Source organism: Coregonus clupeaformis, chromosome 30 (genome assembly GCF_020615455.1).
Source record: "Coregonus clupeaformis isolate EN_2021a chromosome 30, ASM2061545v1, whole genome shotgun sequence".
NCBI lineage: Eukaryota > Metazoa > Chordata > Actinopteri > Salmoniformes > Salmonidae > Coregonus > Coregonus clupeaformis.
The window spans coordinates 11,058,671-11,116,809 of NC_059221.1; the positions used below are offsets into that span (position 1 = coordinate 11,058,671).

Sequence of the window (58,139 nt, forward strand, 5' to 3'; positions counted from 1 at the left end):
CCAGGCAATTCATGAACTTCACCTCACCTGGAAAAAAAAACATTATTCCCCATGCTTCTAGCCTATATATTGGTTTGCAACAGTTGGTGTTTGTCCAAACCTTGCTGCCTGCTTCTCCAACAATGTTGCATAATTTTTTTTTGCGATCTCCACTGTGCCATAGAGAATGAACGAACGTGTTCGGGCGAGACTGACAGCTTCTCTGAGCCAGGCGAATTCATTTATCAGGATCATTATAATGGATCTATCCAAAGAAATGGCAATAGAAACAAATGTAAAACTATCGAAAATGCACATAGTTTGCTGTCATTTCAGCTGCTTGGATGTAATTGTGTGCTAGATTTAGTTGGTTAGCTAGCAAATGAGAAGGAGCTAGCCAGCATAGCAACATTCTTTGCTTTGAATGGACGACCAGTCCGCTTGGCTGGCAACCATGCCAATAGCATGGACGACCAGCCCGTTTGGCTAGCAACTTCAGAATCTCAGAACTACGGACTGGCTTTTGCCCGGACTCCACTTTACGTCGGGCCTAAGAACAGCCCTTATGGCCGTGATCCACTAACCTTGATAATTCGGATAGCCACACTAGCTTTGCCCTCGTGGGTGCTTGCAAGCATGCTAGGTATCAACAGCTATAGTGAGCTTTGATTGGTAAATCGCGCTGAGAGATAGCAGAGTGTTTGCTTTCGGCAACTTAGGTCCCGCCCTGTTCACACTCCCTCGCCCATGCTTGCATCGCTCAATGCCCCAGCCCACTTCGCTTCCCTCTATTGAAAATGTAATGGGGATTCTGTTGTTTCATCGCCCGCATCGTCGATAGTGGATCTTGGCTGTTAGTCGGGGTGTTATTCACACGATAATCCCCGGGTTCTCATGCCTTATACCCCTTACTAAAAACATGTTGAGTGCTTTGAAACATTTGTTGCCGATAATGTCTAATTGATGTCGCATTGATTTTGCAAAAGCGTTTCGTAACGCTCGGACAGGAACATGGCGAGCTGACCGCAATTTGGCAACATGTTGATGTCCCAGACATATCTCCTGTAGCTCACGTTGTTGTTGATATTTTCCCGGCCTTTGACCACATATATTGTATTTCTATGGTTATGACATTGTGTATTTTCATGTAAAAGTATTGTTTATTTGGTCTTAAGCACATGGATCACTCTCTGCAACGTCATCAATAAGTGTTGCACCTATTAATCATCTCTCCTGTGCCTATATAATATCTAGGTTACGCCCACTGTAATCTTTTTTAAGCTTCTCTCGCCCTGATTTAGGTCTACAGCAGAAGGACACAAATGTCCCAATAAGTAAGGTCATAAGTCACCTAGGACCGTTTAAACAGAGTCACGCCCGTCGTGTAGGTTAGTGAAGGCAATCTGGAACTGGGGCCTCTTTCTCTCCAATCCATCAACTTTCTCTCATCTTATCGCTTTGAGCCTTGCGGTTTCTGAAGTGTCTTCGGGTGGCGTTGGTAGCAGAGTGTTAACAGTATAAATCACAAAGAGCAGAGCCTTAGACCTCACCCTGCTCTCCTCTGTATCGTGACCGTGGATATTTTTACCCTCTCTCCAATTCCACGGATGGTGTGGAAACATACTGATGGAAGTGTAAGAAGTGTTGCTTCCCACTGACTGGACTTCCCACCGTAGGTCATCCAGCAACTGGCACACAAGTGAACTCAATGACACAAGTTCCCTTGTCTCATTTGATATAGCCCATATAATCTTAGGATTTTTGAGACATCTACTTTTACCGTGCCTAATTAGATCAAATCAGATATAGCTATATTGTATCATTAGATAAAGCTCTTGATGACTGCACAATAGAAGGACAAATCTAATGCAGTGTACAGCCAAACTTGTCAGTGTCCTGTGCAATACTCTTGTGCTAGGTGCTTTTATTTCCTCATGCCTAGATTACTGTAACTCTTTGTATACATGTCTCAGTCAGGAATCATTCCATCGTCTACAGTTAGTTCAAAATTCTGCAGCTCAGTTTTTAACAGGCACCAGAAAATGTAACCATATGAAATCAAATCAAATCGTATTAGTCACGTGCGCCAAATACAATGGATCATTGACTGTAGACTTAACTGTGAAATGCTTGCTTACGAGCCCTTCCCAACGATGCAGAGTTAAAAAATAATAATAATAAAACAATTGTAACAGAGGAATAAAAAAAACAAGAATGGAGCTATATACCGGGAGTACCAGTACCAGGTAAATGTGCAGGAGTATGAGGTATTTGAGGTAGATATTTACATGAAGGCAGGGTAAAGTGACTAGGCATCAGGAGATAATAAGAGTGAAATGAAGGACAGAGTTGCAGCAGCATATGATGTGCGTGTGTGTGTGCGTACTTGTGTATTTAAACACACCTATTTTAGCTTCTCTACACTGGCTACCAGTCACTTTTAAAATAGATTTAAATATTTTATTAATCACGTTAAGGCTTGGTTTAGCCCCATCCTATATCTCAGATATTTTATCTCCATACGAGCCTGGACGCAGCCTGAGATAGGCAGGGCACTGTTGACCATTCCAAAGTCTAGGTTGAAAATGAAAGGAGACTGGGCATTTGCCATTAGGGCCCCTAGACTTTGCAATGGTTTGCCAGAGGAGATCAGGCTTGTGCCTCTTTTTAAATCCCTGCTGAAGACACACATATATAAAGATGCTTTTAATGTATAATTAAAATTTATGATTTTCAATTTATGATTTCAATTTATGTTTTTCATTCTCCTTCCTCCTGTCTTTGTTTCTTTGTTAGTACTTTTATCTAATTTTATTATTTTATGAGGTGAAGCATTTTGTTACTTGTATTGAAAAGCGATGTACAAATAAAGTTGTTATTATTATTACTTGTTTTGATATATCATACTGTACAGGTATTTGCACATGGTGAAAAAGGGGTGCCCTGGCATTCCTGTGAGATCATGAACTGTTGGACTGGGGTCGTTAAACTCCCCAGTAACCCCACACAGCTGTCATTTCCTCTTCCTTCTACCCTCTCACAGCTGTGGAGAGATATACCACAGAGTGGGGGGTGAAGGGAATAAAGAGTGAAAGAGAAGGACAGAGAGAGAGTTGGGGGGTTGGGGATTTCCATGTTTAGACCTGGCCGGCTCTTCATACATAAACACTGCTGACTGGTCACAGCCAGTCAGAGTCCCACTATCTACAGGCTCTGTCCTATTCAGTCATGGAGAGGAATACGTGCTCAGCTCAGACTTCTGTACAGGTGGCTCAAAAAATGTAAGTATCATCTGTTCTCACTTTAAGTATGCCAGATCTAGAACAGTACACTGACATGATTATTACTTGTTGAAAGGTGCACCTCTCAACCTGTAACCTGGCTGCCCACTGACTTGTCAGTGAGACTCACCTGTTGCTCATAGCGAGTCACAAAGTCAATGAGTGGAAGCTTTGTACCTGTTGCATTCAACAATTTTTTTATAAGGAATTTTTTAGAGGAACAGGTCTTAATCAGAGGATATTAACCCTGTGTGTGGTTGTTAGCTAGCCTGGTGCCAGTCTCTTTAGCTAACATTCCACTCCTTGCCACTTCTTGTCATTGACAAAGAGACCGGCCTTTCTGCCATCTTCAAAAATGAACATTCTATCATTAATGAGCTTGAGGAGAACAGAGGAGCTGATCCTGATTCGATAACCCTCACAGCTATCCTCCAATCACAAGGATTATCCAAATATTATACAATGGGTGGGTCTTATCCTGAATGCTGATTGGTTAAAACCGCATTCCAGCCAGTGTCTATTCCACAAGTTACCACAGGCTAAATCTATGACGTTAAAATACGTATTTACTCTGTTCCATCTGACTGTGCGATCCACTGTCTCATCAGCCCAGCCAAGCAATTTATCAACTTGATGTCCACTATAAAAAGCATCTAGACATTATCTCACATTTCTTTTAGACTAACATTTAGTTTTCAACAGCAGAGATTTGTATAAACCTTGCTGTCTGTCTCTCCGACATTTGCAACATTGTTTCAATATTCAAATTCCATCTCCAGCTGTCCCATAGTAATGAACGTGTAGGGGTCGGGAATTGGGACAAGACAGACAGACAGGCAGGCAGGCAGCGTTTCTCAGCCAGTCAAAATCATGAATCAGCTGGCATAATTTTTATGGATATATACAAAGAAATGTCAATTGAAAAAAGGTCAAATTAAATAAAGTGCAGCTAGTTTGCCGTCTTTCCAGCTTCAGTTTGAAGTGATTGTGTTAGCTGTGTTGTTGGCAAGCTCCTCTGAACAACAGTGTCCTGATGAGTGAGCACATTTTCTATGCCATTGTTATGGATGTATCCAAATAAATGTCTCTAGAAAACAGCTTAAACAAATGCAAATTTAGCTACTTTTCTGTTATTCTGGCTGCACTTTTTGAAGTGACTGTAAGTTAGCCGTAGTTGGCTAGCTAGCAAGCAAGGGATAAGAACGTTGCCAGCCAGTATGGCAATGGAACATTTAGAACAAACGACTGGGTCGTGTCCATAGATACAGAACAAAAAGACTGAACGACTGGGTTGCGTCTCTAGCAACCGAACAGATAGAACGAACGACCAGCCAGCTTGGGTAGCAACCCTAGATTTATGTCGGGACTATATCTTGTGGAAGGCTGAAATAGTATGAATAAATTCATCAAAATAACGTTTCCACTCCTTGCCTCTCCATGTCATTGACAAAAAGACTGGCCTTTAGGCAATGTCAATATTCAAAATGCAGCTGGATTTATGGCGGAGTTGGTCATTGGTTGTTGGAAATAACATTATTTTTCCATAAAAATAGAATTAGAATTAAAACAAAGTCAAAAACAAACATTTAGCTGTTAACTAGGCAAGTTCTTGAATTTTTAGGCTTAAAATCAAACAAAACAGGTTTTGTGGTTGGAATTGAAAATTGTCAATCATTATTTGAATATTTTAGTAACCAGTTGTATAAAAGTGATAATGCCCTCAAAACCCGTATTTGGAGGATAAATTGGCACGGTTTGCCGGCCTGAGACGAAAAATACCCGTGCCAATATATCCTCCAAACACCTGCTTCTCGGCCATTATCATTTAATTGGAACTGGATCACATTTTTTCCTCCACAGAACACGTTTGTATCTGGTTGCTAAGCAACCGTTTTTTGTTAGTCCAGACAATACCAGTCTGTCAAAAGTTGCTAGCTCAAACTAAATACATACTTTAATTCCAACCAAAAAACCTGTTTGGTTTGATTTTAAGCCTCAAAATACAAGAACTTGCCTAGTAAACAGCTAAATGTTTATTTTTGACTTTGTTATAATTCTAATTCTATTTTTATGGAAAAATAATGTTATTTCCAACAACCAATGACCAACTCCGCCATAAATCCAGCTGCATTTTGAACGTTGACATTGCCAGTCTTTTTGGCAATTACATGGAGAGGCAAGGAGTAGAATGTTAGCTAAAAAGTCTGGTACCCATACTAGTTGTTGGCCTCGGTAAAGGGAAACCAATTTATAGCTTGACCCTAACCTTTTTTTCCATGGCCAAAGAGGCAGGGTCTCCATGTATAGCTTGTCTGGCACACAATGAGAATGTGTGCATTATTTTAGTGCCTGTGGAGGTGAATGACAGTTTAGAGTTTCACACTGGGCCAATATCCACGCTCTAAACTGGAGCCACAACATTCTGAGAGACTTTCCTGGAGAGGATATTTGACAGTAAATACATGATTCAGAAAAGGAGCAATAATGGACAGATCTACACAAGACAATATTTATAGTACACTAACCTGATACAGCATATCCTATTGAATTTGACCGTAGGATATTTTATAGGGTCACAGTGAAGTACATGTAGTCCATTTGGCTGTAGACTATAGTGGCATGTCTGTTACATGTATGAGACCCATTCTGAGTCCTGCTGGCTGGGTATCCATGTGAACAGCCAGGGAAATGTCTAAAAGTAGTCTCTCCCTGTCTGCTCCCAGCAACCCGACACTGACTTAGACACAGAGGGGTCACATCTCTGCCCTGTGTGGGATCAGATATGCTGACAGTGTGTACAGTATGTTTACAGTATTTCTCTGTGTGTAAGTGTATTGGCATGTGTGTGTGTGTTTTGCAGCTGTAAACCTGGGACCTCCAATGGACTTGATAAGCTGAGTCGTTTGGAACAGCTGGGGCCAGAGGAGTCACTGGACAGAGAGGACCCCCGAGAATACTGCCATGGTTTGATATGGGTCTACTCACTCTGTCTTTCTCCTTACATGTCTTGCTGTCCTATAAACTCCCTTCCAGCATACACATAGTCTGTTTCAATACAGTAAATACAGTAGTTGCTGGTGTAATTACTATTTTCTATCATCCTGTGTGTTTCAATAGGGGGGTACCACCCTGTTCACATTGGAGACACCTTCAACAGGAGATACCAGGTTCTGTCTAAGTTGGGCTGGGGATACTTCTCCACTGTATGGCTCTGCTTGGACCTCAGGTTCATTCACTATGTTGCTGTGTGAGCATTTACTCAAATATCTTCTTCTTGGCATGTAGGAAAAGCTCCAGTGTGAGTAAAAGAGTTTCTGTATGTGCAGGTTGGGCAGGCGAGTGGCCGTGAAGGTTTTGAAGAGTGGAGAAGGATTCACACAGGCTGGGCAAGATGAATTGACTCTGCTACGCTGTGTGAGTCTCCCTTCTTGTCTCTCTTCTCTCTCTCTCTCTTCCTTCTCTCTCTCTCTCTCTCTCTCTGTTCTCTCTGTCTCTCTCTCTCTCTCTCTCTCTCTCTCTCTGTCTCTCTCTCTCTCTCTCTCTCTCTCTCTCTCTCTCTCTCTCTCTCTCTCTCTCTCTCTCTCTCTCTGATTTCTCACCTTAGTTTATTTACTGCTTCCTCTATCACTTTCTCATCCTCACCCCCTAACACCTCTCTAAGGGTAATAGGGCATACATGAATAACTAATTTTACTCTAAGTCCACATGTTATTTATGTCACTGCCACTTGTTCACATCCACCCCATGATTTCATGGTTCATTATTTTTCTCTCTTGTCTCATACAGACCCATCTCTCTCTATTTAAACAAGTACTCGACCAGTAGAGTCCGGACCCTGACTCTGACCTCTCTCACCCTCCTCTGCCCCTCTCCCCCTCAGGCCAGTGGTCCCACTGCTCGACACCTCCAAAGTCGGAGGATAGTCCAACTGCTGGATGATTTCAAGATAGCTGGGGTCAATGGGGTCCGTATCCTTCCTCAGACTGTATAGCCATGACACACACACAAACCTGCAGCAAAATATGACACCATAGGGAGTGTGTTTGGTTCCTTGACCTCCTGTGTGTAGACGTATGCCTAGTGCTGGAGCTGCTGGGACCAGACCTTCGCTGTTGGCAGATCTGTTTTGGAAATCCAGGGCTATCGCTGTCTTGGGTCAAACAGGTCATTGCTCAGGTAAAAGAGTGACAGAGTTCATAGTATGAGATGAGTAGAAACAGCTGGGCTGTCATTATCGAAATCACTACACTAATGGATGCATCTTTAGTTTGATGCAGGAGTTGTTTGGAGTTCACAGTGATCACTCTTTCCCTGTAGGTTCTTCAGGCGTTGGACTACCTGCACACTCAATGTAAAATCATCCACACAGACATCAAGCCTGAGAATATACTGCTATGTTTGGAGGAGCAGAACCCAAAACAGACAGCAGGGGGCAGTGTCTGTCCATACCTTCGGAAAGATTCCAAGTCAAGGCGCACAGCAGGTAGTGTTCACTGTTCAGCTACTGATGTTATAGAACTCTGGAAGGTCATATGACTGAGCGGACCAGATGATGAATCGGTTTACTGCACATGACACTTTACTCAAGGCTAGTATTCGGTCTCTATGTCACCTTCAGATTTAGATGTACTGTGTATTCTACTGTATGCCACTTCAGGTTGTCTGTGTCCAGTATGTTGTTGAAGTGTTTCAATCAGATCATAACCCTGTATGTTGTTTATCTCTTACTGTCTATTCAGAGAAGGACCTGGTGACTCCCATCAGTCTGAAGGAGATCACAGTAAAGATTGCTGACCTGGGAAGCTCCTGTTGGGTGGTGGGTATTGATCAGTCAGTCAGCAATAGTGGAGGTGCATAAAAATGGCTGCCCCCATGCACTTATTACTACAAATGCCTTGTTTACTAATTTCGTGTTGTACATTGCTCTATGTTACACTTTTTTTTGTATAGTCATTAGCACAGTAAACATGATCCCAATTTTAGCTCCAAGAAGCAGCCAATTTCAAAAACCTCAAAAGTAGATTGTGCTGATTTAGTGGTGCATGGAACCATGTTGCACGCCATAGTTTCAAAACTCAGTGGAGAGTGCTAAAACATTGACGTCATATCTGAATTCCGACATCTATATGAACCGTTGCCATAATTGAAGCTCCATTCATACTCAGTAGTTGGTTACAAAATAAGAGGAACTAATGTGGGATACTGCCCTGTGGTCCGGACCGTATTTCACACTGTGCATTTGCTCTGTGTGACATTCCAGTACAAACATTTCTGTGAGGAGATCCAGACCCGTCAGTACCGCTCACTGGAGGTTCTATTGGGCTCTGACTACGGCCCACCAGCAGACATCTGGAGTGTAGCCTGCATGGTAAGACAGACAACCACCATACAACCACCATACAAGCAACACATCAGCAACAACACTTCTGTTTACAGCTTCACTGAAGTAAAACCATGTTATCTCCTGTCTCCTCTGATTCACTTGCATCACTTAACTCTTGTGCTGTTTAGTTACCCTTCCAGTCCACCAGCACTTTTTACATCAAGACAAATTCACCCACTCCTCTAGCACTAAGCTTTGTAGATAGATGCCACTCTAGAATAGTTCCAGGCAATTCAATTGTTCTTCTTTTTATTCTAGGCTTTCGAGTTGGTCACTGGGGATTCATTATTTGAGCCCATAGCTGGGAAGACATTTTCTTTAGAGGAAGGTAGGTCGATATTAGGCGTGACAAATATTGACATAGGATTCAGTGGAGATAACATTGTGTCCACTTTGTGACTTTTGCATAATTGTTTATCCAGTGGGGTTTTGGTTCTGTTCCCTCCAGACCACATTGCTCACATAATAGAGCTCCTTGGCAAAGTCCCAGCAGCAGTAGCCTTGTCTGGCAAATATTCCATGGAGTACTTCAATCGCAGAGGTGAGTGAAGGATTTGCTTTGAAAATCGTCAATAGTTCCAACGTAGAGAAAGGACTCTGATGTAAATGTTGCAGATGCTCATTTTGACAAATCATACCGTACTTCTTTAGTGAAGACAAACATACAAAGACTACAATTTATTTCCAAGTCACAAAGCTCTCTTGTATTTACCTCCTCTGTCTTACCTGTCTCTATCATGTATTCTCCCAGGGGACATGCGTCGTATCGGTGTGCTGCGGCCCTGGGGTCTATATGAGGTGTTGGTGGAGAAATACCACTTCATGCTGAAGGAGGCCTCTCTGTTCTCTGACTTCATGTTGCACATGTTGGACTTCCAGCCAGAGAGGAGGGCCAGTGCTGCCCAATGTCTCCTGCACCCATGGCTTAGCTCCTGAACCCTGGCCCTGGAGACTTGATAGCCCCGCTCATGGGGACCCCTGGAGCCAACTTGATACCAAGTTAGTAGATAAATGTGTTATATAAATGTGTTATGCAGAGACAAACACAGTGGTGCTGAGTCACTAAGACTACGGGAAGGATATACAGTATACATTTTTGACAATTTGCTCGAGGCCAATGTCTGTGAAATGTACTATTTTATGTTCATTTATTAAGTAAGACTAGATTTGTCTCTTCTGATAAATGTATGGGGCATTTGATTATCTGTAAAGTGTAATGAATGTATGAAGTATAAACTTATATAAGTGTGGTATGATTTACTGAAATATAGAGCTTGTGACTAGACTTTCCACAGCTGTGCTGCACACAGTGCACTGCGCCAATGATGCTACTGTATATTTGCAGTTCTTTTTTACAGCATGCAATAAATCACGTATTGCTAGAAATTGATTGTTTCCATTGTCTCTTTTGGGCTTACACCTGCATGCCTTTTATTTTTCGTCTACTAGTAGTTTCCCCAAGACGGTGAGGTCACATGGTTATGTTAGTTGATTATTCTGATCAGGGCTAGAGTAAATGTTATGTGTTTGCTTGCCAGATGCCGGATTTGTTTCACTAGATCTGTTCAACGCCAACAGAATAATAATCAAGCTTCACTGGCTCAGACTGAATTATATTTACGTTACATTGTAGTCATTTAGCAGACACTCTTATCCAGAGTGACTTACAGTTAGTGCATTCATCTTAAGATAGCTAGGTGAGACAACCACATTTCACAGTCGTAGTACATTTTCCTCAATAAGGAACGTATCAGCAAAGTCAGTGCTAGTAGTGCACATTAAATACATTTTGATCCAAACTAAATGTACCTTTAAACTAAATGTACCTTTAAATTGATATAATGATTCATAAGGTATAGTTTTCCATCTGTTAAGACAATAGGTTTGTTTTTGTCTGATTTTCAATAGAAGAAGGTCATGTCATTCTAGAGGTTATGTTGGAAGACAATATTGTGTATGGAAGAAGAACATCAGGGCTATGTAAGAGGGAGCTCTTTAATGGAAAAAGAATAATAACATTTAATTTACAAGCATATACATATGAAATATATACATTTCCTTAAGACAAAAAGATGCTGATGTTTTTACAACAACCAACCATTCATGAGCAATCTCCTTCTTGAGCGAGAATTAACAATAGAACAGAGCCTTTGGGTGTGAACATCAGAACAGATAATATCACTATCTGAATGAACTTATATTGAACCCAATACACTGGAACTGTATGCAAGTACAGCAATTAGGTCCTGGAAGAAAGACTATATTACACTTATTTCATTAGGAAATTATTTTGCATCAATGTGAAGCTGTACTGTAGATTTAACCGTCTCTGAAGGTGATATTGACAGTTCTTGCTGTCTATATATTGTGCAGACAGAGGCATAGAATGCTGGATAATCAACCGATCCAGCTATAGGCCCGACACTCCAGCTCTGGGCTGTGCTTGTAGACGACCCTGTAGCCACACTCTGTCATCAGCCGCTGACACTTATTAGGCCACGACGTGGGCTTATTTGGCCTACAGAACATAAACGAGACATGGGGTCTTTATGCAACATTAAACATGTGCCGGATGTGATAAACAATTGTTCATGATGATTGATTTCTTCAAATGGACAATTATGACAACAATTTCATGATTTGGCACAGTTTTACTCACGAAAAGCAGAAGAAGCCAAACTCGTGACAAAAGCACTTGTCACAGCCTCTCTGGAAGGACGCTCCCGCCTTGAAGAGCTTGTCTTTGTACGTGCATTTACCTGTTGACATGAAATGGAGATAAAAAGTTGGTTGGCATTTATTGTCATGAATCTTGCCCTGGAAGCAGCTCTGCAGAGTGGTCACTAACTGGCACATCCACAAAGTCATAAACCCTAACATTAACCACAGTGCTAACCCTAATGCTTAACCCTAACCTTAAATTAAGACCAAAAACCTATTTTTCATTTTCACTTTTACGATATAGACAATTTTGACTTTGCAGCTGGCCCAGCAAGCGGAAATCGCTCAGTTCTGCCTCCAGGGAAAGATGAATGACAACCTGCAGATAAAAAGGGTAAGTGACTGTTCTCATATGCCAGAGAGGACAGATGTGGTCGAAACATTTAGGCTTGATCCTGTATTTGCCCTCCAGTGTTGAGATCACACTTCATGGCTGAGTTCCTCTTGTCCCTACAGACAATAGGCTGGGACCAAAAAGACTCATGGAACAAACGTTTCACCTTGTGAGAAGCAGATCTAACATGAAGAGCCCTTCAGGCCAGATAAAGGTCAGATAAACACAATAGAGAAGAGGGGCAAGTCGTCCCATCATCGCCTGCAGCACCAGTCACTGTGAAACTGTTTAGCCATACATTAGCCCTGGGCAGGCAGGGGTCCTCTGCCATCCCACTGGAACAACATATGGAGCTAAGGTAGGCTATGTTAAATTTTTTTCTAGTCTGATTCCATGATTTTGCATGGGTGCCAGTGGTACAAATACTGTGAGCAGAACAACATTAAGCTACAAAAGAAAACACACAAAAAAAAATCCACTTTCAAAATGCCATGTTTTTATCAGATCCCATTCCATTAAACATTCGGTATCACTGTTGTTATCAGAATTAGCAGCAGCTGTCAGAAGAGTGTGAGAGCAGTTCATACCTCTGGAGTGATACATGGAGGCCTGGGACAGACCACAGCTCCATAGGAGGATGAGAGACAGCAACGCAGTCCACAGCAATGACCATGATGAGGTGACCGCACTCCCCGGACGCAACATAACCATCCACTGACAAAAACTCCCTCCAAAAGAAGAGAAACCTGGATTTTCAATTATTAAAATGTTTCGCTTGGAAAAGTCTTCAACTAACTCTTCACACCAAGACAGCTGGGAAGGTGCCTGTTAAGATAACTAGGGAGCACATCCACCTGCAGCTACTGTAATGCCTTAGTGACAACCCAACATCTCTACAGTCTGTATTTATAGACTACTTCCCACCCGTGAACTCTACAAAAAAATGGGCTGAGGCATGAAGTTAAAAAAATGAATAGATTCCATCTGACCATTAGTTTTTCCTTTTTTCATTCCAGCCACTGATCTGCTTTCCCTTCTTCCACTCTCCCTCCACCTTCTGTTTCAGGGTATTTGGGTTTGGCTGGCTAACCAAGCATCCCTGTAAATATTAAGATTGGCCCATGTGGTGTCTACAAGTCTCCTCTCCTCTGCTCTGTGTGGGTGAAGGAGCACATATATAAGTAAAATGCCCGTCATTACATTTTACATTTACATTTTAGTAATTTAGCAGACGCTCTTATCCAGAGCGACTTACAGTAGTGAGTGCATACATTTTCATACTTTTTTCATACTGGTTTCCTGTGGCCATCTAGGGTTTCCTGTGGCTATCTAGGGTTTCCTGTGGCTATCCTTCATGCCGTCATGGCATACTGTGGTTCATCACAGAGCCTTTCTAGGATTCTTTCTTTCTCTCTGTCTTTTGCTCTCTCTTTCCCTCTTTCTTGCATGCACATGCACACACACACGCAACACACGCATGCACGTATGCACGTGCAGACAACACACACACACACACACATTACACCCACACAAGGAGCAATGTCTACTATATGACTGTAGGTGCGTCATTATGACTTGGTGACAGAGGCAGACTGCGTAGGTCTTTCTGGATGAGATTGTCTCAAGTCAACACATTTAATTACACGGAGAAGCTGTCTGGGAGTGAAGTCATGACGTCGCTAAGCAGAGACTGGGTTATGTTGTTGAGGAAAACTAAACTAGCATAACATTTCAATGGTCATGGATACTGAGGGTGTTCAGAGGCATTTAAGAAATGGGAGAGTGGGTTTGAATGGAGTGAGAATTACATTAGTTACCTCACCTGTCTGAAACAGTTTAACTGTCAGGAAGTAGTTTATAGAGCTGTGTTGCATTTATTGCACTTATTACTGTAATTGTGAGGGCTTGCATAAATTAGTGGATCAATTCTGTATGTAGGCTACTGTAAGCACAGTATGATTTCTAAGGGAACATTTTGTACTTTTCTGTGTATATTTGCTACAGTACATATGGCTTGAGACTGCAATAAAAATATAATGCAGCGTGGGAGCTCTATAGTGAGGGAGGAGAATTGTGGTAGAGCCTTCATCGCCATAGGCTTAAACATTTATGCCAGGCGAGAAACCAATTCAGGAAATAATGAAACAATTCATGTACTGTATGTTGTTGTGAGGCATTTCCAGAAAAAAAACGTGTCAGAATGTAGGCCTACTAAATAATGTCTTATTTTTTCCACTCTTGTACAATGAACTGTATTGTTGTAAAGCCTTTAGCCACATTATTACGCATATACAATTATGTGCACCCATATTCACAGACACAAGGTGGGAGGGTTTAAGAGGTGTAGGTCTACACAGTGAGTTTTACAGACATCTGTTGTCTTATTAGGTTCCCTGTCTGTCTGTCTGCATGTCTGTCTGTCTTCCCACAGGCTGCCTGGCCAGTCAGCAAAGCTCGCTCTGAGAGAAAGGAAAATAAACGGTCCCAGAGTCTAAGGGACTGGATGGTGTGGTGGCCCTCTGACAGGCCCGTTCACCACTAGTCACCCCTCAACCCAGACCAACCAACATCACAACCGCTAAGACAACTGCTGCGATCACATCAATGTCAGGCTGGTGTTTTTTGTCGTCAGTCATGCTGGAATGTGAGGCAAACATCGTCTTGTTTTTCCCATTGTAAATGGGACTACGATTGCTCTACTTCCATCTATTGTGTAATTGCCAATATTGATGGGAGCAGGGCTGTGTTGACTTAACCTGTTTCTCTCTGACAGTAGGCCTACTGCGGTAGGTAGCTCAGAGGACCTCACAGTGAAGACCAGACTGATGACGGACTGTTATGACAGAGTGAGAATTTGTGAGGCTATCTTCTCAATGCCACCATAGGAGACTCCATTCTCTATGGCCTTGACTTCCTCCTTGGTGACTCACTTCCTGTTAGAGGGGCACAGGATGCTCTATACACTGCCCCTGTCCAACACGTGTCATCAGGATAAGGATCAGCAGCTCCTGAACAAATCAAGACTAGCCTCCTCTGTAAGTAAAACATATTTATTTGACCTTCTCCAAATACTTTATAACTTTGTTCACACATTTTACTTGAAAATGTCAGATACAGTGCCTTCCGTAATTACTGGGACAGTGACAATTTATTTTGTTGTTTTGGCTCTGCACTCCAGCACTTTGGATTTGAATTATACAATGCCTCTGAGGTTACATTGCAGACTGTCAGTTTTAATATGAGGGTATTTTCATACACATCAGGTGAAACGTTTAGAAATTACAGCACATTTTAGGCCAAAAGTATTTGGACAAATTCACTTATGTGTATTGAAGCAGTCAAAAGTTTAGTATTTGGTCCCAAATTCCTAGCACGCAATGATTACACTAAGCTTGGGACTCTACAGACTTGTTGGATGCATTTGCTGTTTGTTTTAGTTGTGTTTCAGATTATTTTGTGCCCAATTGAAGTGAATGGTAAATAATGTATTGTGTCATTTTGGAGTCACTTTTATTGTAAATAAGAATAGAATATGTTTCTAAACACTTCTACATTAATGTGGATGCTACCATGATTACAGATAGTCCTGAATGAATCGTGAATAATGATGAGTCAGAAAGTTACAGACACAGAAATATCATACCCCCAAGACATGATAACCTCTCACCATTACAATAACAGGGGAGGTTAGCATTTTTGGGGGGGTATGATATTTGTGCGTCTGTAAAGTTCTCACTCATCATTATTCAGGATTCAAATACTCAAATATTCAAATATTCAAATTAAAGCTGACAGTCTGCACTTTAACCTGTATCATTAACTGTATCATTTCAAATCCAAAGTACTGGAGTACAGAGCCAAAATAAGTGCATCCTGTTTCCATTGATCATCCTTGAGATGTTACTACAACTTGATTGGAGTCCACCTGTGGTAAATTCAATTGATTGGACATGATTTGGAAAGGCACACACCTGTCTATATAAGGTCCCACAGTAACAGTGCATGTCAGAAAAAAAAAACAAGCCGTGAGGATGAAGGAATTGTCCGTAGAGCTCCGAGACAGGATTGTGTCGAGGCACAGATCTGGGGAAGGGTATCAAAAGATGTCTGCAGCATTGAAGGTCCCCAAGAACACAGTGGCCTCCATCATTCTTAAATGGAAGAAGTTTGGAACCACCAAGACTCTTCCTAGAGCTGGCCGCAGCCCTGACCAAGAACCCGATGGTCACTCTGACAGAGCTCTAGAGTTCCTCTGTGGAGATGGGAGAACCTTCCAGAAGGACAACCATTTCTGCAGCACTCCACCAATCAGGCCTTTATGGTAGAGTGGCCAGACAGAAGCCACTCCTCAGTAAAAGGCACATGACAGCCCGCTTGGAGTTTGCCAAAAGGCACCTAAAGGACTCTCAGACCATGAGAAACAAGATTCTCTGGTCTGATGAAACAAAGATTGAACTCTTTGGCCTGAATGCCAAGCGTCATGTCTGGAGGAAACCTGGCACCATCCCTACGGTGAAGCATAGTGGTGGCAGCATCATGCTGTGGGGATGTTTTTCAACAGCAGGGACTGGGAAACTAGTCAGAATCGAGGGAAAGATGAACAGAGCAAAGTACAGAGAGATGCTTGATGAAAACCTGCTCCAGAGCGTTCAGGACCTCAGACTGGGGCGGAGGTTCACCTTCCAACAGGACAACGACCCTAAGCACACAGCCAAGACAACGCAGGAGTTGATTCGGGACAAGTCTCTGAATGTCCTTGAGTGGCCCAGCCAGAGCCCAGACTTGAACCCGATCGAACATCTCTGGAGGGACCTGAAAATAGCTGTGCGGCGATGCTCCCCATCCAACCTGACAGAGCTTGAAAGGATCTGCAGAGCAGAATGGGAGAAACTCCCCAAATACAGGTGTGCCAAGCTTGTAGTGTCATACCCAAGAAGACTCAAGGCAGTAATCACTGTTAAAGGTGCTTCAACAAAGCACTGAGTAAAGGGTCTGAATACTTATGTAAATGTCATATTTCCATTTTTATTTTTAATACATTTGCAAAAATGTCTAAAAACCTGTTTTTGCTTTGTCATTATGGGGTATTGTATGTAGATTGATGAGGCGAAAAACAATTAAATCCATTTTAGAATAAGGATGTAACGTTAAAAAAAAAGTGGAAAAAGTAAAGGGGTCTGAATGCACTGTATATTCAGAAAAGGATACAGAATTTTGACACATTTATATCATTGGACACTCATTAGAAAATGGGAAACTCTTATTTGATGTTGTTGTTGATGTTGTTGTTGTTGTTGTTGTTGGACCAGCACTCTATCAATAAGTGTTGCCTTCTTGGGATTAAGACATTTTACAAAGTGAGTGACTGAATGATCATCATCACATTTTCAGTGGTAATCTCACATTACATTACTGCTTCATTCAATAACACATACAACTAAAATGTGAGCAGAAATACTCAACAATCACATATACAGTATTATACTTCAATATACAAAACAATTCCACCGGTTATCATTGATACATTTTTCAAATGATGGCAACATATTTTGTCAACATTTCTGTGGGTAAGATACTTTGAAAAGTACAAACTGATTGAGACCAATATCTACAATCTTGATATCTAAAAATATTTTTAGATGCTATATATCTGTAATACTGTATCTATCCCCAGTGTCTCTTTTTGTGAGTGTCTGTAGAAGCTTCTAGAACTCTTCTCCCTGACTCTGTTAGCTGCCTGTAATTCACTGAGTTGAGTGATGGGACAAAGACATGACTCAGAGCTCAGCCTTACTTTGGAGCCAGAATAAAACAATTAGAGTCACTGGTTATGTATCCCATCTGTATTATAGAATCCAATATGCACCTAAAGGTACAGTAGTGTGCTCATTAGGTTAAGGTATGTGTGCTCATTGGGTCACAAAAGCTATGCTTGAAATCTTGAAGTGTCCCATCAGACCCAAGGCTCTATTCTGGAGGAACAGTAGTGTTTGATTCAGTGTACAGTAATTACTGTCTTACAGTACAGTACAGCTTCCTGAGAATCATCTGCCACCTAAAAACATATATTTAGCTTCTTAATTTACAATAACTGTGTACAGTGTAGCAAAGATGATGGACAATAAGTACAAATGTGTAGTTCTTCACTAGATGCCATTTGAAAATGTTCCTTTTAAAAGTTAGTAGAAATGCTGATTTTACATAGATTTTTACCAGGATACTTTTCCCATTGTGGGGTTTTAAGGTTAATTACACACAGGCCCACTGAAAGCCCATCTGGGCTGGCAGCCTGGCACAGTGTGTGTTGGTCACTGCAATGTGCCTGTTTGGACGGTGTGGTGGAGACCTGGGGCCCGAGTGTCTCAGTGCTGAGGAGCCCGAGGAGAATGCAGCATACAGGGCTTCCTTCTGAGAGATTAATGCCAAATATCACGTTTTCCTGTCATCTATCTACTGGATAATTTCTTTAATCTATCCTGTTTCAGTTTAATCATTTCAAAAATGATTTTCAAATTGTCATTGTTTACAGTAAATACCTTCAAAAAGAAACACCAAAAGCTTAGTTTTATAGGGTATATAAAATATTTACAAAATATTTGTTTTGTTCTACTTTATTCCACCTTTTGTACTCAAATCGTTATGCAAAGGGTAGAAATACACTGAACAACATTTTCATTGTTGGGTGATCTTGTTTCTTTGCCCAATGTACCAGTACCGATATACTTTATACATTACATTGTATGTACAGTACATTGATTCCCAGAGATGTCGATTTCTGTAAAGCTGCAAAATATAGTTCCTTTTGGGCACACAATATTTACAAATATTGTCATTTTTTTTAAAAGTAGTGTTAATGCACTTTACAACATCATAGCGCCTTTGTAAAATATGTTTTTTCCCAGTTTTATAATACAGAATGCTGTACAGATGTAGGCTCTTAATTTGATCACCTTGTTGCAGGAGAACTTTCTTGTAATATAGGAAATGTTAAACTTGTAGTGTATCTGAGGTTTAAAAAGACTTCTGAAGTTTGTTATTTCCACTGAAATTTCAGACTTGATTTTCCCTTACGAAAAATGGATCAACCCCTACAAAAATGTCCATTATTTATTATCTACATAATAATTCACATTTCCTGTTGCTGCAGGATTATTTCCCTGCTGTAGCAAACTGGCTAAAATTAAGATCCTACATCTATACATGTGGTCTGCACATATAGCCTGATGACTGGATGACAGGGAGTAGAGGAGAGGGGGTCATCCATGGCAAAGATCCCATCAGTACAACCGCTGGACTCCAACATACCTTGGGTCGCTTCTTCTGTCCCGGACCTCAATCTAAGGGCAAGAAAAAAAGTATCACAACAGCACATCATGTAAGGATATTGAAATAATAACAATTATATAGCAATGTTTTACAATACACAACAATACAGTGCTTTGAACTTATTCAGCCAAACACATATTATACAAGACAGGACTAATGCGACAAACACACTGATCAATTTAGACAATAACTGCACCGTGCACAAAGCCATGACACTGTGTACAGTTCACTTACGAAGTCACTTACCCCGGACACAGCAAAATCTGCGAGAACAAAGTAAAATATTGTTGTAAACTGAATGTAAAAAATGTATACTGTAAATATTTTGTTGCAGCTCTGTACAGCACATACAATATTACACACAGTATAATCTATATCAGTGAGTTAGTGCAGGGTTAATCAGATGAGTGGTGAGAGAGACACTGCAGATGATATATAGATACTGCCATATCCCACTGAAATCTGGTGAGTAACCATGGAAACCACTATAGAGAGTATAGTAGTATAAAGAAATCATGATACTTTGGCATTTCCCTACCAAACAGTGTAATCCTCTGATCAGACAGTTAACATCTTCATGAGTTGGCGGCAGGTAGCTTAGTGGTTAAGAGTGTTGTGACAGTAACCGAAAGGTTGCTGGTTCTAATCCCCGAGCCAACTAGGTGAAAAATCTGTCGATGTGCCCTTGAGCAAGGCATTTAACCCAAATTGCTCCTGTAAGTCGCTCTGGATAAGAGCGTCTGCTAAATGACTAAAAAAAAAAATTTTTAATGAGGGCTCTATTACTTTTCTGTCATAAGACGACACTTCAAATTAGGTTCTGACATCAAGCTCTTCATAGGTCCCCTGAACGAACGTCTCTCCGTTCTGATAACTCAATATGAACAGACAGGTCTGATGCAATCCTGTGCAAACAGTGAGAACAGACTTTGGTGGACATTCCTACCCTCATTCATGCAGTTCCATGGTGAGTGCAATAAGTTACACTGATAGACTGAATAACAATATCAGATGTATTATTTTATAATTCTGAAATCATGTCAACCCTCAGAGCATGTTATGCAATCTATCTAATTTGTATACAGGAAAATCTATCTGACTTTGGAAACCAACGTACATGTTGATTAATTATAGATATGATGGGTTTTGGTTATTGCTTGTGTGTGTCTGAAATGGCACCCTATTCCCGACATAACTACTTTTAACCAGAACCCAATGGGTCCTGGTTAAAATAAGTGCACTGTAAGGAGAAAATGGTGTCATTTCAGACGCAGACTTGTCTTGGTCTAATCCATCCCTCACCTTTATTGTTGTCAGCCTTATGTTCCTCCAGGAACATGTTGTTCTGTCTGTTTCCCAGGACGAAGGCCAGGAAGGAGAGGATCAGGGCGTCCAGGATGCCGATAATAGCAAGGATGTAAGACCAGCGGACAGAGCAGTTACCCAGGGTATACTTCCCCGTCTCCTCCCCACACAGGTCCCGCACCACCTCTGCATCCCAGCCGTCTGGAAAGATTATACAGCCCAACACCAGGCATACAGCTGGGGGAGAGAGAGAAGAGAGAGAGGATGTTTAGGAGCTATAGTCTATGAAAAACATGGATGCATGATTCAAAAGGTAAACGTTTATTACATTGTCATCAAAAGACCAGTATAAATCATAGAGATGTATAGAGATCATTACATGTAAATAAGTGTTTTTTGCATGGACATTACCATTGAGGGTTTCCACCATTTTAAAGTAGTCAACTGAGTGGCGATTCCTATGGGTTGGGCGTGATCAGCCAATGATCAGAGCATTGTCTTCTTCAAATTGGTTTGCCTAGTTTGTAAATGGCTTTAAGCTATATGACCGCCATCTATTGGCCACAATAAATGAATGACACAAGATTTGGTTCCAGACTCCAGCACTGCAGATATTAGCTTTACACTTTTTTGAACTACTTTAAAATGGAGATAGCCTCAATGGCACTGTCCATGCTTTCACAGATGCCATACTTGGCACAGATACAACGTTGTGATCTCTATGGTCCAAATACAGTGTAGGCTATGTGTGTTGGATAACAAAATGCAACCATAATTGCTGTAATTGCAATAATGTTTTAGAGACATAAAGGAGACATTAGCATTGGCATGGAAAATCACATAGAAGTCATGAGTCACTTTTCTTTGAGTGAGAGAGTAAGTAAGATCCCTGTGCCTGGCTCTCAGGGGGTTGGTGAGATGGAAGAGGGTATTTTCTGCTGATGTTCCTGCTGCTGTTTATCTTTCAGCTCTGGGACTCTGGGTCTCTCTGAGTCCCCAACTCTCTCTCATTCTTCTGTCCCGGAGTGCCTGAGTCCACCACATCTGCCTCGCTGCTGCTGAGCTCACTGCAACCCCTCTGCTGATCCCATATTAATGAGCTTGTAAGACGGCCTCCCAGATGATATACCCAATACTGCTGAGCAGCGCCAAACACACGGCTTCCCATTATTCCCAAACACCAAACAGCTCATCCATCAACGACGCTGAGCTCAGACAGTCCAGTTGATAACGATGGCATTATGCAACCGCTAACATAGACACATGCACTAGGATGAAAAGACATGAGCCTGAAACGCTCTAATAATAACTTTTCATCTTCCAGCTAAATGTAGAAATGCTAATTTACCCTTTACCCCCCCACACAATTCTATTGGAAGGGTCTTTCTCCTCCTCAGTCAGCCCTGTAAAGCTTCCCCTGAGGTTTGGTGAGTAACACTCAGCAGTGTGTGCTATATCCCTCCCCCTCCTGGCTGGCCTGCTGGCCTTCAGGCCCACTCACCCCCCTTTTATTTATCTGCCCCCCAGGTTGAAAATCATTGCACCACAAATATCTTGTTCTGAGAAACAAAATCCAAGCGCTTTGAAGTTGTCTTTTCTCTTCTTTTCCCCTCTGTTTCTCCCCCCTCATAAGATATTTCTGAACTTGTACAGAGAACTTCAAAGGCAGCAGCCAGGGAGAGGAGCGAGGAGGAGACAGAGCTACAGAGTATAGCGGTAGAGCTGGCCCACTTTTAGTTCCCTCTCTCTCTCTCTCTCTCTCTCTCTCTCTCTCTCTCTCTCTCTCTCTCTCTCTCTCTCTCTCTCTCTCTCTCTCTCTCTCTCTCTCTCTCACATTCCTGTTCTCCCTCTCTTTCCTCTCTCTCTCTTTTTTCACCTCCTTGCATCTCATCGCTTACTTTCACGACTAAATAATAAACTCCAAAAGACCCCAATTCAAAGGAAAAATTCGGAGCCTTTAGTGTCTGTATGCTACCATGTGTAGTGGACCTGGGCAGTTCGGTTGAGATGTGAGCATTTGAAGCAGCTCACGCTGTGTAACGAAGAATGTCACTACGAGCTCTGGGAGCTGTGGGCCTAGCAACACCATGGGGTTTATTCTCACACCCATCAGCTTGATGCCCTTTGACATTTGAGGGCAGTAATGTTGGCAAGCCAGATCTGGATCATTCAAAATATCCTGGAGTACAAAGGGCCACGAGGCTGAAAAGGCCTAAGTGAGAATTGCAAAACCCAAAAAAAATTCTGGAAGTAAAGAATGTGTAGATTATGGCTAGCCTTATGTTGTGGGCATGTGTTTAAACTGTTAGCAAATAAAATATGTGCTGCACTTTATACATCTAGTCATATTATCATGATGAGAGCTCTAGGCCCCATTTGATCATAATTACTCTGGAGTGGTTTCTTCTCTTAACCATTCAAACGCAATGTTGTGTGGCCCCAGAGCTACAATAAGTCAAATGAAAGTGTCAAACAGTCTGTCAAGTGCTGTAATTGAATAATCTCAAATGTATACCATATGCTTTGAAATGAGCTTTTAAAACATGCTACAATGTCACTCAGAACACAAATTATCTCTCTCTACGTCTCTTCCTGAGGCAGGGGAAATGCAGAAAAGGAGAAGAAGGGCCGGAGGTCAATTGAAAGGCCGGAGGTCATATGAAAGGCAGGAGGTCATATGAAAGGCAGGAGGTCATATGAAAGGCAGGAGGTCATATGAAAATACAGTCTGCCCTGTCGGTGTCAATGACCTTAGTACAGTTTTAATTAAGGAGACAATAGAGAAACACCTCTAAGGGGGAAAAGGACAGCTGTTTCTATTCCTCTCCAAGAGGGTAATTCAATTACTATCAAATGTATTTTTGTGATTTGGCAATCAGGCTAGAAGCCCAGTTCTGATACCCTTTTGTCAGACTTTGGCATTGTTGTTTTCTCTTCGCTTTCTGTGTTATTTTCTCTGAATGGACAAACACACTGTCAAAATACATATTTAATTTTTTTGTCATTTTAGCAGACACTTTTATCCAGAGCGACTTACAGTTAGTGAGTGAATAAATTTTCATACTGGCCCCCCGTGGGAATCGAACCCACAATCCTGGCGTTGCAAGCGCCATGCTCTACCAACTGAGCTACACGGGACCAGACAGACTCACATGGGGTGGTTGAGTTACAGTTGAGTTACAACTTCTAAATCACTCTGGATTACAGCATTATTACACTGTTAAAACCCATTTGGAACTTTATGATTGTGGGTGCTTTTTCAGTTCATACTCACAAGTTACTTTTAAGAAACTGTAATGAAAACGTAACTAACTCCTGAGAGTGTGAGGTTTTCAGCAGTGGAGACACAGTGGTTTGGGTCTGTATCATCTATGTGATCTCGCAGACCAACGTAATGCAATAAATCATCTATCCTCTGCCACTGGCCAGCCCCAAACCTTGGCAGCCCTTAAATCAACGCTGAGAGGGCAATCTGTTTCATTATTGGTCCGTCTGTTGCTCCACTTGACTGGCGTTCCCTTTTTTCAAAGTGGCTCCTAAGTCTGGACCTGAGGTGTCAACTCATTCAAACCCCTCTGTGCCCAGCTCTCCACCGTTCCAAGTCAAAGTCGCAACACATATGCTGTCAAGTGCCCAGCTCCAGTCCCCTGGGTACCCAGCAGGGTGGGAAAAGTCAGGGTGGGCAATATAAGGTTACCCTAACTATTCACTGACACACCCGAAACCACAACTCCCTCTGTTTTAGCTACTCACAATCACCCCTTAAGAAACTATCAGGAACTGAGTTATTTTCCCTCCCTGCTTTTTGAGAATGGTTTTCAGTGAAGCTAAGGAAAAGCCTCCAGAATGATTATAAAGCCTGAGCAAGTGAATCCTCTAATTTTTATTCCAATCTCTCTCTCCGTCTCTCTCTCCGTCTCTCTCTCTCTCTCTCTCTCTCTCTCTCTCTCTCTCTCTCTCTCTCTCTCTCTCTCTCTCTCTCTCTCTCTCTCTCTCTCTCTCTCTCTCTCTCTCTCTCTCTCTCAGGAGGGACAATGCAAATATGGGTCAAAAAGAATATATTATTCACTCGGCAGATTATTTTTAGTAGGGCCCCGTTGACTTTGGAATTATTTATTTGCATCTGATAATTAAAACATGTGCATTTCAGGGAAGCCTGGGCAGAAATCTCAGGGCAAAGAGAAAGCATGGGATCTCCCGGGATAGACTCTCTCCTTTATTTATACTTCTGTTTATCGACGTGTTACACCTCCTTTTGCAAGCTTATGGAAAACACTTGCACGTACATGCACTTATCCGCATACTCGCGCATACACAAACACATACACAAACACATACACAAACACATACACTAACACATACACTAACACATACACAAACACATACACTAACACAGACACAAACACAGAAACGCAACGCAATTTATTTTTTCACAAACAGCAAAAAAGGGGCCAACTTGTAAACGAAATGGAATCCTCCTCATCAATTCGGCAACCATGCACACACACACACACACGCATGCACACACGCTCGCACACACACACACACACACACACACACACACACACACACACACATACACACACACACACACACACACACACACACACACACACATACATACATACATACACACATACACACACGTAGAACACTTTTACAGTAACACAGGTAGAACACAAAAACATGTTAACACAGGGAAAAACAAAACACCCCTGCTGGTACTGAATGAATGGGGGTATTAAAGTGAGGAAGCCATCTCCCTGAAGGGGACCAGAGGAATAAGATCATCATAATGAGCTGCCTCTCCTGTTATATAACATCTCACACATGAGGCTGACATACATCAAACACCACAGAGACACACAGAGAGAGAGAGAGAGAGAGAGAGAGCGAGAGAGAGAGAGAGAGAGAGAGAGAGAGAGAGAGAGAGAGAGAGAGAGAGAGAGAGAGAGAGAGAGAGAGAGAGAGAGAGAGAGAGAGAGAGATGGAGAGATGGAGAGAGAGAGAGAGAGAGAGAGAGAGAGAGAGAGAGAGAGAGAGAGAGAGAGAGAGAGAGAGAGAGAGAGAGAGAGAGAGAGAGAGAGAGATGGAGAGAAAGAGAGGTACACGTGGGCTATCAAACGCAGTGGCTCAGTGCCATGTTCAAATCCCCCTGGTAGCCTAGTGCTCAAAAGCATGGCCACGGGTGAAGGGAATCCCATTGTACAACAAGTTATGTTGGTTCAGAGCTTCTCATCTCATCCAGGGTATGTAATAATAATATAATATGCTATTTAGCAGACGCTTTTATCCAAAGCGACTTACAGTCATGCATGCATACATTTTTTGTGTATGGGTGGTCCCGGGGATCGAACCCACTACCTTGGCGTTACAAGCGCCGTGCTCTACCAGTTGAGCTACAGAAGACCACATGTGGAAGCAGATCCGCATTTGGTTTCATTCTGTTCCACTCTCCATTGTGTCAACGCTTGAACTTGTTTTCTATCTGATTCAAGGTCAACTTAAACATGAAACCATGAATGCTTGTTGGTACCATTCAGTAATATACAGCACTAAAGCTTGTTCCTGCTATTATAGTCACAGCTCTGCTACCTTTGCCTTAAAGTTGGATAATCACCTGTATATTGTCTGGCCTCATGTGATCAATAAAATACTACAATGTACACTTCCTGTAGAATCTGCTGCTTCATTTTGTCAGCCTCTCAGCCTCAGGACCTTGCTCAGGGACAGAAACAGTAGAAGAGCTTAAAGAGACATTTCACTCAAAAACTATATTTTGGTATTTTCTGCATCATATGATGCATTTTGCATCATCATGATGATGTGGCCAATGACACTTTGCTTCTCTTAAAAGTCCAATATCTTGATAACTTGACTGCTGACATGCAAAACATTTTGGGACCGTATCAACAGTGGAATAATTAAGAAAATACCAAAAGATAGTTTTTGTGTGAAATGTCTCTTTAAAAGAAATATGGTATTCTGCTGCAGGAGTAGCTAGTTGTACACTGAGTAGAGTGGAGCAGAACGCCAGGCAGTGTCATACTTAGTTCTGTTTAATATTTCAGGGAGACAGGGTCAGGACATGAGTGGAGAGATGAGATGATGGAGGACCTATGGGAGATGGGGTGTAGAGTTAGAAACCACTGGCCAGTAGAAATCAGGCTATCCTCTTGTAAGTTATGTGCTATTATTTTTGGGGGACACATACATTTAGCATATCTTTTATTTCTGGGAGACCAGCTATCGTATACATTTGCATGGCCTTTTGTTTTTTTCAATTTCGGTCAGTATGCTATCCATCCCTCTCTCGATGTGTTTGGCATGGAGTGTGTGATTGATTTCTCCTCCTTCTGTCTAACATAGTTGCAGGGCACCAGCGAAATGACTTCAAGAGGGGCTGAACTTACCGATTCCACCTGGGCTTTTCCGGTACTCATTAAGACAAACAAGACATGTTTCTTGGGGGTGTTGCTCTATGTGGGTGTGTTATGTTTGCTATATCATATACTGGCAGTAATGATGTTTGTCCCTCTTCAGCCACCATCCAGAACAGGCCACCGCAAAGATGGTGAATAAATGAAGATGTCCCACTCAGGCCGTTTACCATTGGGGAAAACATTTACAGGGTTGCTCTCTCATAGGCACCAATGCATTAGCAGCTGGGTCTGGTCTGCTTAGGTCATTGACTGTATATGAACCAGAAAAAATTGAGGGAGAGGGATGTCTCGCTTCTTCTTCCGTTTCTGGACACTGTACGAAATGGCTTAGCAACCGCATGACGCGGCATGACAAAACTGAACGTGGTTAGTCAGGGAATCCTGCTTTGAGCGTACTGCATTTACTGCTTTCTAGATGTAGCTATCTTTGATGAAGGTTGTGTTTGTGCTAACTTTAGCACATGAATGTGAGGATATTTCAGTTGGAGAAAAAACCTGAGCCGTATATGAAAAACGAATCTTGTTCTTTCAACATAACATTTGCGACGATGTCTTGCATATATGTCTAAAAAATGTCTGAGGCGCTGCGTGCTAATGGTTAGTTCGGCTGGCTGTAAATAAATTAGCAGGTTACTGGTTGATTCTGGTGAGCGATTGGATAGTGTGCACTGCAGCACACCGGGCAGCTGTGATCCGGATGATTTGATTACTGACAGCCGTAATTAGAATGTGCCAGGCAGTGGTCCTGTGTGGGCAGGATTGAAATCAAAACCCAACCCTCATGTAAGATGTGACATCCTCAGTTACACAAATCTCACAAAACTCAGTTTTGGAATATTTTGACCTTATGAAATTATCCTACTTACACATTTTAGTAAATTTTGGCACTGGAAAAAACTATTCTGATGAATATTGATGCAAAATAGGCAGTTTTTAACCAGAGAAGCTATTTTTTGCGTTCAGTTGCACTTTAAAGGAACGTTCGCCGGAGAGAGGATGGAGCAGGACAAGCAGTTCAGAGATCCTGTCATACAGTGCCTTACAAAAGTATTCATCCCCCTTGGCCTTTTTCCTATTTTGTTGCATTACAACCTGTAATTTAAATTGATTTTTATTTGGATTTCATGTAATGGACACACACAAAATAGTCCAAATTTGTGAAGTGAAATTACAAAAATAACTTGTTTCAAAACATTATACAAAATAAATATAGGAAAAGGGGTGCGTACTATGAAGCCCCTAAATAAGATCTGGTGCAACCAATTACCTTCAGAAGTCACATAATTAGTTAAATAAAGTCCACCTGTGTGCAATCTAAGTGTCATATGATCTGTCACAATATCTCAGTATACAGTTGAAGTCGGAAGTTTACATACACTTAGGTTGGAGTTATTAAAATTAGTTTTTCAACCTCTCCACAAACTATAGTTTTGGCAAGTCGGTTACGACATCTACTTTGTGCATGACACAAGTAATTTTTCCAACAATTGTTTACAGAGAGATTATTTCACTTATAATTCACTGTATCACAATTCCAGTCGGTCAAGTTTATATACACTAAGTTGACTGTGCCTTTAAACAGCTTGGAAAATTCCAGAAAATGATGTTATGGCTTTAGAAGCTTCTGATAGGCTAATTGACATCATTTGAGTCAATTGCAGTTGTACCTGTGGATGTATTTCAAGGCCTACCTTCAAACTCAGTGCCTCTTTGCTTGACATCATGGGAAAATCTAAAGAAATCAGCCAAGACCTCCACAAGTCTGGTTCATCCTTGGGATAATTTTTCAAACGCCTGAAGGTACCACGTTCATCTGTACAAACAATAGTACACAAGTATAAACACCATGGGACCACGCAGCCATCATACCGCTCAGGAAGGAGACGTGTTCTGTCTCCTAGAGATTAACGTACTTTGGTGCGAAAAGTGCAAATCAATCCCAGAACAACAGCAAAGGACCTTGTCAAGATGCTGGAGGAAACAGGTACAAAAGTATCTATATCCACAGTAAAACAAGTCCTATATTGACATAACCTGAAAGGCCGCTCAGCAAGGAAGAAGCCACTTCTCCAAAAGCCAGACTATGGTTTGCAACTGCACATGGGGACAAAGATCATACTTTTTGGAGAAATGTCCTCTGGTCTGATGAAACAAAAATAGAACTATTTGGCAATAATTACCATCGTTATGTTTGGAGGAAAAAGGGGGTCCTTGCAAGCCGAAGAACACCATCCCAACCGTGAGGCACAGGGGTGACAGCATCATGCTGTGGGGGTGCTTTGCTGCAGGAGGGACTGGTGCACTTCACAAAATAGATAGCATCATGAGGAAGGAAAATTATGTGGATATATTGAAGCAACATCTCAAGACATCAGTCAGGAAGTTAAAGCTTGGTCGCAAATGGGTCTTCCAAATGGACAATGACCCCAAGCATACTTCCAAAGTCGTGGCAAAATGGCTTAAGGACAACAAAGTCAAGGTATTGAAGTGGCTGTCACAAAACCTCAATCCTATAGAAAATGTGTCGGCAGAACTGAAAAAGCGTGTGCGAGCAAGGAGGCCTACAAACCTGACTCAGTTACACCAGCTCTGTCAGGAGGAATGGGCCAAAATTCACCCAACTTCTTGTGGGAAGCTTGTGGAAGGCAACCCAAAATGTTTGACCCAAGTTAAACAATTTAAAGGCAATGCTACCAAATACTAATTGAGTGTATGTAAACTTCTGACCCACTGGGAATATCATGAAAGAAATAAAAGCTGAAATAAATCATTTTCTCTACTATTATTCTGACATTTCACATTCTTAAAATAAAGTGGTGATCCTAACTGACCCAAGACAGGGAATTTTACTATGATTCTTTGTCAGAAATTGTGAAAAACTGAGTTTAAATGTATTTGGCTAAGGTGTATGTAAACTTCCGACTTCAACTGTATATACTCCTGTTCTGAAATGCCCCTGAGTCTGCAACACCACTAGGCAAGGGGCACCACCAAGCAAGCGGCACCATGAAGACCAAGGAGCTATCCAAACAAGTCAAGGACAAAGTTGTGGAGAAGTACAGATCAGGGTTGGGTTATAAAAAAATATCCGAAACTTTGACCATCCCACGGAGCACCATTAAATACATTATTAAAAATGGAAAGAATATGGCACCACAACAAACCTGCCAAGAGAGGGCCGCCCATCAAAACTCACAGACCAGGCAAGGAAGGCATTAATCAGAGAGGCAATAAAAATAACAAAGATAACCCTGAAGGAGCTGTAAAGCTCCACAGCGGAGATTGGAGTATCTGTCAATAGGACCACTTTAAGCCATACACTCCACAAAGCTGGGCTTTACGGAAGAGTGGCCAGAAAAAAGGCATTGCTTAAAGAAAAAAATAAGCAAACACGTTTGGTGTTCGCCAAAAGGCATGTGGGAGACTCCCCAAACATATGGAAGAAGGTACTCTGGTCAGATGAGACTAAAATTTAGCTTTTTGGCCATCAAGAAAAACGCTACGTCTGGCGCAAACTCAACACCTCTCATCACCCCGAGAACACCATCCCCACAGTGAAGCATAGTGGTGGCAGCATCATGCTGTGGGGATGTTTTTCATCGGCAGGGACTGGGAAACTAGTCAGAATTGAAGGAATGATGGATGGTGCTAAATACAGGGAAATTCTTGAGGGAAACCTGTTTCAGTCTTCCAGAGATTTGAGACTGGGACAGAGGTTCACCTTCCAGAAGGACAATGACCCTAAGCATACTGCTAAAGCAGCACTTGAGTGGTTTAAGGGGAAACATTTAAATGTCTTGGAATGGCCTAGTCAAAGCCCAGACCTCATTCCAATTGAGAATCTGTGGTATGACTTAAAGATTGCTGTACACCAGTGGAACCCATCCAACTTGAAGGAGCTGGAGCAGTTTTGCCTTGAAGAATGGGCAAAAATCCCAGTGGCTAGATGTGCCAAGCTTATAGAGACATACCCCAAGAGACATGCAGCTGTATTTGCTGCAAAAGGTGGCTCTACAAAGTATTGAATAGTTAAGCACGCTCAAGTCTTGTCTTTTTTCTTGTTTGTTTCACAATAAAAATATTACAAAGTGGTAGGCATGTTGTGTAAATCAAATGGTACAAACCCCCCCAAAAATCAGGTTGTAAGGCAACAAAATAGGAAAAATGCCAAGGGGGGGAAATACTTTCGCAAGCCTCTATAAACTCAATGAGAAAGACAGAGAAAAGATGTGTATTCCTTTTTCAGTTTATGGTTTTGTATATACAGTACAACATATAACACTGAGCTCTCCTGACTGAAGAGGAGAACCATGATGGTACTCCCCATGAGGAAGGTCATGGGCACTGAGAGGAGCAGCTGGTCCATTTTGTCCTCTTCCCAGGCCCGGCCCGCTGTTGGCACCACGCTCTGCCACGGCACTATGCCACAGCCCAGGATACAGCAGCTGATTAAACTATCATCTCCTCAGTGGTGAGAGCATTAGACCCATAGCCAACACTATCAGGCCTCTCACCTGTACACAGGGCAGCAGAGGCAGCCTCATCACAAGGCTATACCCTGTACCGAGTTGGAGCTGATCCATTAGCCACTGGGAATGGGAAAGGGCCTCAATTGCAAACACATACAGTGCCTTCAGAAAGTATTCACACCCCTTGACCTTTTCCACATTTTGTCGTGTTACAGCCTGAATTTAAAATGGATTAAATTGAGATTTTTGGTCACTGGCCTACACACAATATCCCATAATGTCAAAGTGGAATTAGGTTTTTCAAATTTTTTACAAATTAATAAAAAATTGAAAAGCTGAAATGTATTGAATCAATAGGTATTCAACCCCTTTGTTATAGCAAGCCTAAATACAGTGGGGGAAAAAAGTATTTAGTCAGCCACCAATTGTGCAAGTTCTCCCACTAAAAAAGATGAGAGAGGCCTGTAATTTTCATCATAGGTACACATCAACTATGACAGACAAATTGAGATTTTTTTTTCCAGAAAATCACATTGTAGGATTTGTAATGAATTTATTTGCAAATTATGGTGGAAAATAAGTATTTGGTCACCTACAAACAAGCAAGATTTCTGGCTCTCACAGACCTGTAACTTCTTCTTTAAGAGGCTCCTCTGTCCTCCACTCGTTACCTGTATTAATGGCACCTGTTTGAACTTGTTATCAGTTTAAAAGACACCTGTCCACAACCTCAAACAGTCACACTCCAAACTCCACTATGGCCAAGACCAAAGAGCTGTCAAAGGACACCAGAAACAAAATTGTAGACCTGCAGCAGGCTGGGAAGACTGAATCTGCAATAGGTAAGCAGCTTGGTTTGAAGAAATCAACTGTGGGAGCAATTATTAGGAAATGGAAGACATACAAGACCACTGATAATCTCCCTCGATCTGGGGCTCCACGCAAGATCTCACCCCGTGGGGTCAAAATTATCACAAGAACGGTGAGCAGAAATCCCAGAACCACACGGGGGGACCTAGTGAATGACCTGCAGAGAGCTGGGACCAAAGTAACAAAGCCTACCATCAGTAACACACTACGCCACCAGGGACTAAAATCCTGCAGTGCCAGACGTGTCCCCCTGCTTAAGCCAGTACATGTCCAGGCCCGTCTGAAGTTTGCTAGAGTGCATTTGGATGATCCAGAAGAGGATTGGGAGAATGTAATTTGGTCAGATGAAACCAAAATAGAACTTTTTGGTAAAAACTCAACTCGTCGTGTTTGGAGGACAAAGAATGCTGAGTTGCATCCAAAGAACACCATACCTACTGTGAAGCATGGGGGTGTAAACATCATGCTTTGGGGCTGTTTTTCTGCAAAGGGACCAGTACGACTGATCCGTGTAAAGGAAAGAATGAATGGGGCCATGTATCGTGAGATTTTGAGTGAAAACCTCCTTCCATCAGCAAGGGCATTGAAGATGAAACGTGGCTGGGTCTTTCAGCATGACAATGATCCCAAACACACCGCCCGGGCAACGAAGGAGTGGCTTCGTAAGAAGCATTTCAAGGTCCTGGAGTGGCCTAGCCAGTCTCCAGATCTCAACCCCATAGAAAATCTTTGGAGGGAGTTGAAAGTCCGTGTTGCCCAGCGACAGCCCCAAAACATCACTGCTCTAGAGGAGATCTGCATGGAGGAATGGGCCAAAATACCAGCAACAGTGTGTGAAAACTTTGTGAAGACTTACAGCAAACGTTTGACCTGTGTCATTGCCAACGAAGGGTATATAACAAAGTATTGAGAAACGTTTGTTATTGACCAAATACTTATTTTTCACCATAATTTGCAAATAAATTCATTAAAAATCCTACAATGTGATTTTCTGGATTTTCTTTCCTCATTTTGTCTGTCAGTGCCAGACGTGTCCCCCTGCTTAAGCAAACGTTTGACCTGTGTCATTGCCAACAAAGGGTATATAACAAAGTATTGAGAAATTTTTGTTATTGACCAAATACTTATTTTTCACCATAATTTGCAAATAAATTCATTAAAAATCCTACAATGTGATTTTCTGGATTTATTTTTCTCATTTTGTCTGTCATAGTTGACGTGTACCTATGATGAAAATTACAGGCCTCTCTCATCTTTTTAAGTGGGAGAACTTGCACAATTGGTGGCTGACTAAATACTTTTTTCCCCACTGTAGCTGCATGCATGTTTTTGTCTCTTTTCATAAGAATGCATAGTGAGTGTCCTGGCATCCTAAGAGTATGGCAATATTATTTCATGGATTTTCTGTTCCTCCATCTTGCTGATTGTTGAACATTCTTCCAACCAACCAACCAAACAAACTGACTCTGCAGATCAGAAAGGAGAGTGGACAGATGAAGAAAACAATACAAACAGAAAAAAATTAAACTGCTGATATTTTTCTGCTCTCAGTCTGCTGACTGTTGAGGTAATCTTACTCCCACACGTTTGTGCGTATCGCAAGATTCGTTCCACCTCAAAAAGCACAAGAAAGAGGTTTTCGACACCCACCATCTCAGATTGTTCTGAAATTGTTTCTGTAGTTAGACACAGATAAGATTTGCATCCCTGAAACATTATTATGTTGAAAGTTTACTTGAACTTTGAGAAATGAAGCTTATTGATTGCACCCAAATTGACCATTTCAATTTATAGGATTCATATAATATTCAATAAATATAGTACCTGACATCAGATTTGGACCAAACATTTTCTTAACAATGATTAATATTATGTCATGTATTCTCAGTGAATTGTGTGATGTTTTTTTTCAGAGAAATTAGCCATTGAAGTCGCTTGCATTTCCCCCCATAAATTAGTGTGAAAGTACCAGGATTTGCACACTATATAATATTTTTATTTAACCAGGTAAGCCAGTTGAGAACAAGTTCTCATTTACAACTGCGACCTGGCCAAGATAAAGCAAAGCAGTGCGATAAAAACAACAACACAGCGTTACATATGGAATAAACAAAAATGTACAGTCAATAACACAATAGAAAATAGAAAATCTATATACAGTGTGTGCAAATGTAGTAAGTCATGGAGGTAAGGCAATAAATAGGCCATAGTGCAAAAATAATTACAATTTAGTATTAACACTGGAGTGATAGATGTGCAGAAGATGATGTGCAAATAGAGATACTGGGGTGAAAATGTGCAAAATAAATAACAATGTAAATAACAATATGGGGATGAGGTAGTTGGGTGGGCTAATTACAGATGGGCTGTGTACAGGTGCAGTGATCCGTAAGCTGCTCTGACAATTGATGCTTAAAGTTAATGAGGGAGATAAGTGTCTCCAGCTTCAGAGATTTTTGTAGTTCGTTCCAGTCATTTGCAGCAGAGAACTGGAAGGAATGGCGGCCAAAGGAGGTGTTGGCTTTGGGGATGACCAGTGAGATATACCTGCTGGAGCGCATACTACGGGTGGGTGTTGCTATGGTGACCAATGAGCTAAAATAAGGCGGGGATTTGCCTAGAAGTGATTTATAGATGACCTGGAGCCAGTGGGTTTGGCGACGAATATGTAGTGAGGGCCAGCCAACGAGAGCGTACAGGTCACAATGGTGGGTAGTATATGGGGCTTTGGTGACAAAACGGATGGCACTGTGATACACTACATCCAATTTGCTGAGTTGAGTGTTGGAAGCTATTTTGTAAATGACATCGGCGAAGTCAAGGATCGGTAGGATAGTCCGTTTTACGAGGGCATGTTTAGCAGCATGAGTGAAGGAGGCTTTGTTACGAAACAAGAAGCCAATTCTAAATTTAGCTTTGGATTGGAGATTAATGTGAGTCTGGAAGGAGAGTTTACGGTCTAACCAGACACCTAGGTATTTGTAGTTGTCCACATATTCTAAGTCTGACCCGCCGAGAGTAGTGATTCTAGTCGGGCGGGCGGGTGCAAGCAGCGTTCGATTGAAGAGCATTCATTTAGATCTACTAGCGCTTAAGAGCAGTTGGAGGCCACAGAAGGAGTGTTGAATGCTCGTTTGAAGCTCGTTTGGAGGTTTATTAACACAGTGTCCAATGAAGGGCCAGATGTATACAAAATGGTGTCGTCTGCATAGAGGTGGATCTGAGAGTCACCAGCAGCAAGAGCGACATCATTGATATACACAGAGAGTAGAGTCGGCCCGAGAATTAAACCCTGTGGCACCCCCATAGAGACTGCCAGAGGTCCAGACAACAAGCCCTCCGATTTGACACATTGAACTCTATCTGAAAAGTAGTTGGTGAACCAGGCGAGGCAGTCAGTTGAGAAACCAAGGCTATTTAGTCTGCCAATAAGAATGCAGTGATTGACAGAGTCAAAAGCCTTGGACAGGTTGATGAAGACGGCTGCACAGTACTGTCTTTTATCAATCACAGTTATTATATCGTTTAGGACCTTGAGCGTGGCTGAGGTGCACCCATGACCAGCTCGGAAACCAGATTGTATAGCGGAGAAGGTACGGTGGGATTCGAAGTGGTCGGTGATCTGTTTACGTTGCCTTCAAATACTTTCGAAAGGCAGGGTAGGATGGATATAGGTCTGTAACAGTTTGGATCTAGAGTGTCACCCCCTTTGAAGAGGGGGATGACCGCGGCAGCTTTCCAATCTCTGGGGATCTCAGACGATACGAAAGAGAGGTTGAACAGGCTAGTAATAGGGGTTGCGACAATTTCGGCTGCTAATTTTAGAAAGAATTTTAGAAAGAATAGGTCCAGATTGTCTAGCCCAGCTGATTTGTAGGGGTCCAGATTTTGCAGCTCTTTCAGGACATCAGCTGTCTGAATTTGGGTCAAGGAGAAGCGGGGGGGCATGGGTAAGTTGCAGCGGAGGGTGCAGAGCTGGTGGCCGGGGTAGGGGTAGCCAGGTGGAAAGCATGGCCAGCCATAGCAAAATGCTTATTGAAATTTCTCGATCATCGTAGATTATCGGTGGTGACAGTGTTTCCTAGCCTCAGTGCAGTGGGTAGCTGGGAGGAGGTGCTTTTATTTACAAGTGTCCCAAAACTTTTTGGAGTTAGTGCTACAGGATGCACATTTCTGTTTGAAAAAGCTAGCCTTTGCTTTCCTAACTGATTGTGTATATTGGTTCCTGACTTCCCTGAAAAGTTGCATATCGCGGGGGCTGTTCGATGCTAATGCAGTACGCCACAGGATGTTTTTGTGCTGGTCAAGGGCAGTAAAGTCTGGGGTGAACCAGGGGCTATATCTGTTCTTAGTTCTGAATTTTTTGAATGGTGCATGCTTATTTAAGAAGAAGAGGAAAGCACTTTTGAAGAACATCCAGGCATCCTCTACTGACGGAATGAGGTCAATATCCATCCAGGATACCCGGGCCAGGTCAATTAGAAAGGCCTGCTCGCTGAAGTGTTTTAGGGAGCGTTTGACAGTGATGAGGGGTGGTCGTTTGACCGCGGACCCATTTTGGACGCAGGCAATGAGGCAGTGATCGCTGAGATCCTGGTTGAAGACAGCGGAGGTGTATTTAGAGGGTACATTAGTCAGGATGATATCTATGAGGGTGCCCATGTTTACGGATTTAGGGATGTACCTGGTAGGTTCCTTGATAATTTGTGTCAGATTGAGGGCATCTAGTTTAGATTGTAGGACGGCCGGGGTGTTAAGCATATCCCAGTTTAGGTCACCAAGCAGTACGAACTCTGAGGATAGATGGGTGGCAAGCAATTCACATATGGTGTCCAGGGCACAACTGGGGGCTGAGGAGGTCTGTAGCAAGCGGCGACAGTGAGATACTTATTTCTGGAAAGGTGGATTTTTAGAAGTAGAAGCTCAAACTCTTTGGGCACAGACCTGGATAGTATGAAAGAACTCTGCAGGCTATCTCTACAGTAGATTGCAACTTCGCCCCCTTTGGCAGTTCTACCTAGACGGAAAATGTTGTAGTTCGGAATGGAAACTTCTGAATTTTTGGTGGCCTTCCTAAGCCAGGATTCAGACACTGCTAGAACATCAGGGTTGGCAGAGTGTGCTAATGCAGAGAATAACTCAAACTTGGGGAGGAGGCTTCTGATGTTAACATGCAAGAAACCAAGGCTTTTACGGTTACAGAAGTCAACAAATGATAGCGCCTGGGGAGTAGGAGTGATACCGGGGGCTACAGGGCCTGGGTTAACCTCTACATCACCAGAGGAACAGAGGAGGAATATAATAAGTATATGGCTAAAGGCTTTAAGAACTGGTCTTCTAGTGCTTTGGGTACAGAGAATAAACGGGGCAGATTTCTGGGCGTTGTAGAGTAGATTCAGGGCATTATGTACAGACAAGGATATGTAAGGATATGAGTACAGTCGAGGTACACCTAAGCATTGGGTAACGATGAAAGAGATAGCATCACTGGAGGTACCGATTGAGCCAGTCTCCGCGTGTATGGGGGGTGGGACAAAGAAGCTATCTGAGGCAGATTGAGCGGGACTGGGGGCTTTACAGTGACATAGTACAATAACAACTAACCCAAACAGCAATAGGCTAGGCATATTGACATGGGCGAGAGGCATAACGCAATCACAGGTGTTATTCGAGAGGGCTAAGACAACAACTGGTAATGGCGATGAAAGTTTGGGCTGAGGCTAAACAGATAAACAGGATGGGGTACCGTGAAAAGGAACAGTCCAGCGGGCATCAGATGTGTAGCTGAGTGATCATAAGGTCCAGTGAACAGCAATAGGTAAGTCTGGGAGCAATTTGTAGGCTGCTACAGCAGACTGGCCGATAATCGTCCAGGCTAGAGCTGGCTGGTAGGTAGTGCAGGCCACGGACAGTGGTGAAGACCGCTAACGGTGGCTAATAGCAATAGCTAATAGCAGGTAGTTAGTTAGCTGGCTAGCTGGCTAGTTTCAGCCGTGGGTTCTTGATAAAAGGTATGAAGAAATAATAGAATCCGTTCCACATTGGGTGAGGCGGGTTGCAGGAAAGTATATTTAGCTAAGGATGGAAAGTGAGATAGAGAAATATATACGAAAAATACAAAAAAACTAAAAAAACAGGCTATTTACACGAGGACACAACATAATACACGACCGCACTGCTATGCCATCTTGGAGTCTGACCTAACAACAGCAGTGAAGCACCCAAGATAACTGGCTAATGTTGGCTAGCTTGCTAGATACTTCCATTAACAAATGAGATAACAGCTCACAGCTTTTACTCATCCTAGCAGAGCTGGTTAGGCTGTTTTTATGTTATCCAGAGCGTTGGTGACTGCAACTGTGCTGCTGGCAACAATTGAATTACGCCTTTTTGCCAACGTTTACTGACATCGGCCATATTCAACGGGTGTTGAGCGTTCATAAATTCGTCAGTTATTCTGTGCTCTGGCACACTCAGACGAGAGTGCTCTGAAATTGGAGTACATAGCCAGAGCGAATTTACCAGCTACGTCTATTGACAGTTGTCGCAGTGACATCATGAACATTCTATTGAAATGGTTACATGCATAGTGGAGTCTTTTGTTTTTACATGTAGCTAGCTAGCTAAACAATGAACCATAATCCCAACTCATAACGTTACTACCCTGCATGAATCTACAGGTAGCTAACCAACCAGGTTCAATGTTAGCTAGCTAACATTAGGCTATACCTAGCAATGCAAATGGATCTGCAATATTAATAATATAACTACACAGATCTCAGACACGTAACGTTAGCTAGCGAGCCAGCCAGCTAATGTCAGCTAGCTAGCTAACAGTACACTTTAACTTGAAATGAAAAATGACTTTTTGACAAAATGTGTCATATCTGAAAATGTAGTTAGCTAGACTATTTTACCCATATACATGGATGGATGCTTCTCTTTCTCTGTCATGGATGCCATGGTTGCCTTCGTTTGAATATATAATCCGGAGACAGTTGTTTTATACAACAGCCTTCTGTGTGTTCTCTTTTCGACTCTGTCTGCATATTTGCAATCAAACGCCAGAATTTTCTCCATCTCCTTAGCCTCATACTCTAATTCCACTGATTTCAAAACTCGGTCCTCCAGAAAGTGGAGAGCAACACTTATGCAGTTCTACTACGTGATATCTTTCAAAAAAAGCCTCTTTAGAAAGGATTATCTACACATACTAACCAGCTCATGTAATAGACAGAAGCGGGCTACATGGCAGACCAATCCGAACTCATCTCTCGGCATGTCCAGCCCACTCATTATCTCAGCCAATCTTGGCTAGCGGGAAGGTTGCTGTCTTTTTCTGTGGCTAAACCAACTAGGCTCGTAATTTTATTTATTTATTCATATTTACAGATGGCATACAAGTTTGTTATTAAGGCACATGAAAGTTCACATGTTCCAGAAGGCATTTCTGCCAAAAAAACAGATTTTTTTTTTTTTTTTTAAGTTTACATTCAAATGGCTCTCCTGTGAAGTAGTGACGCGCGACAAACAGCTAGTTTCCTGAAACGAGTCACATATGCTGCTCTTCCGGCTGTTACTGCCACACAATTGTATACATTCTTCTGGTCTCTTGTGTTTATTAAATGGATCACAACATTTTTTTTCAACTTTGTGTAGAAAACCAATAGCTTTTGCTCATGATGAAAATACATTGTGTGGTCATTCTCACAAGTCAAGCCAGTCCTCCATGAAAGCAATTCAGTTTGTCCTTCTCTTAGCTACCGAATGCTGTAACCCAAATCTTCTCGAATAGTCCAACAAATGACAGCTCTCAGAAAGTATTCACACCCCTTGACTTTTTCCACATTTTGTTGTCTTACAGAATGAATTTAAATGGATTTAATTGAGCATTTGTTTTGTCACTGGCCTACACACAATACTCCGTAATGACAAAGCAAATTATGCTTTTCAAAATTTTTACGACACAGTGTTTCTTGGTAGTCTTAAACAAATCTACTTTGTAACAAAAGTATACACCTCACACACATGGTTATGGGCTTACAAAAGAAGACACCTGTACCATGTCAGATATAGAGTTGAAATGTATTAAATGTTGAGTTTGCATCCCAATATTACACTTTATATACCTCACAGAAGACTGAAATATAACAAAACCGTTTCATATAGAAACACCGTTTTATTCATTATTAAGATGTGGTTTGGTCCAAATCGGATGTTGGGTATTATATTTAATGAATATTATACAGTGCCTTCAGAAAGTATTCACACCCCTTGACTTTTTCCACATTCTGTTCTGTTACAAAGTGGGATTAAAATTACTTGAATAGTCATTTTTTGTCAATGATTTACACAAAATACTCTGTAATGTCAAAGTGGAAGATATTTGTTTTTCAATACATGTTAGAATCACCTTTGGCAGCTATAACAGCTGTGAATCATTCTGATTAAGTCTGTAAGTGATTTGCACTCCTGGGTTGTACCATATTTGTCCATTATTCTTTAAAAAATTATTCAAACTTGGTTGTTGATCATTGCTTGACAGCCATTTTTAAGTCTTGCCATATACACTGCTCAAAAAAAAAAGGGAACAACACAATGTAACTCCAAGTCAATCACACTTCTGTGAAATCAAACTGTCCACTTAGGATGCAACACTGATTGACAATACATTTCACATGCTGTTGTGCAAATGGATAGACAACAGGTGGAAATTATAGGCAATTAGCAAGACACCCCCAATAAAGGACTGGTTTTGCAGGTGGTGACCACAGACCACTTCTCAGTTCCTAGGCTTCCTGGCTGATGTTTTGGTCACTTTTGAATGCTGGCGGTGCTTTCACTCTAGTGGTAGCATGAGACGGAGTCTACAACCCACACAAGTGGCTCCGGTAGTGCAGCTCATCCAGGATGGCACATCAATGCAAGCTGTGGCAAGAAGGTTTGCTGTGTCTGTCAGCGTAGTGTCCAGAGCATGGAGGCGCTACCAGGAGACAGGCCAGTACATCAGGAGACGTGGAGGAGGCCATAGGAGGGCAACAACCCAGCAGCAGGACTGCTACCTCTGCCTTTGTGCAAGGAGGAGCAGGAGGAGCACTGCCAGAGCCCTGCAAAATGACCTCCAGCAAGCCACAAATGTGCATGTGTCTGCTCAAACGGTCAGAAACAGACTCCATGAGGGTGGTATGAGGGACCGACGTCCACAGGTGGGGGTTGTGCTTACAGCCCAACACCGTGCAGGACGTTTGGCATTTGCCAGAGAACACCAAGATTGGCAAATTCGCCACTGGCGCCCTGTGCTCTTCACAGATGAAAGCAGGTGCACACTGAGCACATATGACAGACGTGACAGAGTCTGGAGACGCCGTGGAGAACGTTCTGCTGCCTGCAACATCCTCCAGCATGACCGGTTTGGCGGTGGGTCAGTCATGGTGTGGGGTGGCATTTCTTTGGGGGGCCGCACAGCCCTCCATGTGCTCGCCAGAGGTAGCCTGACTGCCATTAGGTACCGTGATGAGATCCTCAGACCCCTTGTGAGACCATATGCTGGTGCGGTTGGCCCTGGGTTCCTCCTAATGCAAGACAATGCTAGACCTCATGTGGCTGGAGTGTGTCAGCAGTTCCTGCAAGAGGAAGGCATTGATGCTATGGACTGGCCCGCCCGTTCCCCAGACCTGAATCCAATTGAGCACATCTGGGACATCATGTCTCGCTCCATCCACCAACGCCACGTTGCACCACAGACTGTCCAGGAGTTGGCGGATGCTTTAGTCCAGGTCTGGGAGGAGATCCCTCAGGAGAACATCCGCCACCTCATCAGGAGCATGCCCAGGCGTTGTAGGGAGGTCATACAGGCACGTGGAGGCCACACACACTACTGAGCCTCATTTTGACTTGTTTTAAGGACATTACATCAAAGTTGGATCAGCCTGTAGTGTGGTTTTCCACTTTAATTTTGAGGGTGACTCCAAATCCAGACCTCCATGGGTTGATAAATTTGATTTCCATTGATAATTTTTGTGTGATTTTGTTGTCAGCACATTCAACTATGTAAAGAAAAAAGTATTTAATAAGATTATTTCATTCATTCAGATCTAGGATGTGTTATTTTAGTGTTCCCTTAATTTTTTTGAGCCAGTGTATTTGCAGATTTAGGTAAAAACTGTAACTATGCCACTCAGGAACATTAAATTACATCTTGGTAAGCAACTCCAGTGTATATTTGGCCTTTTGTTTTAGGTAGTTGTCCTGCTGAAAATTGAATTTGTCTCCCAGTGTCTGTTGGAAAGCAGACTGAACCAAGTGTTTCTCTAGGATTTTGCCTGTGCTTAGCTTTATTCAGTTTATTTTTATCCAAAATAACTTCAGAGTCCTTGCCGATGACAAGCATTCCCATAACATGATGCAGACACCACCATGCTTGAAAATATGAAGAGTGGGACTCAGTGATGTGTTGTGTTGGATTTGCCCCAAATATAACGCTTTGTATTCAGCAAAATGTAATTTATTTGCCAAATGTTTTGCAGTATTACTTTAGTGCCTTATTGTAAAAAGGATCCATGTTTTGGAATATGTTTTATTCTGTACAGACTTCCTTCTTTTCAATCTGTAATTTATATTTGTATTGTGAAGTAACTACAATGTTGTTGATCTATCCTCAGTTATGTCCTATCACAGCCATTAAACTCTGTAACTGTTTTAAAATCACCATTGGCCTCATGGTGAAAACCCTGAGCGGTTTCCTTCCTCTCCGGCAACTGAGTTAGGAAGGGTGCCTGTATCATTTGTAATTGTGATGAGGTGGTGTTGAAGAAGTCAGGCGCAGGAGGGTAAATCACAGAATAACAGGCTTTAATCCGCAAAATACAGGTTTACGCAGAAATGCGTCAAACACACTCCCGGGCACAAAACAGGCACACTGGAAAAACAAGGTACACGGGAAAATACTCCTGTCGATACACAATACACGAGCTTCACAAACCTCCACAATAAACAATCACCCACACAGACAAGGAAACAGAGGGAACACTTATACCATGACTAATGACGGAATAAGGACCAGGTGTGTGTGATTGAAGACAAGACAAATGGAGTGATGATAAATGGATCGGCAGTAGCTAGTAAGCCGGTGACGCCGAACGCCGAAACCTGCCCAAACAAGGAGGGGTGGCAGCCTCGGCGGAAGTCGTGACAGTAATGACTGGGTGTATTGATACACCATCCAAAGTGTAATTAATAACTGCACCATGCTCAAAGGGAAATTCAATGTCTGCTATTTATTTTATTTTATTTTTCCATCTACCAATAGGTGTTCTTCTTTGCGAACCATTAGAAAACCTCCCTGGTCTTTGTGGTTGAACCTGTGCTTCAAATTCACTGCTCAACTGAGGGACCTTACAGATGTTTGTATGTGTGGGGCACAGAGATGGGGTAGTAATTTAAAAGTCATGTTAAACACTATTATTGTACACAGAGTGAGTCCATGCAACTTATTATTTGACTTGTTAAGCACATTTTTATTCGTGAACTTATTTAGGCTTGCCATAACAAAAAGGTTGAATACTTATTGACTCAAGACATTTCAGCTTTTCATCTGTACTTAATTTTTAAACATTTCTAAAAACAGAATTCAATTTTGACATTATGGGGTATTGTGTCAGTGACATGAAATCTAAATGTAATCCATTTTCAGTTCAGGCTGTAACACAACAAATGTATAAAAAGTCAAGGGGAGTGAAAACTTTCTGAAGGCACTGTATGAATCCTACAAATTGAAATGTCCAATTTGGGTGCAATCAATTAGCTACATTTCTCAGAGTTCAAATTGTCTTTCAACAAAATAATGTTGCAGGAATGCGTATCTTATATTTTTCTAACTACATAAACCATTTCAAAACGATCTGAGATGGTGGGTGTCTTGCTGAAATTAAATGGAACGACCTGCATTGATGAAGTTATAATCTGTTCTGGGAGGTCCTTGAGGTATAGATCTGTGTGGGAGTGAGTGAATTAAGTTCCATAGACTACCGGTTTCTTCTATTTATCAGGAGGGCAGCTCTCTATATGGTTAGGTCATGGTTGAAGGAATGCATCCACCCAACACAAGGAGGCCTTTTGTAGTGTGTTGGCTGTTTTTTTGACTGATTTGTGGGTCAGTGTGGCAGCCTATATGATATCTGTCTTCCTTCCACAGTTCCATGACTCATGACTGATTGGAAAATGACATGAAGACATCCAACTTCCACTCCCAGTAAGCCAGGAGAGTTTGGAATCTGTGTAGAAATGTGGAGTCAAAATGATTTTGTAGCAAGGTGAATCTAGTCTGCCTCTAGATCTAACCTATCATCCTTAGCAATAGCAACAGCCCTAAGCAGCATGTTGCAATTTCTTTGACATGGTTGTTTGCATGTAACTTGTAACCAGTGTTGCAGATCCATGTGTTTTCAGTCGTCTGTGACATACCAGTGAAAATCATATTCCCTAATATACTCATGTACTGAAACAATATTGTGTAACTGAGTTGCCATTGGTTTTACTTACCACATAGGAGCTGCATCCAGGCACAGGTCTTGTAGACGGTAGCGGTGTTGCAGAAGAAGAAGAGCGCCATGCAGGCGATGCAGCCCAGAATCAGCACCATGGACAGAAACACAAATACCGAGGCCGCTTTGAAGGCGCCGGAGGGGATGGAGCTGAACTCGGCGAAGCTGCCCGTGCAGGTGAGCTCTCGGTTGGGAGGTCCTCTTCCAACGCACTGGTGGAACAAGCCGAAGTAACCCACTTGCGGCGTGCTCACACTGTCCCCGATCCAGTAGGGCTGAATGAAGACCACCACGTTGATGATAGCAAAGCATATGGTGAATATCGCCCAGAGTACCCCGATGGCACGGGAGTTCCGCATGTAGTTATCATGGTAAATCTTGGCGGCTTCTTGTGAAGGCAACATGTTTTCCACTATAGCTTTCTTTTCGTTATTTTAATGACTCACTCAGTCTTTGCGCGTCTCCGGTTGTCAAAGCTGTGCTTGTAAATGTGATAGCAGTGTAGCTATTCAGAATAAATCCATTAAGAAAATACGTTGATTTATTATTATTATTATTATTGACTAGCCTTTGTTTATTTATTTTGGCTACCTAATCATTGTAGATTCAACCTGCGAACCTACAAGCCTACACATTGTTGAATAGATACATGTATGTATAATACTGTTAATTAATAACTTACAAAGGCAAGTAATTCAACATCGTTCCTAAGAAAAGAGAAGTGGAGTCCGAAATAGGATATTTCACAGAAAAACGGTTTTGCAATCTCCTCAACTAATGCTACCTTAAAAATATGTCCTTTAGTATTCTCATCCAAGCCCACCAGAAATGATAAGCCGTTGCCTAGTGCCAGTGGTGGATCCCCCGTTTACGTGTAGCATCTGAGGCATCCGTGGAGGGCTTCTTTGAGGTGGAGATATCGGTGCACAGTCCCTAAAGATATAATTTACATCCAATTTTGATAAAATTAAACGTCAACTATGACCAGTCCGAGCTCGCGAAACCGACCTCCTCCGCCGCCACTCCATTATTGTGATTTTTCCTATTTGTCTCACGCCCTCTTCCTGCCTCTCCCCTCGTCGTCCTGTCTCTCCGTGTATCCCTCGCGCGCTCTCAGAAGACGCTGAGCACTGTTGATGGCGGCGCGTTCACGTACCGAACAATAACTAACAGAGATTTGCATGAAAAATGGTCTCCCCTCCTTATTCTTTTACTATAATTATAACGATTGTTTGTATGCAGATTTAGGTTAGCCATTTTGATAAGACATAGGCCTACCCACAGAAGACAGAATGTTTATTTTCTAAAGATGATCCCACTAAAGATGATCCCTATCAACTGATCCCTATCAACTGTCCATCAGCAAGTAATATGGGAAGTGATTGAATTGAATGTTGTTTTAATCGTGTTGGTGATTGAATAGTTGTCTTCTCTCAAATCGATTACTCGCTAATGAAAAGTAATCTGGCACTAACATGTTCATGAATATCTAGGTCAAGAGATCATGCCTCAGTAGGCCTACACACTGTTTTATGAATGGAGACCTGCTTCAGAGGTTGATAAGACAATCACACGATAATTAGAATCTCTGCATTAGGAAAAGCCTAGAATGTCTAAAATTGCTCAGAGGCTCCCCCTTCTGAGACAGCACACACATTTTATCCACATGGTTTAACAAACAAACAGGACATAGCCAATGGAGTTCCACTGCACCCTACACACACACACACACACACACACACACACACACACACACACACACACACACACACACACACACACACACACACACACACACACACACACACAGGGGAATAGCAGGGCAGCTTCCAGTGTGAAGCAGCACAGCCAGTGTGAGAGAGGCATGCAGCGCAGCAGTTGATTTAAGGACATGACACATAGAGTGGTGGGATGCCTTCATCCTTTACAGAGGTTGTTACTACTTTTGTGCTTAGCATGCACTGAGAGATGCAACTGCAACACCCACTTGTGTTTCTGTGCCACTGTGCACCATAAAACATTTAACAGCATCGAATATGAGTTATTGTCTGAATGTATATGGGTTTGGTACATTTGTGTGTGCTGTGCTCAGGTTTCTGTCTAGAGTGTCAGTGCTATTATGTATGTACATGTTTATCCTTGAGTTATCTGTGACCTATTTTTGTGTGAGTATTTACGTTTGTCTGTGGCGACTCTGGGATCTCATAAAAATAAATACAAATGTTCTCAAGCTAGCTACATCTGAAACAAGTTCCCTTTGTGTGAATTCACACTAGTCTTGACATATGCTGCTGTCTGCTGGATGGAAAAGGAACTGCAAGAATATTGTGTCTCAAAAAAGAGATGCATGTGTTTTATAAAACCAGGGGGCAGTATTACATAACATCTATTTCAGTAAATGTTTGGTAATACAGTTTTTCTCAGTCGCTTTGGTGCATTTCTTAGATCAAAAGTGCAATTCTTGATACTACTTGTACAAATTCCAAATCATCTAGTCACTTGTGCACATCATTAAAGCAATTTCTTATTCCTTTGAACAAATTGCAATTGCTTTTGTACATATTGCAATTGATAATGTACAAGTGTCAGCTTTTTTCCACATTTTCAATTGCTCATGTCATGTTGATCAAAATATAGTAGATGGTTCTCTGTTGAATAGTCTTACCCCTCAAAACATCTAGGCATTAGTTCCTTGCATAAGCCATTACATGCAAAATTGTTGAACTATTTGTCATAAACTGTCAAGCATAGTTTTACACATTTCTATTAGACCTTTTGTACAAAAACGTAAATTGCTGAATCGTGCAGGTGAAATTAACCCTCACTCATGAAGGAATGTAAAGTGTTAGTTCAACCAACAATCAACCAGTTGTCTAAATTGCTCAAAGGTGCATCTCATGAAGAATCAATTGGCAAGCATATATAGACAGACCACAACACAGAGTTGCAATTTTCCAATAATGGATGGACCAGGAAACGAACAGGGTCAACAGCCAAGAGGAGGAAGAAGAGGAGCAAGGATGCGTGGTGGAAGGCAAAACAGAGGAAGAGGCAGAAGAGGACATAGGCGCATATCTGATGACATAAGGGCCACTATTGTAGACCATGTTGTCAATCATGGCCTTACAATGGCTGAGGCGGGTCGAAGGGGTGCAGCCGAATATTGGGAGATCAACCGTGTCCTCAATAGTACAAACGTTTCGAAGAGAGAACAGGTATGTCCACCAATGTACAGTGCACTGTTACTGTATATAAGCAGTATACTGTATACTTCCTACAATGCTTCATATTACAGTAGTCCACTTGTATTTCACAGCATACAGAAATATACTCTATACAGATACATACTGCACCTTACATGCACCCACCTGTATGTTTTACAGTAAAATGTGTGTTCGCATAGTTTTTGTCTATGTGAAAGTGTGCGATGCATCACTGCATTTTTCCACACATAGGACTGCAAGATTACCTCAAACCGGTGGCAGAGGACGCCTTTTCACACCTCAACAGGAGGAGGCTATTTGCACCATGGTCCGAGCAAACAATGCCATGAGACTCAGGGAAATACAAAGGACCATTATAGAAGACAACGATGTCTTTGAAAACATCCATACGGTTAGTATCTCAACCATCGACAGGGTGCTGCATAGAAACCAGATGAGTATGAAACAGCTGTACCGTGTACCATTCCAAAGGAATGAGGACAGAGTTAAGGAGCTACGGTACCAGTATGTACAGGTAAAACATATATCTATGTAACTACTTTACAGCAACATTTTATAGTGTTACATAGTACAGTAAGCATAAACTGCACACATTTCCATTGCTGTGGAAGGAACATGCAATATATGTACATTTTATGTCACTCTTCCTTACCAAAACAAATTCAACTGTGTGTTCTGGGATATAGCGTATAATGGAGTTGGAATCAAGTGAACCCTCTCACAACTTTGTATACGTGGATGAGGCTGGCTTCAACCTGACCAAATGCAGAAGGCGGGGTCGGAATATCATCGGTCACAGAGCTACTGTGGATTTGCCAGGCCAACGGGGAGGAAATATCACCATGTGTGCTGCTATTTCGGAGCATGGTGTCCTAACCCATATCCCCCTTTTAGGGCCATACAACACCCAGCATCTACTCAACTTTTTAGAGACTCTCTACAGGGCTCTCATCCCTGATGATGAGAGGGGTCTGTTTAGAGAGGATTTGCCAAAGTATGTGGTCATTTGTGATAATGTGAGTTTCCATCGATCAAACATCATAAGGCAATGGTTTGTGACCCACCCGAGGATGCTCATAGAATTCCTCCCACCTTATTCACCATTCCTTAACCCAATTGAGGAGTTCTTTTCAGCATGGAGGTGGAAGGTGTACGATCGTCAGCCACACACACAGATGACCCTGCTGGCTGCAATGGATGCAGCATGTGAGGACACCACAGTAGACGCCTGCAGAGGATGGATAAGGCATTCCAAAAGATTCTTTCCACGTTGCATTGGAAGGGAAAATATCCGGTGTGATGTGGATGAGAATATGTGGGCTGACAGACAGGAACGTCTGGATGTGTAGAGACAGCACTAGAACAGTGCTGTGGGCAAAGTTGTGCCTTAGGGGTGGTTTCCTGTGTTTCTTTCTAATTTAGTTTTTTTTCCTTTGTGCCCCTTGGGTTGTCCAGTCTCTTTCAATCAATAACCCACATACAGTAATATGTAAATAGTACTGTTGAAATTGATATATGCCATAGAAGTGCAGCCTTGTGCATTTTCAATACAGTAACTGTCATCCAAACTGTAGCCTAAGTTTACATCAGGTAATACTGTCAAAGTACACAGTTCCATTGACAACATGCCTAAACATTTTGACAACCTTGTTCGTGAACAATGACTCAATGACTTATCATTCTGATGACACTGACATGATCATTGGCATGAATATTTACTTTTGAGAGATGTACTAAGGATTTTTAGTGACTGACTAGCTTTAGAAACATATCTATTGTATATTGCAGTTTGTACAAATTGTTCTGAGAAATGCACTTATTATTTTGCACATGTTAGGGATGATGTGAAAAATGCACCAAAGCGACTGAGAAAAACTGTAATTGGTTTAATCTTGGCACCAAGAACCGAATCTGCTGCCTGATTTTGTTAAGGTTGTGATCGTTCATGGCTCAGACTGAACTTCTTGAAGGAAAAAAGCAAGTGCATGTTGTCTTCATGTATGACAGAAGTATTGAACTGTTAGATAGAGTCCAATTTCTATTTGTTGCTGTACACATGGATCTGTTTGATGGAACTACTGTTTGATGGAGCCGTAGCCTCTTTCCTCATATCACTTCTGACCTTAAGCTCTGAAACAATATTACTTCCAAGAAACCAGCCATCAGAATATTGCTTCCTCTAAGGTAGCATTCAGGCATCGTTTGTTGCCATCCTAATGAAGTATCATACATTGCTCACTTTCCTCAAAATCACAGTAAAGTTTCTGTAATTCGGACAACAGGAGGGATGGTGAGTCAATGCTATCCCTGTGTTTGACTATGCCAGTCCAAGTGTTGTCTGAGAGGATAGTGATGTTGGTGATGCCGAATCTAAAGTGTCAGATGTAGGCACAATATCAGACTCGTTGTCTTGTTGCCTCATTCCCATGCAGTCCCCTCCAGCTCTTCTGTGCCCTAGAACTGGTAAATGATTTCAGAAGCAACCCATAGTAGATTTTCAATCTTCTAGACACTTGGGCTGTTTGAACTCTTTCCCAGAGATGTGCACTGCTTTTCAGATTACTTGTATGGTATGGAACACCAATGTAAAAAAGGTAATTGATTGTAGATATATATACCGTCAAAGGTTTCAGAGTCCATTTCAGTATCATGCTGTGAATTGCATCAGATCATTCTAGAAATGGATCAAAGTATAAACTTTTTTCAGTGTGTTGCATACTTGTGAATGTGGGTGCGGGATTGTGTGGGTGTGTGGGATTGACACTTGATTTAGGAATCGGTTTTGCTTTGCTCAGCGCACCCAATGTTGTCAGTGATGTATTGTGGGAACAAAGGCATCTTTAGACCATTCTTAGAGGACTTGTGTAGAAACTGGCATTTAGCTTCTGTGTGGCAGTGCCTGTGGCACTTGATGTGACCTGATCAGCATTTTCAATCTGATGAATAACTAAGGTAAGTCAGAAAAGCACCCAACAGAACCCAGTGCAGCCAATATAACTTTGTGTTTGTACATTACTTCATTAACTCTGATTCACAACCTCCGACTCCTAACTCAGTCCTACTCATTATACTCTTCATGCCTGATTGCACTTTACCTTGTTGTGTGTGTGTGTGTGTGTGTGTGTGGAAGTGTTGAACTATTCCTGTGGGGACCAGAAGTCTCCACAAGAATAGTAAACAAACAAACATTTGACCAACTGGGGACATTTTGTTAGTCCCCACAAGGTCAAATGCTATTTCCAGGGGGTTTAGGGTTAAGGTTAAAATTAGTGTTAGGTTTAGAATGACGTTAAGGGTTAGGGTTAGGAGCTAGGGTTAGTTTTAGGGTTAGGGTTAGGAGCTAGGTTTAGGTTTAGGGTTAGGGTTAGGGTTAGGGTTAAGGTTAGGTTTATGGGTTAAGGTTAGGGTTAGGGTTAGGGTAAGAGTATGGGTTAGGGTTAGGTTTAGGGTTAGGGAAAATAGGATTTTGAATGGGACTCAATTGTGTGTCCATACAAGGTTAGCTGTACAAGACTGTGTGTGTGTGTGTGTGTGTACTAAGATGATCTACCTTTTGGATATTGTAGTGGAGTGCTCTATTTTGAGCATCCAAACTGGCCTAATCGGTACTAGACATTTAGCTGTATTGAAGCCCTAAAACATCTGTAGGTTATTGTTTGGGCACAGCTTTGTGATATAATGTGATGTCTAGTAACTGTAATGTGCTCCAGGCTATCCTCTGAGCTGACAACTGCCCATGTTGCCAGTATGATACCATTTGACGTCAGCAAGACTTGTGTAATGGATGTGGTTGCATTGCAAGAGTGCACAGGATGATGAGGACAATAAGAACCAGGGATAGTCTTTCTCCCTGCAGTCTCCATAGGGAATTAGGCTACTTTGGAACATTGTTAATCTCCTCTAACAGGGCTAGGAACTAGCTGGTGCATTGGCATCTCAAGGGTATGAGGACACTGTCAGTCCTTTGTTTGCAGGTGTAATGACAATAACTCTCAGCCAATGTGTTTTCTCTTCCCTGGCTAGTCCCTTGTCTGTGACAGGAAAACTAAACAGGAATTCACCCTGAGGGCAATTACGCATCCCAGCAGATGGATGCAGCCAGTGAGGCCAAAGCAGAGTTTGTCATTCTTTTACCCAGAAGATATAGAGGCTCCCAAAAAAGAGAGGAGTGGAAAATCGGCAGATAACTATACCGGCTTCCTCTGTTACTACCCTTCTCTCTCTCTCTCTCTCTCTCTCGCTCTCTCGCTCTCGCAGTAAATTTTTCCGGCGTTAAGAATTTCAATTTCTGCCTGATAAGCTGCCAAATGGAATGTGCCTCCAGAACAATACACATAGCCACCAGGTATAATAACATCTATCCGTCTTCATTTGTTCTAGTCGGTGACTGGAGCAAAGATACCATCACATTCACTGCCAATTAGAGCTGAAGTGGACTAAGGATGAGGGAGTTTATAATGCTCAATGGATTAATACAACAATTGGTCCTCTTGTTTGTGTAAGTCATTAAATGGATCTGGGGTGTTTCAGAGGTTTACCTTCAGTCTCTTATCTCTGGCTGTTTTATTTTAGTAAGGTCTAATTGATTATTTCTGTCTGAACATCATCTCAACAATCCTGCTCCATGCATCTCTCTGTAAATGATTCAGTGAAACTAAATTGTATTTGTTCACCTTGTTTGAACTCTTTACTGCTTGGAAAATAAACGTATTACCTCTATTGATGGATGTGATTAATCTTCTTCCCATCATACAGTTCTTCTGGAAACCTTTATCTTCATCCTCAAACCCTTCCCTCTGGGTTCCCTTGGAGCAAACGGTATGATAAGAACAAAACACACACAACTGGGCCTTCTCTCTACCAGCCATCCTCTCTCAGTTCAAGTTCCATCCCCTCTTTGCGTCAGTTTACATATCATATTGCAACCCAAGTCACGTGGGGTGGGTTTCTATTCTAATTTAAATTTTAGTCCCTGAAACTCAGACAGGAGGCGCTCTTACCAGATTATAAAAACAACCTACAGGGAGACGTTGCTGGATTCAATGAAACCTGTCTTACTGAGCAATGTTTATATTTGTTAATGAAAGGCTTTGGTGTGAGCAGAAAATACGTAAATGTGATTATAGTAAATTCCTCTGTGATCCATAACTCTGATTACCTCTGAGACTAGGCTGCCTGAATTTAGTTAATTTTTATTTTCTTCAATAAATCTTAGCCGTAAACGTACCTACGTTTCAGTATTCTTTAGACTGATCAATCACAGACAAAACTTTTTGTGACCGATCTGTCTCAACATTACTGCATTCTGTGAAAAGTACAGAGGTAATAGGAAGAGAAACAACAATCCATTAAAACAAATACAAACATTTCAACAAACAAAGCACAAGGTCTGCATTACTAGGTGGCCTGTCTTAGAGGAGGGAAATTATAAACAATTCAAGATACTCAAGAATGGGTTTCAGATTTAGACTTATTTTTGTTCTGTATCCAGGACAAAAATGAAGGTGTAAATTTAAATATGCCTTGATTTGTTGCATAATTAAATAGGATACAACATATAAACAATATATGTATCCTGTATGTTTGTGTCAAGCAGGCCAATAATAATATTACATTAAATAAAAATAGATTAAAAACACAAATAGACTGAAGGTTGAAGGAGTATCAGAGAAAGAAACAAATAGTATAATCTTTGCCAAAGAAAATCCTTCAGCAAAAGTGCATCCCGTGCTTCTAACACCACCTGTCGAAAGCACTGGAAATATAGAAGTTGGTGGGAAGGGAATCCTTCTGTGCTGAGACGCGCGCGCTTCAGTTCCCCTGTAGGCTACACCGAGAAGGATGAATTGCTTTCCTCTCCAATGCAATGTATTTTACTCTAGGACTCGCTTCTTTCCAAAACTCAATGAAGACGGATATGGCTTTACCACTAACATGTGGTTTGATTTAAGTTTTTAATGGTAGAGAATATTCTTGATATATTTCACCAAAAGAGCTTGAAACGTGCACCTTTAAAGAGATGATGGCATCAATAGGGGAGTTCGATCCGCTGAACAACATCGTTCCTGCAACTAAAATAGAAGTAACCGTGTCATGCAGGTAAGGTCATGAATGCATGATAAAATGTTAAATGACATGATTTGATCTTCTATAAGTGAAACATCTTGTATTGAAAGTATTTCACAACAAGCAGATGAGACGCTTATGTGTGCTAATATAAAATTACAATTATTTAAAGCACATTTTCTGTATTCAAATGAAATAAGTATGCATACCAAGTTGAATATTTCTCTTAATTTAGTCAACATTCTTATTGTTTTAGAATACCAAGCATAGAGTAGAAATATGATAAAACCATTGTTTCACCTCATGCATGCTTGCTCATTCACCACCTTCCTGATACACCTTCAAAAGGTGCGCCGAGATGTGCCTGACTGCAGTGCATCAGCCCTGTGTAGTCAACAGAGTGTTCATGCATCATTTTCAGGCACTGAGACTGGATAATGTTGTGGTATGGCTATCGATGAATCCCCTCTCAAGCAGGTGTAGCCTATGTAGAACCATGTCTACAATAGACCTTGGCTACCTGTTAGCAAACCATTACATGTGTGGAGTACCCACGTTTTCCACGTAATTGTCTTCATGAAAACTTTTGTCACATTATGTCTTTCTGAGAATACAGTACTTCAATAATAAGCAGACTCCTCTACCTCTGTATGCAGCCCTCAGTATCAAATGTGCCTGTTGTTGCCCCCTCGACATCCTTTTCAACGGTCAGATGTTTAATCCCATCAGCTTCCAGTGTGATTAAAAAGCCCTGGCACTGTACATAATCTGTAAAATCGGTTGATTAATTGACACAGCAATCGATTTAGAAATAAATTCATACAATGGCAGATCCAATTTGATCTATAGAGTCAGGGTCGGCTGACCCTAGCCTTTTGGGGGCCCTAAGCCTTTTGGGGGCCCTAAGCCCCCCCCACCCCCAATGTCTTTAGCTAACGTTCCACTCCTTATCATTACAAAAGAGACTGGCCTTTTGGCAATCTCAACGTTCAATATGTAGCTGGATTTACAGCAGAGTTGCTCATTGGTTGTTGGAAACAGCATTACTATTTTTCATGAAAACATGTGTAGCCTCGAAATAGAATAGAACTAGAATTTTAACAAAGTCCAAAGCTTTTTTTTAGGGGGTAGATCAGCTTTAATATTGCTGATAGATTGTAACTTCCATCAATGTAATTGTCTGCATCACTTCCAATTCCCCATATGTTTTTTTTCTCGCAAATACAGTTGAAGTCGGAAATGTACATACACCTTAGCCAAATACATTTAAACTCTGTTTTTCACAATTCATGACATTTAATCCTAGTAAAAATTCCCTTTCTTAGGTCAGTTAGGATCACCACTTTATTTTAAGAATGTAAAATGTCAGAATAATAGTAGAGAGAATGATTTATTTCAGCATTTATTTATTTCATCACATTCCCAGTGGGTCAGACATTTACATACACTCAATTAGTATTTGGTAGCATTGCCTTTAAATTGTTTAACTTGGGTCAAACGTTTCGGGTTACCTTCCACAAGCTTCCCACAATAAGTTGGGTGAATTTTGGCACATTCCTCCTGACAGAGCTGGTGTTACTGAGTCAGGTTTGTAGGCCTCCTTGCTCGCACACACTTTTCACATTTTCTATAGGATTGAGGTCAGGGCTTTGTAATGGCCACTCCAATACCTTGACTTTGTTGTCCTTAAGCCATTTTGCCACAACTTTGGAAATATGCTTGGGGTCATTGTCCATTTGGAAGACCCATTTGAGAACAAGCTTTAACTTCCTGACTGATGTCTTGAGATGTTGCTTCAATATATCCACATAATTTTCCTTCCTCATGATGCCTTCTATTTTGTGAAGTGCACCAGTCCCTCCTGCAGCAAAGCACCCCCACAGCACGATGCTGCCACCCTCGTTGGGATGGTGTTCTTCGGCTTGCAAGCTTCCCCTTTTTCCTCCAAACATAATGATGGTCATTATGGCCAAACAGTTCTATTTTTGTTTCATCAGACCAGAGGACATTTCTCCAAAAAGTACGATCTTTGTCCCCATGTGCAGTTGCAAACCGTAGTCTGGCTTTTCTATGGTGGTTTTGGAGCAGTGGCTTCTTCCTTGCTGAGCGGCCTTTCAGGTTATGTCAATATAGGACTTGTTTTACTGTGGATATAGATACTTTTGTACCTGTTTCCTCCAGCATCTTCACAAGGTCCTTTGCTGTTGTTCTGGGATTGATTTGCACTTTTCGCACCAAAGTACGTTCATCTCTAGGAGACAGAACGTGTCTCCGTCCTGAGCGGTATGACGGCTGCGTGTTCCCATGGTGTTTATACTTGCATACTATTTATTGTACAGATGAACGTGGTACCTTCAGGCGTTTGGAAATTGCTCCCAAGGATGAACCAGACTTGTGGAGGTCTACAATTTTTTTTCGGAGGTCTTGGCTGATTTCTTTTGATTTTCCCATGATGTCAAGCAAAGAGGCACCGATTTTGAAAGTAGGCCTTGAAATACATCCACAGGTACACATCCAATTGACTAAAATGATGTCAATTAGCCTATCAGAAGCTTGTAAAGCCATGATATTATTTTCTGGAAATTTCCAAGCTGTTTAAAGGCACAGTCAACTTCTGACCCACTGGAATTGTGATAGAGTGAATTATAAGTGAAATCATCTGTCTGTAAACAATTGTTGGAAAAATGACTTGTGTCATGCACAAAGTAGATGTCCTAACCGACTTGCCAAAACTATAGTTTGTTAACAAGAAATTTGTGGAGCGGTTGAAAAACGAGTTTTAATGACTCCAACCTAAGTGTATGTAAACCTCCGACTTCAACTGTATATACACTACCGTTCAAAAGTTTGAGGTCACTTTGAAATATCCTTGTTTTCGAAAGAAAAGCAAATTTTTTGTCCATTAAAATAACATCAAATTGTTCAGAAATACAGTGTAGACATTGTTAATGTTGTAAATTGCTATTGTAGCTGGAAACGGCTGATTTTGAATGGAATATCTACATAGGCGTTCAGAGGCCCATTATCAGCAACCATCAGTCCTGTGTTCCAATGGCACGTTGTGTTTGCTAATCCAAGTTTATCATTTTAAAAGGCTATTTCCCGGAAAGTTCATTGGATAATCACTCTGAGACACTGAGAACTGCGATTCATTAACCACAGATACAATTTGTTGTACCGTAACCTACGGTATGTACCGTACCTGTCACGATCGTTGTAATAAGCGGACCAAGGCGCAGCGTGAAATGCTGCGCCTTGGTAACAATAACAAAACAAAAAAACGAAACGTGAAGTCCTCGGTCATAAACACAAACCTACACGGAACAAGATCCCACAAAAGACAAGTGCACAACAGGCTGCCTAAGTATGGTCCCCAATCAGAGACAACGAGCCACAGCTGTCTCTAATTGGGAACCACCCCACTTTAACTTACATTATAGGTTGAGATGGAGATGTGAATCCAACATATAAATTATTAATTTGTAGACAAACTATATATTGAAATGTGTTTTGTTGTCAACTTCTGTTTGGATAGTTCCATCTGTGCCTCTGACTTAGTCTGGCTTTAATTCCAGTTAGTCTACAAATTAAGAATTGATATGTTGGATTCACGTCTCCATCTCAACCAAAAATCAAAGTTAAAGAATAGGACTAAATTAAATCAAATCAATCTTTAAATGCACTTTAAATGAAGTTTGATTTGATTAAGTCCTATTCTTTAACTTTGATTGTTGGTTGAGATGGAGATGTGAATGCAATATATAAATTATTAATTTGTAGACAAACTGGAATTAAAGCCAGACTAAGTCAGTGGCACAAAATATAGTATATCTCATTCAAATGTTGATATTTGTTTGTGTTGACAACCAAACACAATTCAATTACACTTTGAAATACAGTAAATAGCCTAGATAACACATTATATGTTGGATTCACATCTCCAACTAAACCAAAAATAAAAGTTAAAGAATAGCCAGTGGCTCAGATGAAACTATCCAAGCATTAGATATCCTTTAAAATGTTAATATTTGGTTGTGTTGTCAGCCAAACAAAATGTAATAATAATTTTGTAATACAGTAAATAACCTACATTTAAGGATATCTTACAAACTATTGTAACAGGATTTATTCAACCTTAAAACGAGTAACACATCCATGGTCAGATTTTGAGGTTAGCCTACTGTAACTATAAATGT

The 58,139-nt window shown here is 41.6% G+C and overlaps 2 protein-coding genes and 2 long non-coding RNA genes across 7 annotated transcripts; 2 read left to right on the forward strand and 2 right to left on the reverse strand.

The window, feature by feature from the left end:
- The first annotated feature begins 3,087 nt into the window (after positions 1-3,087).
- Positions 3,088-10,023, forward strand: LOC121546764 (SRSF protein kinase 3). 2 transcript variants are annotated; one of them, XM_041858003.1, is made up of 12 exons: positions 3,088-3,260; positions 6,121-6,224; positions 6,378-6,507; positions 6,587-6,674; positions 7,141-7,228; positions 7,330-7,436; positions 7,578-7,743; positions 8,000-8,076; positions 8,521-8,628; positions 8,902-8,971; positions 9,092-9,184; positions 9,395-10,023. In XM_041858003.1, the coding sequence occupies exons 1-12, from the start codon at positions 3,208-3,210 to the stop codon at positions 9,577-9,579; spliced, it is 1,269 nt and encodes a 422-aa protein (XP_041713937.1). In that variant the 5' UTR covers positions 3,088-3,207; the 3' UTR covers positions 9,580-10,023. The 2 variants fall into 2 exon arrangements, with proteins under 2 accessions (XP_041713937.1, XP_041713938.1); XM_041858004.1 differs by having other exon boundaries at positions 6,378-6,486.
- A 601-nt stretch (positions 10,024-10,624) lies between these two features.
- LOC121545301 lies at positions 10,625-11,386 on the reverse strand. Its single transcript, XR_005996256.1, has 2 exons — positions 11,303-11,386; positions 10,625-11,161 (listed from the first exon to the last, which is right to left on the reverse strand). It is a non-coding gene; the product is annotated as an uncharacterized LOC121545301 (long non-coding RNA).
- A 237-nt stretch (positions 11,387-11,623) lies between these two features.
- On the forward strand, positions 11,624-12,681 carry LOC121545295. The gene is made up of 3 exons (XR_005996252.1): positions 11,624-11,698; positions 11,821-12,056; positions 12,244-12,681. It is a non-coding gene; the product is annotated as an uncharacterized LOC121545295 (long non-coding RNA).
- A 6,140-nt stretch (positions 12,682-18,821) lies between these two features.
- LOC121545917 (LHFPL tetraspan subfamily member 4 protein) lies at positions 18,822-45,750 on the reverse strand. 3 transcript variants are annotated; one of them, XM_041856836.1, is made up of 4 exons: positions 44,652-45,750; positions 20,327-20,566; positions 19,271-19,287; positions 18,822-19,035 (listed from the first exon to the last, which is right to left on the reverse strand). In XM_041856836.1, the coding sequence occupies exons 1-4, from the start codon at positions 45,055-45,057 to the stop codon at positions 18,976-18,978; spliced, it is 723 nt and encodes a 240-aa protein (XP_041712770.1). In that variant the 5' UTR covers positions 45,058-45,750; the 3' UTR covers positions 18,822-18,975. The 3 variants fall into 3 exon arrangements, with proteins under 3 accessions (XP_041712770.1, XP_041712768.1, XP_041712771.1); XM_041856834.1 differs by having other exon boundaries at positions 19,259-19,287; XM_041856837.1 differs by lacking the exon at positions 19,271-19,287.
- Positions 45,751-58,139: the final 12,389 nt, after the last annotated feature.

Coding starts and splice junctions, on each gene's coding strand:
- LOC121546764 (XM_041858003.1), top strand. CDS start 3,208: ATGGAGAGGAATACGTGCTCAGCTCAGACTTCTGTACAGGTGGCTCAA. Junction 8,629..8,901: donor TCTGGAGTGTAGCCTGCATG/GTAAGACAGACA, acceptor TTTTTATTCTAG/GCTTTCGAGTTGGTCACTGG. Junction 8,972..9,091: donor GACATTTTCTTTAGAGGAAG/GTAGGTCGATAT, acceptor TGTTCCCTCCAG/ACCACATTGCTCACATAATA.
- LOC121545917 (XM_041856834.1), bottom strand. CDS start 45,057: ATGTTGCCTTCACAAGAAGCCGCCAAGATTTACCATGATAACTACATG. Junction 19,288..20,326: donor TAAGGCTGACAACAATAAAG/GTGAGGGATGGA, acceptor TTGTTCTCGCAG/ATTTTGCTGTGTCCGGGGTA. Junction 19,036..19,258: donor TGTCCGGGGTAAGTGACTTC/GTAAGTGAACTG, acceptor TCTTGCCCTTAG/ATTGAGGTCCGGGACAGAAG.